At 38.3% G+C, this 60,571-nt stretch overlaps 4 protein-coding genes across 8 annotated transcripts; 2 read left to right on the top strand and 2 right to left on the bottom strand.

Moving 5' to 3' along the window:
• Nucleotides 1–4,122: 4,122 nt before the first annotated feature.
• On the bottom strand, nt 4,123–13,702 carry LOC308691660 (uncharacterized protein). Of its 2 annotated transcripts, XM_081367125.1 has the most exons (4): nt 13,516–13,702; nt 7,034–7,123; nt 5,030–5,154; nt 4,123–4,802 (listed from the first exon to the last, which is right to left on the bottom strand). In XM_081367125.1, the coding sequence occupies exons 2-4, from the start codon at nt 7,050–7,052 to the stop codon at nt 4,464–4,466; spliced, it is 483 nt and encodes a 160-aa protein (XP_081223251.1). In that variant the 5' UTR covers nt 7,053–7,123; nt 13,516–13,702; the 3' UTR covers nt 4,123–4,463. The 2 variants fall into 2 exon arrangements, 1 of the variants encoding a protein (XP_081223251.1); XR_014030271.1 differs by lacking the exon at nt 7,034–7,123 and having other exon boundaries at nt 13,516–13,689.
• Nucleotides 13,703–21,061: 7,359 nt separating this feature from the next.
• rsrc2 (arginine/serine-rich coiled-coil 2) lies at nt 21,062–37,514 on the top strand. 3 transcript variants are annotated; one of them, XM_081367121.1, is made up of 10 exons: nt 21,062–21,234; nt 21,660–21,762; nt 25,783–25,823; nt 28,990–29,165; nt 29,271–29,423; nt 29,522–29,638; nt 32,947–33,023; nt 33,114–33,370; nt 35,051–35,140; nt 36,516–37,514. In XM_081367121.1, exons 1-10 carry the CDS (start codon nt 21,229–21,231, stop codon nt 36,702–36,704), a joined length of 1,209 nt encoding a protein of 402 aa, XP_081223247.1. In that variant the 5' UTR covers nt 21,062–21,228; the 3' UTR covers nt 36,705–37,514. The 3 variants fall into 3 exon arrangements, with proteins under 3 accessions (XP_081223247.1, XP_081223248.1, XP_081223246.1); XM_081367122.1 differs by lacking the exon at nt 29,522–29,638; XM_081367120.1 differs by having other exon boundaries at nt 32,947–33,370.
• Nucleotides 37,515–42,207: 4,693 nt separating this feature from the next.
• On the bottom strand, nt 42,208–45,986 carry LOC308691679 (uncharacterized protein). The gene is made up of 4 exons (XM_081367164.1): nt 45,616–45,986; nt 44,005–44,134; nt 43,777–43,910; nt 42,208–43,686 (listed from the first exon to the last, which is right to left on the bottom strand). The coding sequence occupies exons 1-4, from the start codon at nt 45,736–45,738 to the stop codon at nt 42,901–42,903; spliced, it is 1,173 nt and encodes a 390-aa protein (XP_081223290.1). The 5' UTR covers nt 45,739–45,986; the 3' UTR covers nt 42,208–42,900.
• Nucleotides 45,981–59,909, top strand: zcchc8 (zinc finger, CCHC domain containing 8). 2 transcript variants are annotated; one of them, XM_081367163.1, is made up of 14 exons: nt 45,981–46,234; nt 47,441–47,483; nt 47,580–47,654; nt 47,745–47,850; nt 47,936–48,013; nt 50,143–50,246; nt 50,364–50,429; nt 50,550–50,610; nt 50,756–50,883; nt 53,148–53,284; nt 53,511–53,620; nt 54,400–54,486; nt 54,589–54,703; nt 57,212–59,909. In XM_081367163.1, the coding sequence occupies exons 1-14, from the start codon at nt 46,054–46,056 to the stop codon at nt 58,051–58,053; spliced, it is 2,133 nt and encodes a 710-aa protein (XP_081223289.1). In that variant the 5' UTR covers nt 45,981–46,053; the 3' UTR covers nt 58,054–59,909. The 2 variants fall into 2 exon arrangements, with proteins under 2 accessions (XP_081223289.1, XP_081223288.1); XM_081367162.1 differs by having other exon boundaries at nt 46,052–46,236; nt 47,443–47,483; nt 54,586–54,703; nt 57,212–59,903.
• The last annotated feature ends 662 nt before the right edge of the window (nt 59,910–60,571 follow it).

The raw sequence follows: 60,571 nt of genomic DNA, 5'->3' as shown, positions 1-60,571 counted from the left end.
TTTCTTCACAAAAAGAGTACATACTTTTATAGCGTATAGGCGAATTGGGACGCGAATTGGCGAATTGGGACGCAGGGTCTATCCAATTGCGCCCAGAGGCATTTGAGCGACGTCCGTTGGTGACGCCCCTTTGGAAATGAGTTATTAATGAAGCTTTGCCAGACCATAACTCAGTTATTATTGAGAATGGTCAGGTTTTAACCAGGCTACACAGAACTAAACACCAATTAAAAATGTGTCTGACTGTGGTCTGACTTGCTCTGAATGCCAAAAAGCTCAAGGCCATGCCAGGCATGCATTTAGTTTGTGCTGACTTTGATTGTAACTTGCTGAAGACACAACTTAATACTTATTGGTTTAAACAACCGTGATGTGTTGTTCTGTTTTAAAATGTTTGATTTTTAGCTTTGATATCATGTTTAATGTGAATAATTTTTTTTGTGGATATTCCCAAACTCTGACATTGAATCTGCATTCTCTTTAGGCATAAGTTGTTTCCTTTATATATATTTATTTATAATGTAAAACACGTCAATATAACGTTTAGCGTTAGCGTTTTAGCACTCCCCGTTCCAAGGTGTTGAAGTCATGTTTGTAAGCCTGAAATAAGGCCATTGGTGAACACAAGGTTCCGCCCATTCAGCTGACATAAACCACAATTTCAGTAAACGAAAAAAATTATCCAGTGGTGAAATGTTTTCTGTGTTGACACAAATCTTGTGCGATGTCCTAAACTGCCGAGATAATAATCACACAATGCGTGCCATAGGCTACATGTCCACTAATGACATTCCGATACGCAAACGAATGACTCCTTTGAACCAGAGGAGAGGAGAGGAAGAGGAACAGGAGAGGAAGAGCAGAAGAACAGGAGAGGAAGAGGAGAGGAACAGAAGAGGAAGAGCAGAGGAACAGGAGAGGAAGAGCAGAGGAAGAGCAGAAGAACAGGAGAGGAAGAGCAGAAGAACAGGAGAGGAAGAGGAGAGGAACCGAAGAGGAAGAGCAGAGGAACAGGAGAAGAAGAGGAGAGGAAGAGCAGAGGAGAGGAAGAGCAGAGGAGAGGAAGAGCAGAGGAACAGGAGAGGAAGAGCAGAAGAACAGGAGAGGAAGAGGAGAGGAACAGAAGAGGAAGAGCAGAGGAACAGGAGAAGAAGAGGAGAGGAAGAGCAGAGGAGAGGAGAGGAAGAGCAGAGGAGAGGAAGAGCAGAGGAGAGGAACAGGAGAGGAAGAGCAGAGGAGAGGAGAGGAAGAGCAGAGGAACAGGAGAGGAAGAGAAGAGGAGAGGAAGAGGAGAGGAAGAGCAGAGGAGAGGAACAGGAGAGGAAGAGAAGAGGAGAGGAAGAGGAGAGGAAGTGCAGAGGAGAGGAACAGGAGAGGAAGAGCAGAGGAACAGGAGAGGAAGAGAAGAGGAGAGGAAGAGGAGAGGAAGAGCAGAGGAGAGGAACAGAAGAGGAAGAGCAGAAGAACAGGAGAAGAAGAGGAGAGGAAGAGCAGAGGAACAGGAGAAGAAGAGGAGAGGAAGAGCAGAGGAGAGGAGAGGAAGAGCAGAGGAGAGGAAGAGCAGAGGAAGAGGAGAGGAAGAGCAGAGGAGAGGAGAGGATGAGCAGAGGAACAGGAGAGGAAGAGCAGAGGAGAGGAACAGGAGAGGAAGAGCAGAGGAGAGGAGAGGAAGAGCAGAGGAACAGGAGAGGAAGAGCAGAGGAGAGGAGAGGAAGAGCAGAGGAACAGGAGAGGAAGAGCAGAGGAGAGGAGAGGAAGAGCAGAGGAACAGGAGAGGAAGAGCAGAGGAGAGGAGAGGAAGAGCAGAGGAGAGGAAAGGAAGAGCAGAGGAGAGGAAGAGCAGAGGAGAGGAGAGGAAGAGCAGAGGAACAGGAGAGGAAGAGCAGAGGAGAGGAAAGGAAGAGCAGAGGAGAGGAAAGGAAGAGCAGAGGAGAGGAAGAGCAGAGGAGAGGAAGAGCAGAGGAGAGGAACAGGAGAGGAAGAGCAGAGGAGAGGAACAGGAGAGGAAGAGCAGAGGAACAGGAGAGGAAGAGCAGAGGAGAGGAAAGGAAGAGCAGAGGAGAGGAAAGGAAGAGCAGAGGAGAGGAACAGGAGAGGAAGAGCAGAGGAACAGGAGAGGAAGAGCAGAGGAGAGGAGAGGAAGAGCAGAGGAGAGGAAAGGAAGAGCAGAGGAGAGGAAGAGCAGAGGAGAGGAAAGGAAGAGCAGAGGAGAGGAAGAGCAGAGGAGAGGAAAGGAAGAGCAGAGGAAAGGAAGAGCAGAGGAGAGGAAGAGCAGAGGAGAGGAACAGGAGAGGAAGAGCAGAGGAGAGGAACAGGAGAGGAAGAGCAGAGGAACAGGAGAGGAAGAGCAGAGGAGAGGAAAGGAAGAGCAGAGGAGAGGAAGAGCAGAGGAGAGGAAGAGCAGAGGAGAGGAACAGGAGAGGCAGAGGAGAGGAACAGGAGAGGCAGAGGAGAGGAACAGGAGAGGAAGATCAGAGGAGAGGAAAGGAAGAGCAGAGGAGAGGAAGAGCAGAGGAGAGGAGAGGAAGAGCAGAGGAACAGGAGAGGAAGAGCAGAGGAGAGGAGAGGAAAAGCAGAGGAACAGGAGAGGAAGAGGAGAGGAGAGGAAAGGAAGAGCAGAGGAGAGGAAGAGCAGAGGAGAGGAAGAGCAGAGGAGAGGAAGAGCAGAGGAGAGGAGAGGAAGAGCAGAGGAGAGGAAGAGCAGAGGAGAGGAAGAGCAGAGGAGAGGAAAGGAAGAGCAGAGGAGAGGAAGAGCAGAGGAGAGGAAGAGCAGAGGAGAGGAAGAGCAGAGGAACAGAAGAGGAAGAGCAGAGGAGAGGAGAGGAAGAGCAGAGGAACAGGAGAGGAAGAGCAGAGGAGAGGAAAGGAAGAGCAGAGGAGAGGAAGAGCAGAGGAGAGGAAGAGCAGAGGAGAGGAAAGGAAGAGCAGAGGAGAGGAAGAGCAGAGGAGAGGAAGAGCAGAGGAGAGGAAGAGCAGAGGAACAGGAGAGGAAGAGCAGAGGAGAGGAGAGGAAGAGCAGAGGAACAGGAGAGGAAGAGCAGAGGAGAGGAAAGGAAGAGCAGAGGAGAGGAAGAGCAGAGGAGAGGAAGAGCAGAGGAGAGGAAGAGCAGAGGAGAGGAGAGGAAGAGCAGAGGAGAGGAAGAGCAGAGGAGAGGAAGAGCAGAGGAGAGGAAAGGAAGAGCAGAGGAGAGGAAGAGCAGAGCAGAGGAGAGGAAGAGCAGAGGAGAGGAAAGGAAGAGCAGAGGAGAGGAAGAGCAGAGGAGAGGAGAGGAAGAGCAGAGGAGAGGAAGAGCAGAGGAGAGGAAGAGCAGAGGAAGAGCAGAGGAGAGGAAGAGCAGAGGAGAGGAGAGGAAGAGCAGAGGAGAGGAAGAGCAGAGGAGAGGAGAGGAAGAGCAGAGGAGAGGAGAGGAAGAGCAGAGGAGAGGAAGAGCAGAGGAGAGGAAAGGAAGAGCAGAGGAGAGGAAGAGCAGAGGAACAGGAGAGGAAGAGCAGAGGAGAGGAAGAGCAGAGCAGAGGAGAGGAAGAGCAGAGGAACAGGAGAGGAAGAGCAGAGGAACAGGAGAGGAAGTGCAGAGGAGAGGAACAGGAGAGGAAGAGCAGAGGAACAGGAGAGGAAGAGAAGAGGAGAGGAAGAGGAGAGGAAGAGCAGAGGAGAGGAAGACTAGAGGAGAGGAGAGGAAGAACAGAGGAGAGGAAGAGCAGAGGAGAGGAAGAGCAGAGGAGAGGAAGAGGAGAGGAAGAGCAGAGGAACAGAAGAGGAAGAGGAGAGGAGAGGAGAGGAAGAGCAGAGGAGAGGAAGAGCAGAGGAGAGGAAGAGCAGAGGAGAGGAAGAGCAGAGGAGAGGAAGAGCAGAGGAGAGGAGAGGAGAGGAAGAGCAGAGGAGAGGAAGAGCATCTAAGATTATCTCGTGTCAACTGGCCTGCCCCCCTTTTAAAAAAAAAAATAGTAATGTCAGCACATATATTGCTAGCTCTTTTTTTGTGCTATATTTAGTGGCTTCAAATTAAATAAGCTCATGTTTTTAAATGAAAAATTTCAGATTCAGATCTACTCTTAATTTATTTTACTTACATTTACTCAAGTCATAAGATATAGCTCATTGATTTCACAACATTAAAGTTTATGCAAAAAGGTTTTTTATTTATTTTTCTGGAACCCAGACACCCGAGGTATAGGCTTTACCACAGACTGCTATTCCACTGGAAGATGACATGTTCATAAGCTCAGATATCATATTCAGCATGATTTCATGCGACATCGTCTGAGAGAGTGTACACAAATGGGATTGCTTGAAAACAAGCAGAACAGATCTAAAACCTTTAAACATTACAGGCCTTTTTCCTTGACATGCAGAAATGTTCAGATTCAAGAATGCTTCAGAGCACTCATCTATGAATAAATAAAACACAATAAATAAAAGAAAAATAAATAATTTCTACAGATAACTGAACCAGCAAAGAACGCTACTCCATAGGTTTGACGATCCATTTTATGTAAAGCTCAAGTACGCTTCTCAGATTTTCTAAATTCTCTTGAAAGATTTCCTTACAGGTATTTGTTGATGTTCCATTTGTTGATGTTCCGTTGCACCTTGCTATTTTTCGGTCGTCAACTCTATGTTTTATATCTTTCAGGTTGTCGCGCAGCACCGTGTCTATGCTAAGACCAGATGCCTTCTCCAAGTAAGAGCTGAATGTAGAGAGGAGAGTGCAGTTGAGGCGTTCATGCTTCTTTGGCTCCCTGATGCATCCAACCGAGTGGGACCCACTGTGTTTCCTCAGGGCCGATGAAGCTGAACTCACCTTGGGAGGGGAGGGGGGAAAGCAACCAGTTACTTTTAAGAGCAACTCTAGTTTTTCTCTGAAATCTGTTCAACGTCATCATAAGCATTACACTGTCAGAAGCCAATTTCATTTCCTGGTTCACGGCCAGCAATGTTTCTTATCTCTGCCCTAGATAATGTTCCTTATCAAGCCAAAAGTAGGTGATTGCTCAACCAGTAAAAAAGAAAAAAGTTTTAAAAACCCACCAGATGTTTCAACGCATCTTTACCCAACGTTTCCATTTTTGTAACAGCAATAGACTCTGCCTCGTTTGAAACGGTAATAGGTGCAGACTGAGTGGAGTGTAGTAAAGACAGTAGCAGGAGTACACCTACAAATGCAAGAGAAACATTCAAATAAAACAATTTAAAAAAACACTTCATTTTACAGTGTCCTTGTTACACGTTACATGTACTTACCATAGTAAAAACAGTAAATGATGCATAATTACATGCAACTAACCCTAATCTTATAGCAAGTACATGTTGTTAATTAATATTACTCAGTACTTAAATATATAATTACACTGTAACAATGACACCTTGAAATAAAGTGTAACCAAAAACAGCTGAAAAGATAGACAAGACATTGGTAAGGGATTTGATCTGGAATACTGATTTTAAGTTTAAGTTACAAATGGTGACTCTGATAGAGAGAATTAGGATGTGCTACATGAACTCTTCTTCATCTCGTACAACTTTAAACAGTGTCTCTTTCCTTGTAAAGGAAGTCTAGTGTAAAGGAAGTCTAGTAACTTACAGAGAATGTTCTGTCTAAATTTGAAAGCAGACTTACCAGCAGTGCAAAGCTCTTTTCTGTAAGCCATGATGAGACTGTTGATGTGTGTAGATTTGTTTAGCCATATTTATGCTGTCAAATTGCTTGTCTTATCTGCCTTCATCGTTTGGGTTTTTTTTGTCTGATGCACTGATGATTCACTAGTAATTTTTACTTTTTTGGGTTACATTTAATAAAGTAATAATTAATAATAAACTAATTAAGTATACAATCAACTTGGATGTTTAAATCTTATATATATATATATATATATATATATATATATATATATATATATATATATATATATATATATATATGTGTGTATGTATATATATCCTTTTTGTTGGGCAACTAGTGTTTGTTGCTGTTAATGTGTTGAAGTTAATTAAAAATACACTGTTTTTAACCTGAATATCTTTCATTTTGAATAAAAAAACTGACCCCTGACCCAAACAGTACTGATCCTGCTGATCCATCCTCAAGGGTCCAGGAATACGTGCGGTCAGTTTTGAGTGCAGTAACACATGCCACGTCAAATTTAAATTATTGGACTATTAATTACCCATTAGCCACTTTATTTTCACTTTTTTCATATTTGTAATCATTTTTTATTTAAATGAACACCTCTCCAAGCTGATACGCAATTGAAAAAGGAAGAAGAATTGGATCAAAATTCGGGTTGGTTGTGTCGAAAGTTAAATCCACATGTTCTTACTCTCCTGTTACTGTTACCAGACAGGTTTCTATTGTTACTTTATGCAAATACACTCCAAAACAGAGAATTTTAAAGGGATAGTTCACCCAAAAATGATCCCATAATATATTCGCCCTCAAGACATCCTAAGTGTATATGACTTTCTTCTTTCAGTCAAACACAGTCAGAGTTATATAAAAAAATATCCTGGCTCTTCCAAGCTTTATAATGGGAGTGAATGGTACCTGAGATTTTGAATTAAAAAAAGGCCATCCATCCCTCATAAAAGTAATCCATATGGCTTCAGGGCTTTCTGAAGTGAAGCGATGCGTTTTTGTAAGAAAAAAATCCATATTTATAATTTTATAAACTATAATTACCGGCTTCCGGTAACGACGGTATGCGAGTCAAATTCCGGTGGAAGAGTGACCTCTGACCCGACGTAGGATGTAGAAGTAGCGTAAGCTTAGGTAAGAGTCGACACCTCTTGGGTTCAGACAAATAGGGCTGGGCAACAAACTCAAGATCCTCCAACATTTCTCTTAAAAAATTCTCGTTTTAGACCTTTCTAATTTGTGACCGGTGTTTTGTTTTGCTCTATCCTCTGCGCTTCCAAGTTCATCAATTCGTCATGTGTCGGGTCAGAGGTCACTCTTCCACTGGAACTAGACTCGCCTTATTTTTTACAATGTACAATACCCAATATAGCTCACAAAGACCAATTTCAAATGTTTACCTGAGAAAAGAACAGCCATGTGCTCTTCACCCTCCCACCTCCACTCCGAGTCTACATCTCCAGAAGCTCGCGGTCAGTGTGTGAGCGAACCTTGCAGCACCATCACATAGAGGCAAAAAAATCACTTTCCACAACATTTTTGTTCACTAATCCTTGCTGGTGGAATGATCTTTCCCATCCTAACCACAGCTTATTTCTGACAATATTCAAAACAGCTGAAAACTCATGCTGCATCCTGCAGCCTTTCTTGCTTCTATGATTTCTTAATACCCTGCCTGTTCCAGCTTGAAATACTCCACACATGCAGTGTTGGGGGTACAAGTAATGTGAGTTACGTAATCTGAGTTCATTTGCATAAACTGTTAAGACTAGTCTAACAAGTTTGTCATCCAGTTTTGGGGAAAAAAAGCGCCATATAAATGTAACGAATTCTTAATTATTATAACACTTGTGATGTTCCCGGTCAAAAATTACCGGCCTACAAAAAATAGCTTATAAATCACTTGTTATGCTATATTACCACGCAATATTGGATTCAATCTTTTTGACAACTTGTTCTCTTTCAATTAGGACTGGTTTTATATTTCTATTTGTATCTGATTAATCGTAGGCCTCATTTATCTGAGAGTAGCCATCTTATTTTTTGAGTTAAAAAAAAAGCATTATTTATGAATAATTTTGGAAATATTAAATAAAATATAGAAAAAATTTGCACTCTTTATCACACTAGTCTACTTTACTGTTTCACCAGGAAGTTTGTTTTGAAAAACTTTTATTTTGTACAAAATGGCACAGAGTCACACTTTGTGGTGTTCCCGGTCAAAAATGGCCGGCCATTGAAAGTGAATGGGAGAGACTGAAAATAAGAGAAAAATGTAGTTTTCAGGAGCATGTTCATTATGTTTATGTACACATACCGGTATGTGCATGTGTGCTTGCAGACATTGAGCCCTTGGACCTGTGCATGTGTGGATGCATGCATACACACACTACCCGAACATGCACACACACACACACACACACACACACACACAGACACACACACACACACACACACACACACACACACACACTTGATCCTTGATCCCACCTTGAACTGAAAAATCAAACAAGCAAGCTCAGCCAAGATGAAAAAAAGTGAATAGTGTAACATAACTTTTCAAAGTAATCTCCCCCAACCCTGTATGTTTCAAACTTTGAAAAAATACAGCTGTGTTATAACATTCAGAAAGCTGTTAAGGAGCCGGGGTCATCATCAAAATTTATGAGTAGAGTTTAGAGGACCTTTGGGTTCCTCCTTCTGGGACAAAATTCCCAGTTGTCCAGTCCACCTACACCTAAACATACTTGCTTAATATGTTTTATTAAAGCCCCCCTGTAGTCAATAAAATGTAACTCATCTTTGATCACCAAAATTACATATTTAAAAGGTTTTTCCTTGAAAAAAAATCTTCATGTCTTAAAATAGCTTGAATGTAACTCTACACTTTTTGCCACATTTAGTATACAAGGTCCATGAGCCCCGCCTCCACTCACTCACTCAGCTCAGAGATCCACTCCTTGACGATCACACGTTGATCTGATTGGTTACAAGGTAGTTTATGACGTCAGAAACACCAGCGATTTCAAACCGTGTTTTTGAGACTGTCTTTGGTTCACTGCAGTTTTAAGAAGAAAACACTCAGCAATGGTGTTGAATTTGCACATGGTTCGTCTTAAAGCACATGAATAACACCACATAGACATATAAACAACACTAAAAGCTTGATTTTCACCACAGGGAGACTTTAACACAAAAAAAATATTACATAAAACCTTTTATATTTGGCTTGTAGAAGCTTTGAAGATTCTTGAATTTCACTATAAAAGGCTTGAAATGATTTTAGTTTTAGGAAGCTCATTAATGTAATCAAAATGTAGTCTTTTTCTGTGACACTGTTATTTTAGTATAATTGATAGCCTACTATTATAGTATTTTGTTAATAATTTGATTTTTCTATTTTCTATTTAATTTTAGTTAAAGTTTTAGTAGTTTGTTGTGTTTTTTATTTTATTGGTTTATTAGTTTTCATTAGTGTTGTCTGTATAGTTTTGTTCAATTAGTTTTAGTTCATCTACTTAAACTGAACAAAAATGAGAAATGTTGGCTTGTCATGTATCTGAAATAAAATAAGTTTAAGATTTTTTTCTTCAGTTAATGTTTATTTTATTTCAAGTGATTTTTTTATGGTTTTAGTTTTAGTTAATGATAATAACCCTATTGTGATTGCCTCCATAATTGTCCAAATTTATGACAAACAAGCTCGGGTGTCTCATTAAAGAGGGAAGAATCTACTTGAAGTTATGTGAAATAATAATACCTACAGTATCGAATACATTAAAAGGGAAACATTGTTGTAAAACCCAACGAGTTAAGGTAACTCAAACCATTTAAGGAAACCGATTGCCTTAAACCATTTAAGTTTAAAAACTTATATATATATGAGTACTGTGAACTTAATTTTTCTATTTGAGTCCACATAAAGGGAATATTTAATTAATCTATAAATCTACTTCAATACTTTGTGTTGCTGAAATTTAATTAAATTGCATAAAACCATTAAAATCAGAACTCAAATCTCTTATTGCTAACTGCTAGCTAGCAATAGCAATAGCACAAGCACACACACATGCACTAAAAGAGACTATCACTGAGCCGAAGTGTGCACAGCCATTGCTTTTTAAATAAAGCAACATATTAATGGTTCGGCCAATCCTCAACCTAATTACAGGCTCTCCTCTCTTTAACACAATGTAATAACCCCCAAAATTCAAAAAAAACTTTTAATTTCTGCATAGCAGAACATTATATCTCCCACTAGATCTTGAGCAAAAACAAATCTTGCTGTCACACATTGCGTTTCAGTTCTGCTTAATATAATCAGTTATTGAGTTGTTAATATTTGAGTAAACCGAACTTGTTTCATATAGTGAATTTGACTGTTAGGTTTAACAATGGTCACTTTAAGGATATTAATGATAAAGCGAAATGACATGCTGTGAGAATTATTAAAAGGAAGACATTTCTGGTTTGCTCCATGAATCAGAGTGCAATTTATTCTGAGAATTGTCAGTCAATAGTTTTGATGCTCCAAATTGGTTACTGCATATACATTTTTCGTAGCTTCAAAAATGCTTCCATCTGTCAAGAACTATGATAATAGATCAGATTCGCGTCGGGGTCCTGATCAGCCTGTCGGGGTTGTATTCGCTATAACAACCGCCTCGCTCTACATTATCCCGCTTATTACATGGCTACCTACCAAATAAATCAATAATTTGACACAAAATATTGATTTAAAAAGGAGTTTATTGATTTAAAAAACGATTGTATTGCTTCCGCTATAGAAAATAGTCTGTTCCGTCTCTACGGTAGAATCCTGCGTCCATAGCAACGCGCTGTTTTTCATGGCAACGGTGTGTTATACTTGCGGTCTGATATCAAGAAATAACAGACCGCATTGTATATTAGAATTCAGCCAAGCCATGTAATAAATGATTACAAATGTCCTTCAGAGCACCCACTGTAAAAGCCCTAAAGCTCTGATGCAATGAGAATGATCATATCTAGTTGTAAAATCCAGACTTTGCTGATGACATTGTTTTTATCTAAATGCCATCCAAATGTCAGCCAAAGCTTTGGGTTTTCCTAAGATGACTTTAGGTTTTCCTCTCCCAGTCCAGTGGAATTATTTGAACACTCACAGAAGATTGAGAACTTATGTGTAACTGCTGCCTTAAAGTTTTAAGCAATATTCAAGAACGTCCAGCAATAATTTCATTGCACTTTTTCAAAAACCTTCCATTTTTAAGCAATTTCCTACACGAAAAAAAAAATGGTGTAGGATTGACTTTGAAATAATTTAGAAATTGCTAGAAATTACAAAGAAACAGCAAGTAGCACACTGAATTAAACGTGACATATTGAAGTAGAATGACTGAAAAATAGCATTTTCTTTTAAAACATACTTCAATAATCTTAACTAACTTTAAAAAATAATAATAATCATTTTTACAGTATAACCGGACCTGCATTGCAACAGTACAGGAAGTCTTTAGCAGAGATATCTTTCCATCATGTTGTGCGTATTCTTCCACATGGTGAATGCATTATGACAGAATTGGTGATTCCCCTTCTGAATGGATAATCTTGATCTGAGTGTAACCGGGGAAGACCTTCATCATTTTACACTGGGGAATGTTGCAGTCCCTTTGCTGATGCAAGATTTCCACAAGATCACCAAGGTCACTCATTCTCTTACTTTTTTGATAGCTGTATTAGGCTTATCCTATAATCACATAACAAAAAAAAAATCCCTTTTTAATAAAATTACTACTATTGTAAGATTATAATTCCCATGATTAATCATTACACACCATTTTGATTTTGAAGGGAAAAGATGTATTGACTGGTGAATTTGTCAACTTAGCGTTATACTTCAAGCAACATGTATTAAATTGATCTGTTCTGCCATATGTGTTTGAAATCGTTTTATTGATGCTTTTCAACAAGAGAGATAAAAAGAAGAAAAAGAGACAATAAATCAGCTTTTGTTTAAACATGTTAACAGAGATATCAAGATAAGATCAGACACAAGTACATACAGTGATAGTTTGAAAGGAATTATTTTTGTCTTAATTATTTTGTGTTCTGAAGATGAACGAAGGTCTTGCGGGTTTGGAACGACATGAGGATGTTTTGAAAGAAATTTCAAAGGTATAGTTCACTCAACAATGAACATTCTGTCATTAATTACTTGATTTCTGTCACAAATCATCCTCATGTCGTTCCAAACCCGTAAGACCTTCGTTCATCTTCAGAACACAAATGGAGATCTTTTTAATTAAATCTGAGAGCTTTCTGTCCCACTTAGACATCGTGACTACCGTGTTTTAACCTTAAAGGCGTCCCATATTAAGATTTCACTTCTTTAGTTAGTGCGTAATGTTGCTGAGCATAAACAACATCTACAAAGTTACGAAGCTCAAAGTTCTAAGCAAAGGGAGATCTTTTCTCGCTTTTTAAAGGTGAACTAAGTAACTTGTTTACCTTAACCGAACAGCTTCAGAGTCATTGGAATAGTTATATGACTTTTTTTCGGGTTGAATGGTGGTCGTCTCGCACCCCCCGAGCGCCTGTGAGCCGAAACATTTTAATTTTTTTGCTGTTTTTTACACGCCGGAAAAAGTCGACGAACTTAGTGTGGTACAAATTCATTTTAAACACTGTTCCTGAACATTATAACCTCAACGTTTGTCTGTGCGCTGCACATTTTACAGAGAACAGCAGACAGACAGAGTAGGCTACAATACAATAACTAACATTACAGTATTGATAGTGTGCTTGTTTACTGTAGCTTTTGTAATCTCTCGCTTTTGTAAGACTGTTCACCGCCCTTAAGGAAAAGTATTCATGGTTTTGTGATCAATTACTGGTTGTATTACCATAGTTTTCTGAGAAATATAATTAAATGGTGGATAACATTGTGACTATAATCTATCAGAAAAACAAACAAAACAAAAACCACTCTGAAACGTCCTGTGACATCCGTGCTTGCAAAGTCCGTACATGAAACACACTTGTTTGTTAACAACATTGTCAGTAGGGCTGCACAATATATCGAAATTATCGAAATATCGCGATATACATATCGCAACAGCTTGCAAAAACTGGGGAAAGAGAAAATCACTCACTGCTCTTGGCTGAATAACTTTTGTAGCTTTAATAAGAATCAGAATATATTTAATTCATACAGTGAAAACTAAGCAGTGTTTTATTTTTTACATTTGATTATTCAGTTTCTGTTATTAAATAAACCTAATGTAGGATAACCTGAACCCCTAAACCCCGTGGTTTACACTGATGTTAAAATAACACTTCTTATACTACAGTAAAACACTGCTGCAAAAAGAATGTGAAACGCGTATATATAATTTTAAATAAATTTAAAGATAAGTTAAGCTGTAATAATGTAAAATATGTTGAAAATAATGTGTTTTTTGAACAATCAAGCATGAAAACATTTTATAGTACACCCCAAAAGCAATGTCCAGTAAGAACGTCTAGTATATCACTCTCTAAGCCATTTAATATCATAATACTTATCCAGCACTTTGTGAGAGCATCTAGCGGTGATCGGCATGTTTGGGGATTCCATGAGCAAAAACAGTTTACAGTCACACTTTAGAATAATTTCCCATGAATAGATAACTATACAGGAAGTAATGCAAGACAAATGAGTACATTAACACGTCAGCTTCTACCAACTCAAATGGATACAAGATTAATTAATCAGTTCAAATTTAGATCTAAGATAGTTCCTTATCAGGCAATCAATATGTGAGCAATTATCTCTCAACGTGGTCATACAAAGCATCACTAATTACTCATTTTAAAATAATGGTCCAGTAATAAGACTAAGTTGGATACTTGCACGTCTCACCTGTTTGAAAGAGAGCCCTAATGCAGTTTGTCGAGGATCCAACTGATCTCTGCTGAACCAGGTTGATGCAGAAGCTCTATGATGAATGGAAAGACAAGACCGCAGACTGCTCAAACCTAGGGGTCCTTTGAAGACTTCTAGCGCAGCATTCTCATGTTCACATCAGTAATTCCCATTCTTCCTGCTCTCCACTGATCGTCTTAAGCGTGAGGATGCCACACCCTCGGGAGTGAGTGAGCCAGTGAGGAGCGGTGTAGGGAAAACGGGGATGGTTGCAACATGACTTATTTCTCTAAACAGGAATGAGCTAGAGATAATATTCATATCATGCTCAGTTATCCCCTCTTCATTCCTGGAAGAAAGCAGACACGTGTGAACATTCCTCCTTCTAAGTTAAAAAAGGATTTTTTTTAATGATCAGATTTGTTTTGCCATACTGTCTAAACTGTTTGCAGGAAGCATTGTAAAGTCATATCTTTTAATCAGTGTTATCTGAGCTTCTGAAAGGCGTAGCTAGTATGTGTTAAAACTATTGTGTCAAGACAACATAGCAAGTTTTATCATGGCTGTCAGTGTAGGGCCCTTTTCACAACAGTGATGTAGAACCTTGTCATAACACAACACAACTACAATTTTATGTAATAATAAAGAACCCTTTTTAATAGTCAGGTATCTAAGACTAGGCATACATTTGTTCTGTTCTGTGTTTTCAGTATGCCACAAGAGAGGAAATGCACAACAGATAGTGTGTTGGGTAACACTTTATTTTACAGTGTCCTTGTTACATTTGCTACATGTACTTACCATAGCAATAACAGTAAATGATGCATCATTACATGCAACTAACCCTCAACCAAACCCTAATCCTACCCTAACCCTATAGTAAGTACATGTAGTTAATTAATATTACTCAGTACTTAAATATATAATTACACTGTAACAATGACACCTTAAAATAAAGTGTAACAGTGTGTTGTCCCTCTGTTCGTGGGCCGGTTGCATAAACTGCTAACCTTACAACTTATATATTACATTTTTTTCTTTAAGACTGTTCATCAGTTACATAAAACGTAGATTAGACAAATTTGATACAGAAACGTAAGACTTTAGACACTGCATGTCTTAACATAGTAGCTATGTTTATGCAACCAGCCCCAGATGTTAGCAGCAAACATAGAGAAGCATAAAGGCAGAACACTGAGGTCTGAGACACTGATGTCACCATTTGCCACATAACCTTGCAAGAATACAGTGCATAAGTTTAGACACCCATGCTAAAGAGGAATAAAAAGAGGAATAAAAAATCATCAATTGGAAATTGAACTTAATGCCTTAATTAAAAAAATTAGGAAAAATCCAACCTTTAAGGACACCAATTTTCTTTGTGAATGAATAATGTATCGTAAATAAATAAATGTTCTTCCTTAAAATACAGGGTGCTTAAGTCTGGACACCGCTATGTTAAATTCCCATAGAGGCAGGCAGATTTTTATTTTTAAAGGCCAGTTACTTCATGGATCCAGGATACTACGCATCCTGATAAAGTTCCCTTGGCCTTTGGAATTAAAATAGCCCCACATCATCACATAGCCTTCACCATACCTTGAGATTGGCATGGTTTTATTTCAGTTAGCCTAATAGCTGGTTTGATTTGCATTGAGAGATGATCTTATGGAAAGTACTCCATGCCAATCTCTAGGTATGGTGAAGGCTATGTGATGATGTGGGGCTATTTTAATTCCAAAGGCCAAGGGAACTTTATCAGGATGCATAGTATCCTGGATCCATGAAGTAACTGGCCTTAAAAAATAAAAATCTGCCTGCCTCTATGGGAATTTAACATAGGGGTGTCCAGACTTAAGCACCCTGTATTTTAAGGAAGAACATTTATTTATTTACGATATACATTATTCATTCACAAAGAAAATTGGTGTGCTTAAAGGTTGGATTTTTCCTAATTTTTTTAATTAAGGCATTAAGTTCAATTTCCAAAAGATGATTTTTTATTCCTCTTTTTAGTCAACTTTAGCATGGGTGTCTAAACTTATGCATAGCACTGTATATAAGAATCTATATAAGAATATATTCCAACATGCACTTAAACACACACAGTTCTTTAGTCCTTCACAGAACTTCACAGAAGTATAATTAAACTTCAGTGCGTTGATTTTGACTTTAAAATATATTTTTAATTTACCAAAACCTGGTTGTTACTTGAAAGTGTTCAGCTCAAAATACCCCCCAGATCATTTATTATAGCTTGTCAAATTTTCCCCTTTTTAGGTGTGAACAAAAACGCGCCGTTTTTGTGTGTGTTTCCTTTTAAATGCTAATGAGCTGAAACCGTCATGTTTAACTTTTACACAAGTTGACACATTTCCCCGGCAGAACAGTTTGCATGCTTTGCTCTAACTTTTGCCATTGCTTTAGAACTGGTTACACTGTTGTCACTTGCGAAACCAAATGGTGGCGCCGTGGATGGAAACGTGCAGATTAAGAGGCGGTAATATTATAATAAGATCCCCTTCCTACATCAGAAGAGGAGTGAAATCTGATCGGCCTATTTTTTTGACATGCTTGCAGAGAAAGACTTACCAAAACAATGTTACTGGGTTGTCACTTTTCACGTTTTCTGGGTTGGTAGATGCACTGTGGTCCCGATTATAGCACTTAAACACAGAAAAAAATCAGATTTTCATTATATGTCCCCTTTAATGAATGTTGCAACTGCCCTGTGGACTGTTATGTGGTCAGTTGTAACATTTGACTTTGTCTATTCAAATATAAATTGTACATATATAAACCGGGGCTGCTGTTGGCTTGGCTGACTGGTCACTGCTCCTGTGGCTGACCGTTTGGCTCGTAATGTAATTTACAGATTATAAATAATATGTATTCCATGCACATTGTGTTATTTATTTAACGTATGATGATGTTTTTATGTATATTGTTTACGTGACTCTACGTGTCCTCGTCAATTTTCTCCGTTTTGAAATTGAAATATATTATCATACAGTTGTAATCAAAATGATTTAACCCCCATGGCAAATTAATGCAGGTTTTATTGGCAAAATTTACAGACTTTCAGCTGTTTGCAATGAACCAATCATTCAAAAGTAAATTTATCAGAGGTGAAAACTGGCAGAACGGTAAATTATTGAACTAATATAAATTTTCATGGTATCCATGTAAAAAAAGAATGTGGCATCAACTAAAAATTAAGTATAAAAACATAATTCAATCAGGTAAAGCTTTAAGCAAAAAAGGTTCATGTAGGCATCTTGACATATTAAAGGTCCCACTGCATGAAAATTTCACTTTATGAGGTTTTTTAACCTTAATATGAGTTTCCCTAGCCTGATATGGTCCCCCAGTGGCTAGACGTTTTGATGGGTGTAAACCAAGCCCTGGGTATTTTTGAGAAAATGAAAGCTCAGACGGGCGAAGCTAGAAATCTTCCCCTTATGTCGTCATAAAGGGAAAGGTTACCTCCCCTTTCTCTTCTTTGCTCGCAAAGAGAATTTGGCCCGCCCATGAGAAAATGAGCTGCGCAAGCGCGATACTGGTTTTTCTTCGAGAGACATCATGGCTTGCAAACGAGCGAAGCATGGCAGTTGCTCAGTGTTTGGATGTACAAATGAACACAAAAGTATTTTTTTAGTTCCTTCATCCGAGCCTCTGAAGAACCAGTGGGTTATGTGAATTTCTGATGTGTAATTGTTCAAGTTCAGACAGATAATCTTTCTCTCAAAGTCGTTCAATGCTGTTTATGCATCAGTAAATCAAGCCAGTGACTAAACAATCAACTTCACGTAGTTTCTCTTAGTAGGATGAAAATAATCTTACTTAAACTGTGATTAATATATATACAGTAAGCGATCAAAGAACAATCCCTTTCCAATCGCCCAAGCTGTCAATCACACAGCGCAAGTTTATCTGGACACTTGCCAAAACTCGTTATGAAATCAATGACGATGTTACGCTGCACAATGAAGCTCTTACTGTAGGCCTACTTCCCTCATGTTTGCATTGGTGAAATCATTAGTGAGAGTGCAGAAACTGCGTTGCAATGATAAGATCTTTTTTCACGCGATCAACAGGCTGTCATCTGCTCAATGCTCATCACTGCAACCTTTTATGTGATGGGAATAGATCTAAATACTTAAACTTCTCACGATTCGTTAATCTCAATAGCTGTAATAGTAAAAACGTATATTAGCTGTAATAGTAAAAGTTTTCGAGAGAGTTCCACATGTAATGCCAGATATTTCATATGCAAGCATGTCAGCCAATCACAGCAGTGGGCGTTTACACTGAAGTCTCACAGCAGACACGCCCCTTCAAACAGAGCGTTCAAATCAGAGGCTAAAATCAGGCTAGGAAATATGCCTTTTATTTCTAAATTATAACAACTTTTGATCTAAAAAACATACTAACATTATAAGCATAAACATTCTAAAATAATAAAATAATCAATGCAAAGGCACCTTTAAATAAATATCATTCAGTGTCTATCTATCTCAATGTGCAGCAGCTTTTCCCAGTCAGATGCTCTTTTCACATAATTAAATGTTCTCTAATCCAACCTGTGTCATTTCTTAATAAGGCTAATGAAATTAACATTTGACTTATACTCAGCCAAAAGCAAGAAGGCAGAGGCTCGCAAAATGAGTGGATGAAGAGGTGGCCACAATATTGGAAGAATATTAATATCCAACAGAAAAAAGAATAACGTTGCTTTTGTATTTGTAGGAAATTAAGATGACCAAATAAATTGTGAATAATTTGTGTTTATTTGACAGCTGTGGTGGTGGTTATGACATATAGGCTAAGCTATGTCTCAGACAATCCTTCCATCTGGCATCCTTCCATTGCATATGGTAATCGGTTTCATTTTCGGAAGGAGCGATGATGGGAATATGCGTCATCAATGCATCCAACCACATTGGAAATTGTAAAAGAAAATGTTATGAAGATGTTATCAAGTGAACGTCATTTATCAGATTAGCCTAATATGAACCGATTTCTACACCGCTGGCCTGCACATGACTTCTTTGATGGGTTTGTGCCCAGGAAACAACACAAACATTCTCAGAAAGAATCAAACACTTGATTTCCGCTCTGCATACAGCGGCCTTACTAATGTGCTCTGCATTCCCAATGTTATGAATGTGCAATGAATGTACTGCACTGCAAAAAAATATATGTTTAAGATCCTTTTCTTAATGGATAGCCTATGATTTTTGTGCTACCACTAGGTAAGCTGAATTTTCAAAACTCTTGTCACGATTAACACACATGTAAGCCCGTCTACGATTCACACCTAATACAGTGCCTTCATTAATGTTGTAAATATTTGACTCAATTATTGTGTTAAAGTCAGGGGCAATAAAAACATTTTAATGATCAGATTTGTTTTGCCATACTGTCTAAACTGTTTGCAGGAAGCATTGTAAAATCATATCATTTAATCAGTGTTATCTGAGCTTCTGAAAGGCGTAGCTAGTATGTGTTAAAAATATTGTGTCAAGACAACATAGCAAGTTTTATCATGACTGTCAGTGTAGGGCCCTTTTCACAACATTGATGTAGAACCTTGTCATAACACAACAAAATTATAATTTTATGTATTAATCTAGAAAATTATTTATAGGGTGGCAAAGGGGTGGCACGAGGTCTAAGAGGGGTGGCAACACCAAAGCAAGCGCCAATGCATAGTTTTTGGGGATTTTATGGCCTGACATATACAATTGTGTTCACAAATATTGCATTACCACAAAGTAATCATCTATACTGTTTAAAATTAAATAAAATGTTTAATATAAATTTTAATAAATATTTAATAATAAAATTTCAATATACATCATGGCACCAAGTCAAGATACTCTATATGAAAAAAACATTAACAGATTCGAAATGTTTCTGAACTTGTATTACTAAAGAAGACAAGCTGTTTTATTAATATTATATAGTCGGCTTGGATGGTACAAATCCCATGTTTAAGTGCAAAAAAAAAAAAAAAAAAAACATTAGAAAGAAATACAGTAATATCAATGCACTGAAACTGGAAGAGTTTTGAAAACAATGTTTGAGTTTATGTCATCATTAACAGGGGTGAATATGTCTGTGTGTGGTCACCCAGAACACCATAAAAAAACACATTCTCACACCCCGACAACTGCATATCAAGAGCCTAGCAACACTTTAGAAAACACCCAGAACATCTATCTATTGTGGCCTATCTGAATTATAACAAGGCATAAATGTGTCTTTCAAATGTTTCAATCTAGTTATTACAGTTTTTCATGATTGCTATTAACACACAATTCATGAAACAATTCACCATTTTCTCACAACTTTAAACACAATATCAAAACTATACACCAACTTGCACAAACCTCAAACCTTTTAACATTAAAAACATTATCTTCTGTCAAAATCAATCTTTGTCCTCAAATGACGCAGAAAACTGAACAAACACACAGACTACTCCACTGCCCAGTGAACACTAGTGGTCAATTCATAACACTGTAACAAAAATCTCTTATTGGGATTCAGGAATTATTTTGCAGCTTAATGTCTATTACAGTATACAACATCAAAATGTTTTGTAAAATATGCACCACAATACAGTACAGTACAGTACAGTAAAAAAAAAGTATATTCAGCATCCTCTGCATGTTTCATGGCCAAATATCATTACCGTATACAGTATTATAGCAGTTATGGTCTTCTGACACAAGACTATATATCCCTAGACAGTCATTTCTCAGTTCTGCAAAAATACAGTAGGCTAGTAAGGCTACACATAAAAATTGCTGCAAATTAGGCTAACTGACAATTAGCCTACAAGTTTAAGAGAGTAGCCTACATCATGTGCTAGTTTACTGTGCATAGAATAGTGAAATTCCCCTCATCTAAAGTACTGGTACTGTATACTGTAATAATTGATGATTATTCAGCTCTCTCTCCAGGATGCAAAAAATCAGATTGGTGTGTAATCAGTTTTGCCACCTAATGTTTACTCATTGTTCAGCGTTTTGAGAAATGTGTCTATGAATGGTTGGGCTGAATCAGTTATAATGTGTAAGCAATCGAGAAAAACTGCAATGCGATTAGATTCTTACCTAAATTTGCTAAAGTTTCTGTGATCGGGATCTTCTTATTTTATTAGAAGATTTACGAAATTAATCTTACACAACGCGATTTTAGATTTTTCAGAGGACTTCTAAATTAGCTGAGAGAATTGAAGCAGTAATTTTCCGATTCACGAACAAATGGAAAAACAAATAGTAAATGAACTGGGCTGTGCTGTGATCATAAGAGACGTGTTATTGCCATAATTTTCCTTAACGCTGTTTTGGTTGTTGTTGTTTTTTATCCCACCACATTGTAGCACCGCTGCTGAAAAGCACTAGGCTACTTGAAACTGCTTACATTCATATTTTCTTTTGTGATAATTCTCGGGTAGCAAAGCTTTTTGTGCCACCCCCTGGTTAAAGTCAAACACAACATATATTTTCATCAGCACCAAAAACCTGTAGTTATAATGTCCAGCCGCAGGAGTGGCGCTGTGCTTTTGCAGCTTTCTGCGAATATCCGGAGAACAAGACAGAAACATCCGGGTATTGTTGTTCCACCGCTAAAGAAACGGATGATAGACGGAGCTTTACGAATTATACCGATAACTACAGCCTTTCTTTATTCGTTATCATGGCGGCAAGTACATTTGTTTGATTCTTGTTTGGGCAAGGTCGTACTCGACAGAAGCTTATAATTAACGAGACAGCGATTGATGGGCTGCATTCTGGACTCGGAAAATGGCGGATTTCATATTCTAAGCTAAATAGAAAAGAATTAATCGCACGGCTCAAAACAATGCTGTGAACTAAAATGGCAACCTATTGTGTTCTAAACTTTAGTGTATTTGAGATGACAACAAGTAATATAATTTAGCTAGAATCTGCTATTCAGCACGTAATGCACACAAACATGCGGCGATTAGCTGGATAATTCGACTTACGGTCCTTAGTAACACTCCAGTGTGAATGTTCATAATCGAGTGTTTGAATGCATTTTGTATTCTTTACATTTTAAACAAAATAGTAAGGCTCGATGTTTATATTGGTTTTGTGATTTATCAGGCAAATGACGCCGAGTTCGGGTTGGAAACCTGCAAAACATCCCGGAGCTCGAAGCATTGTTCCCGGTCCAGATCGCGCTCAGTGGAGCGGAAGCGCAAGTCAGGTAAACCAGTTGTTGTTGCAGTCATTCCCATTAAAACCCCCATACACTGTAAAAACCTCTAACACACCGTAGAACTCATTTTCATTATTTCTTATCACATTTTTTTTTCTTTTGTCAAATCAATTTAGATAATTAATGTGGTTCAGATAACATGCTATTTTGAGTTTCTGTTAATTGAACCAATCTCCATTGTATTAAAGTCCCCATTTAGTCACTCATTTTATCCCTTAAAGGTGAACTTGGCATCTATTTCAACTTAATTAAACCGTTTAGAAATCATTTGGATGGTTAAATAACCTGTTCTGGTGAAAATTGTGACTTTCCCCGCTCCCCCTTGCGTTCCCAGGTGGAAAACCAACCTTGCAACATGGGGACTAATGTCCCGGTTAGTTGGAAAAAGGAAGTCTCGCAAGAACGACAGAAGCACAAACTGTTTTATGGCAATTTGACACAAACACACACGCCATATGATGCTGTGTGTGATGTATTACCCACCTCGGTAGACATAGCTCCACACAATAAAGTTTGCCAGCTCTGATAATAACAAATGCACATGAGCAGCGGTAGAAGGGGGAGGAGGGTGACACAAGTGAGTTTTATTACGACAGTGTTGTGAAATATACACCCCACAGCTGTAGTGGGAGCTCGTTGAGAAAACATGTGACAACAAAAGTGAAAATCAGCTAAGAAATGAGATGGTCCTCACTACAGAACATGAAATCCAGGGGGAGGAGTTGGATCCAGATCCAGCTCCTCCCACCTTACATCTAAACCTACCCATCTCCTCTCCCTGATCCCTAAACCCACCCCTAAACCTACTGATCTCCACCCCTTAGATCTGGATCCAACTCCGCCCCCTGGATCTCGTGTACTGCAGTGAGGTGCTACTGGAAGAAATGGCTAGAGTTGCCAAGTTCCCCTTTAAAATTCATCTTTGATCAACAAAATTACATATTTAAACGTGTATTTTTCTTCATGTATTAAAATAGCTTGAATGTAACTCAACACGCCTTTAGTATACGTGGTTCTATGAATATGCAAATTAGCCCCGCCTCCACTCACTCGTTGACATGATTGGTTACAAGGTAGTTTGTGACGTCAGAAACGCCAGCGATTTCATCCCGTGTTTTTGAGACTGTCTTTATTTCACTGCATTTTTAAAGAGAAAATACTCAGCAATGGTGTTGGCTTATGAATCTACACATGTTTTGTCTTAAAGCATATTAAAAACACCACATAGACGTATAAAAAACATTAAAAGCTTGATTTTCACCACAGGGGGACTTTAACTAAAACAAATTAATTTCAATAAACTTGAAATTAAAGCAACCAGGTTATTTACATTTTTAAGTTAAACCAACAATTATGTTTTACAGTGCAGGTTGAATTTATGGTGCGTTCAAGTAATGTCAACTTGTAAAGATCAGGCTGCGATCAGTGCGATGTATGCTGGAATGTGTGTGTGTGTGTGTGTGTCAGACAGAGAGAGAGAGGCACGGGCGCGATCGAACAATCACACACGCACACACACACACACAGACACATGCTGTTTAAAAGCAAAAATTATCTCATCTTATTCATTATATTGCATTGGTTTTCATTTCTTGTCCTCAAACAGAGTAATCTGTTTATTTTGAAGTTACACATTCTACATTGATTAAAAAAGAAAATCAAATGTGTTTTTAATGGTAGTAGGCCTATCATTTTATACAGAAATAAATGATTTATAATTCAGATGAGAATAACGTTAAAGTTAATTAAAATTTTAAGGAAACAAATATATTGATCTGAAATATAGCAAATTGATTTTAAATTCATTCAGGTAGCCTACAATTACCAAACATATCTCAAGGTCTTTTGAATAAAGGGTGACAGTCTTTCATTATCAACTGTTGTTGTGGACTATATACTGGAGAAGTATTTGTTCTCCATTTGAGTAAGATGTTTTTATGTGGCTAATTGAGCAAAGTGCTTCCATATATTTTATTAGTAGTAGTATTAGTTCAAGAATAAAATAAAAATATCGGATTGATATCGGTATGGGCAAATAGCCGATATGCTGCGGCATCAGTATCGTATCGGAAGTGAAAAAGTGGTATCGGGACATCCGTGGAAACACATCAAGCATGGCCACGCATTTGAAGCGACATCACCCCGGTGTTTCGCTGACAGGAGTGAAAACGAAGGCTGCTCAACGTTGCACAATCAGACCGGGCTAAAGCCATCACAAATGCAATCAGTGTGTTTATAGTCACGCTTCATGGAATGAACCCGTCGCGCACCCACTGTTGTTTTTATATATTTTAATTTAATATTTTAAAAATGTTAATAAACAAAAAGACAAAACTTGTGTTTATTTGTCTTGTGTTGTCTTTTTTTTTTTTTTTTTTTTTGCTGATCCGAAAAATGATCCGATCCGTGACTCTGATCCTAGAAACGATCCGAACCGTGAGTTTTTTGATCCGTTGCACCCCTACCTGTGGTACAGTATTAGGCTGCTCTCTGGATTTAAATATTTATGCTTTTTTGACAAAAATAGACTAGTTGATCATTAAAATAAGCCACAAAGGTTAAGAAATAACAGTGGCAAATGGAATGAGGATGGACAAAAAACTGGAAAGTACCTACATATACACAGGTTAAAACAAACTATAAGAGAGAGAGGTACGTTTGAGGTTGGTAGATGTACAGCTGGCATCTCAGCTTTGCTGGCTGGAACAATAAAGTCTGATCTTTGATATCTGGAACTTCTTGACTTGGGAGATTTCTTGCAAAGAGAGAAGACTTTTTCTACAACATTGGCAAGGTGATATTTAATGCCTACTTGACGGTCTAGGTCAAAAGAGCCCACTCTCATATCTCTACGATGTTCTTGCGTCTGGTTATGGCTTGTTCATGTTGTTAGGGTCTTCTAAATGGTTGCTAGGGTGTAGCTAGGCAGTTGCCAGGGTGATACCTAAAGCCAGTTTACAGCCTTTTTAAAGAGCCCACCCACATGTCTCTACGATGATCAAATGCTGAGATGCTGTTATTCATTTTGCTGTACGGTTGCTAGGGTGCCCTAAATGGTTGCTAGGGTGCCCCAAGTTGTGGCTATGGAGTTGCTATGTCATTATTTATTGGCTGCTTGCTAGGCAGAGAGGAATGAGCACAACACCTTCTCTATGACCTTCTGATCTGGTAATATGATCTCTCAAATGTTCATGCCGATGTCAAAGTGTGAATTTTAGGCCGTTTTCTCCTCAATACAGCAGGTTATGCGCAACAATTATGTATTCTATAAAACAGGTTGCATCGCTTTTGGTTCAGATCTTTTGTATTTGCTTCATTAAATATAAAGCTGTTTTACTCAAGATGTCTTCTGCCAAAGATGAACATAACTGATGTCCATCTCATATTTACATTAGGCCTAATTGATTCTAAAAGATTTATTTATTTATTTTTTTCTCACAAACTTTAGGATATCAAAATTAAGCAGCAGCATTTGAGATGATAATAGTTATGCAGTGCTTCACAAGTAGTACATTAGCTGTTATTTCCCCATCAGTCACTGATCTTCACTGTCTATCCTTGACTAAATTCAAACATTTAAACCAAGGAGTTTATATATGTACCGGTATATATTGCCTTATTGAAGGCAATCTTGAAAGATGGCCAGTCATAAAGTCAACTTTTTGGGTGGCCAATGACATTTTAGGGCAGTCCACTGGCCCAAACACATGAATTATGATCAAAATCGCATTGTATCTCCTTACCTTGTCAAGTCAAGCTTCTGAGTCCATCTAAAAACTGCTAAGCAAACATTTAAAGATTCTTCTTCTTTTCTCATTATGAAAAAGTTAAAATTCACCGACTTCTGTTATTACCAGGTTACTATTTGCTAAGGGCTTTTATGTTCTATCCCAACTTTGTTTCAATAGGAAATATGGTCAAACCATTTGATTTTTAAAAAGATGCATGTAATTGTAATCCTCCAGTGTCCTTCAAACAATCATTTATTTGTATCGTTTTGTCTTTTAGGGGACAAGAGGCACAGAAGAAGCCACAGCAGAAGCAAAGAGGTAACTAATTTTAGTCCATTGATGTCATGTAGACCTAAATTAAACTGGTCACATCATCATCAGTAGTTTTACAGCTGGCATTTCTAGTCTTAGCCGGTGGTAAGTATGCAGCTTAGACAGTAAGAAATGAAATGCCAGACTGAGAGGAAAAGCACTGATATAATCACAAGTGCATGTAATATTAAATAATATTAATGTTGATAACAGATGGAGAGAAATGTCTGTTTGGGAGCTTTTTTAACGTCCTGTATTTTAGATCATATGATAACATTTGTATAATAAATTACACTCAGCGTGCTAATGCACGAAGAGACACTCTGAACAGAAGACGCTGCTGACAGATAGCAAAATTATATGCCTACTACCTGGACAGGTAACTATCAAGTCATTTAAACTTATTTGCCTATAAATAGATCTCTTTTTGTCTCACAACCCCTTTTTTTGTAGATGCCAGCTCAGAATTGCAATGGAATAAAATGAGTGGTCATTTCCCATTCGAATGCTTGCAGATTTGCAAAATGTTATAATCCGTTTTAAAACCACTGAAAAATATTTTTTTATAGATGAATTTGGCCATAATTGGCTTTTTACGCTGTACACGGTGACCGTGAGTTCACTCTCTATGGGAGAGCAGGGCAGGAGGTAGAACAGGCTCGTTCACAGGAATCATGCCACTTTGTTGTGTACAACCGCAGCCGCTGAGATTTATTCCAATTATATTATATTTAAGATTTAGTTAACCTATTCTGCCCTACAAAGCCTAAACACAGTGATTACACATCTTTTTTTAAATGTGAAAACTACAGTGCAGTGTTCCTGTTCATATTTTGATTTGGCTTTTTTTTTAGTTTGCATGTTAAATTTAGTTGCATGCAAGTCATTTCATGTTCATGTGCTTTTGTCATTTTATTATTTTTTTGTTGTTTTTAAATATTGCTCTTTAGGTTTAATTTATTTTACTTTCCGTTTTAGTTATACAACATAAGCTTATTTCAGTATATTGTTGTAAGTTTCAACTAATTTAGATTTTATTTTAGCTTTTTCAATGAACAGAAATATTTTTGGTTATTACATTTGGCAATGTAGTTAGTTACATTGTACTTACTCAAATAAGAACAGAGTAATATTAACTACATGTACTTACTATAGAGTTAGGGTTTGGTTTAGGTTTATTTACTTGTAATTATGCATCATTTATGGTAAGTTACATGTAGTAACTACATCACTTTAAAATAAAAAGTAAGTTTTACCATATTTTTTATTTAGTTTACTATAATAACCCTGCTGCAGTAAATATAAGATCCACTCTAACACACACTTTAAAGCCATTTTTGTTCCTTTGTTTTGCCTTTGTATGGCTGTATTATCTTTGCATTTCTCAAATGAACACCCACACATTTTATGGATAATTAAATGCCATTACACCTAAAATTTAATAAATACTCTTTTTATTAGCGCTCACTTGCGTGCAACACAATGCGATGTTTAAACGTGTAAACATGTCAGAATAGGATTTTTTTGTTTACTTGCACGAGTGGGCATCATTAATTATTACCATTTATTACTTCCGTGTTTTACGTTGCTTATATGTATGGCAGTGCCTGTACACATAAGAGATGGCAAGATTGCAAGAAAAGTTTTTCTCGCATCATGTAAAATGCCCTTTCAAGTCAACATGAAACAGCATTCCCAACCCAATTTACTTTATCTTGAATTGACTCAGTGGACCACTTGCACTTTCTACTTATTGCTACTGGGGAGTTTCCAGTAACGGCGTTCAGTGCGCCTACATAGACAGTTACTCATGACAACGCAGATTATTACTAAGTTTTTTGGCTGTCAATTGATTAAAACGATGAATCATGATCTCTGCTTTAACATGAATTACCTTGAACCTGCTGAAATGTCCCTCTAAATATATTTTCTTTAAATTCAGAATAATAAATACATATATTTCCCCTACTAACCTGCAGCAGTCCAGTGCTCGTCTTCTCATTAACAGCATTTTTATTTTACTGAATATATTTCATACCTGTTGAGTTTACATTTTTAAATGAATTTGAATGCTAAAAAGGATTGCTTGTGTGCGTTGGTGCTCTTATTCCTTACTCTTTTAAAATAGTTTAAAATGAATGCGTGCGCCTCAAATAAATGTAACAATATTTGATATTTAATTCATCTTAAACGGTAATGCATTGACAGCGCTACTACTTTGAATAAAAATGAAGAATTCCGGCTTAAACGTAAATACAGTGAAATGATTCACAATGAAAAATGACACTGAAATATTTAATAAAAATAAATGTTTGTACTGATCGTATTCATCAGGTCTCACACACTTCAGCATCGCGATCACTAGTTTAGACGAGATCTGACAACCTGTGGTGGAAAATCACGCGTGTTTAACAGGCTTTTCTCAGATCAGCTTGGGTTGGATTAAAACTTTACACTGTAATCATCAGAATATCTCTTCTTCCGTCCCTGAAAATGTCCATATTTTTAAATCTTCTTGCTGACACTCATTTTAGGTAGCGTTTAGTCAACTAGGTGACTACATAAAAAAACATAACCGGAATTAAATGAGTCGTACTCTTTCAAAACGGAAATGTGCCACGAAGCTCAGTGCAAGTAGTCCATTGAGATCAAATCTGAGCTTGTGATCAGATATGTGGAGGATATAAATGTAAAATTAGGCCATATTTTGATCCAAGACAGTGGTTAGCTCAAATTCACTCAACAAATCCCACAGCTATAATTTGACCGATAAGTCAAGTAGCATAAGACCAGGAACATGCAAGTAAATGGGGTTTATTTTGATTTCATGTTGACTTTGCGCAAGAGAAAAACGAGAAAAGAAAATGCCAGTTGAAATGAATGAAATCTGTAGAATTCTCACAAATTGAAGAAGTTGCGATCGGGTAGACAAAAGATCTCCCGTGCTTTTTTGGTACTGAACTAGGTGTAAATGTGCTGGTTAAGTGCACTCATTTGTGTTAAATGTAACTGTACATGCTGCACTCGGATGGTGGTGGACAAGCTTTTTAAATGATAATTTAAATAGTGTTTTTCTTGTCAGAATTATTTTGGCAAGTTTGTTGTTAAATCAACTTACTAACTCTCTTTATTGCACTATTTTCCTGAAAGAGACCAATTCTTCTTAAAACAGGCACGGAAGAAAGACTCTGAGAAAGCTCTGAAATGTCAGAGTGGATCAGAGGAGCAGATGGAGATGTCAGATAAAGGCCGAGACAGGCTGTCCGAAGAAGTGGAGGAACGACATCGCAGGAAAGACAAGAAGTCCTCCAGACCGAGAAGCCTATCAAGATCACGTTCAAAGGAAAGGTATTTTCATTTGCCGTTTGTCATGTCGATTTGATTTCATTCATGCAAACGTGTCAGTATGTGAAGGCTTAGTGTGCTTAGATGTGAATTAATGTTTTCCCGAAGACGACATCACGGTCGAAACTGGGACAAAAGAAGATCTCGCTCACGCAGTGGTGAACGGCGATCGAGGAGTCGTGAGAAAAAGAGACGGGCCCGGTCTCGCTCAAACTCCAGAAGCAAACACAGACATCACAGCAGGAGCCGTAGCAAGAGCAGGTGGACAAAGATTTTGTGTTTGGGATCTTTTTTGTGAGTGAAACTGAATGAAAATGCTGATTTGTGCTTAAACCGTGAGATGGTCCGATTTTATCTAGGGAGAAGAAGAAGAGGACAGAGAAAGCGCGGAGAAAAAGTCGCAGTCGGTCAGTTAGCCCTGTGACCTTCAGGGGTAGAAACACAGCCATGGATGCTCAGGAAGCATTGGCTAGAAGGTAGAGTGACATCTGTTGCCTGGAAGCACAAAATAAACTATTTGGATTTTATACACAGTATATAGCAGAAGTGAGTACGCACCTGTGCAATATTACTTCAAATCACCAAGAAATCAAAAGCATTATTTGATTTTTTTATTCATGTGCCCTCATAATCTTTAATCAAAATAATTTCCCCTCCCTCTTGCATTGACTTCTCTTCTCTGACGATGTGTTTACTGGCGAGAGGGCGGGGCAACCTGTCACTCACATGAGATCGACCAATAGCAAACCACAACCATCCAATCAATTCCCAATAGACAAAATCAAGTCCCATCCTACATTTTTTATTTTTTTCTTGCCCGAGAAGCCGTTTCACTCGATATACGTCACAATAGGGAAGATTGTCGCATCTTATTTTTCATGTCGACTTGTATCACCTCACAGTAATTGCATTACTTATAAGCTGAACATATGTCCTCTTTTTTTTGGCGTTGAGTTTGTACCTTGTGGCCTGTATTTTCAAGGTGTTTGTTTCTAGAGGAAATACTTTATTTGTCAAATTATAATTAAAGCGGGTTTACTCTCTTTTGTTGTATACTGTGTATGTGTAGATATACTCCCAGAAAAGGTTATAATTGTTTCATTAGAAATATTGTCAAAATCGGTTGAATTTCCACTCTACCTAATATAACTGGTCGGATTCACGAAACATTCTTAAGAATAAAATCCTTAACTGCCAATTTCTTCTTCTTTTCCAACTTAAGAAAAAAAGATATTTTGTTTTCCCAAAAACCTTTCCTAAGAATGTTCTTATCTTTTTTCTTAAGATTGTTCTTAAAGATCAAATTCAAGTATTCGTATTCCTGAAAAGAATGTTCTCAAAAATCATCATGAATAACTTCAATAGGATAACTTCCAACATGTCTTAAATACCCAAATGTAAGATGTTTAATGAATTTATTGGGTTGTTTCAAATATTAAGCATTACAACACAACCGAATAGTACCATGAATGTGGACGAGCACTCAGTCTGAAGTGACACCGATTGATCATTTGCGCGTATATGATGCACTCTTTCAAGCTAGAACTAGCGAGACATCACAGATACAGGACGTATTCACGATAGAGAAAGCGCAAGAAAGACGGAGCGCAAATGAATGGCAAAGACCGCTGTGTCTTGAGAGGCTCTATTCTTTCGTCAAAAACTACCTTGTAACCAATTACGTCGACGTGCGGGCGAGCTTTAGCATGTCATAAACTATGACCGCCCTGAAGCAGGAGCGTCTCAAGAGAAGACTGATATGAAAAATCAGGTGCTTTTAGCAACATAGCGTGTGAATGATGTATATGATGTATATTACAATGTTATAATGAATATGCCTTTCTCCACTGACGCACTGAGTTGTTCAAAGCGTTTCTAAGGATGCTGATTTAGGCAGACTGAGATGGCGATTGGGAACATGGTTTGTGTAACATTATTAGCTGTTTGATAAAATAGTCAAGCAAAAGGCTAGTCATATTAATTACCGTTATGTGTCCGAGTTTATTAAGAGCGATACCATTGTGCAGCGTTTACCTCAGTAAAGTTGAATGTGAATCTCTGAGCTGGTGTGAGTGAGTGGAGGCGGGACTAATTTGCATATTCATAGATCCACGTATACTAAATGAAGCAAGGGTAGAGTTACATTCAAGCTATTTTAAGGCATGAAGACTTTTTTCACAGGAAAAAAACGTTAAATATGTCATTATGGTGATCAGAGATGAGTTTTAAGGGATGACTACAGGGGGACTTTAAAATAACGATTTTAACTTTTATTAAAATTTAAGTTTAAAGATTAACTCTCGTCAAGCCAGTCGCGATGAAAATAGTCTGTGCGCTTATATCTACTGTAATCTGCAGGAAGTGCTAAAAGACGGGCTTTGAGGTGTTTTTCATTCAGCGAGTCTTCAGCAATTAAACCAAATAACAAATCATTCAAAATAGCATATCAATCAAATAACACCTTTCATTTTCTTCTGAATAAAAAAATTAATGAAAATTAAAGATATTCTTGATAAAATATTTGAGAACTTCTTAAGAATTTTTAGGAACATTCTTACGAACGATTTTCTTCTTTCTTAAGAAGGTTTTCGTGAATCCGGCCCCAGTTTATTAAAACAACATACAAGCAACTTACTGTCTCAACAACACCTCACAAACCTGTAGTCTCTGCATACTAATGTGAACACGGCTAAATGCTTTGACATTTGTTGAAGTAGAGATGAATTAAGAAACAGAGTTCTGAGAGTGTTTTAACATGCTTGTACATGTACAGTTTAGGACAATAAGCAGGCTTTCACACTGGCAGTTTAGTCTGATAAAGAGCACGGTTTGTTATGATTAGATTCAAGATTAGTTATGTTGAATGCTGATGTGCGGATCAGCTGGCAGACTGTAGCTATTTTTCCATCCGAAGGTGCGAATTTAACTTATGCGCAAAATAGGCATATCACACGTATCAAACGTTTGCCAACAAAGCACCATTTCTGTCCTGTTTGTTCAAGAGAACAAAACTCTCACTTCCTGGGAAGTCGGTGCAAGATATCTGTAATAAAAATGGAAGCTGCTGCTTTCGGGGGAAGCAACCGTGGCTCTTTTTTTCATGCATCATAAATCACATGATGCAACATAATAAAATGATTTCATATTGACTTGCGTTCGGATGCCTGAAAACACAATCCTGAGAGACACTTTCTGATGACAGACTTTGGCTCTGGCCTTTCAGAATGAACATTTGAGAAGCTGTGCAATGAAACTGATCTGCTGGTTAGTCCAGTTATCCAATCACGTCCTCTTGTTTATTCAGTAAATGTGTTTCCATTTGTTTCGTCTTAATTGGATAAAATTATCCGCCTCAATTGAGCGCTTGTGCATTAGAATTTGTGCACTTCAATCTTGGCATTTCCATCCAGCATTTTTAATGAATTGCTCACAATCAGCTGTATCCTCAACAAAAAGACTGCGAACAGCATAAAGCCACCTTCCCCTAGACATCTGTTTGTCTGGTCCGTTATTGCGCATTAATAGAATCAAATAAAAAAAAAACCCTCAAAAATATAGCGACCTGCATTGCGCACGCCATGCCCGTTTGTAATGCAGAATGAATGGAAACGCACCACTGTTCTACAGAATCCAATGGACAGACCAACTGTGCCGGGAGTAATCACACTCTTATTCGGACCGCAGCAGACGTGCCCAGTGTGAAAACCACCTCTAGCTGATTAGTGACGTACTAACTGCTCTCTAGTCTTCATGTTCAGTAAACACATTCACTTCACACTCTTAGGTTGGAGAGAGCAAAGAAGCTTCAAGAACAGAAAGAAAAAGAGTTGTTGGAAAAACGGCAACAAGAGCAAGCAGCAGGCAAGTACCTGCCACAAGTCAAAGCTAATGCTGGAGTGGCTTCACATCTGACCACTCCATCTGATGTTCTGTTGGTTGTTTCTCCACCAGCGGCTGCTCCACTGTTGTGTGATCCGGTCACCAGTGCTCCCAGTCCAGCGCTGAACGTCGCAGCTCTGCTGGCCTCGGGCACACAGGTCACTCCCCAGATCGCAATGGCAGCTCAGATGGCAGCGCTTCAGGCCAAGACACTGGCAGAGACTGGCATTGCCGTGCCAAGCTACTACAATCCCTCAGCGGTCAACCCAATGAAGTTTGCCGAGCAGGAAAAGAAGAGGAAAAAGTTGTGGCAGGGGAAGAAAGAAGGGGTGAGGACAAGACTTTACTTATTACACGGCTACTTTCCATGAAATAAATAATTAGACATGAAATATTGATTCGAGTCGAAATATTTTATTAGCTCTTTAAACGCAAAGCTTCCGCAGAGAGAGCAATTGCTAGTGCGGAAAGTCCAAACTAGACGGACATTTAAGGGATACGGTACAGTCTTATCACTTATTACACGGCATTTCACCACATAAATAATTATTGGGATAAAAGATATTGATTTGAGATGAAACTGTTTCGCACCTGTTTGTTGTCCTATAATCCATTAGTGTACAAAACAATCGTTAAAAAATGACAGCAGCTGTATTTGTATGAAACGAGAGCAAGTCCGCGATACCCGGATGACATAATTAAATAACTACACAAAATATTGATTTGAGTTTTAATATTTTATTAGCTCACCAAACACACAACTTCCACAGGGAAAAAACATTCCTAGCAAGTGTAAAGCGCCGACTTCAGATGGATCAGAATCAAGTTTTCCACAGAGCCGTGTAATAAATAGATTTTAACATAGCTATATTTATATTTATTTATATTGCCAAGTTATATTGTGGTATCAGTTAAATTGTTTGGATGGGTCGGTAATTGTTCTGTTTATTACATTATACATTTTATACAATACAAATCGAACAAACGCAGTCAGATGTGGGTGTGGGTGATGGGGGGCACATCAATTTAAATCACTTTAAATCTTAAATGGAATTTGATCATTATGTAAGGCTAGGCCACTCAGGGTGCTATAGTACAATAAAACATTAAAATGGTTTAAATGGATATTTCACCCAAAAATAAAAATTCGCCATCAATTAGGCTCATTTTGTTCCAAACCCCTAAGACTTTTATTCATTTTCACAACACAAATGAAGATATTTTTAATTAAATCTGAGATTTTTGTCCCTCTCTTGAAAGTCTGTTCACCCAAAAAGAGATGGTAAAGTCTTCTGAATTGCTTTATATCTTGAACCGATTTAATTTAAGCTTTTTAAGATTTGTTTAGCATCATCTTTAAACTACAGAACTGTTCAACTGAATTCAAACTTAGCATGCAGTGTCATCGTCTTTTTTGGACTGCACTAGTGTTGCAAAAAACATGCGAATACAATACAGTTTAAGGACACGATATACATTTACACACCATTTGGTAACATTAGAGCAAATTATTTGAACACAGTTTTAGTATTTATTTCAAATTGAAATTGTTATTTGAAAAAAGAAATATTTTGATCAATTTATTGCGTACTTGAATTAAAGTACACATTTCTTTCAAAATCAAACACTTCAGTTCTTTTGATTTGAAAGAAATCATGGTTTACTTGGACTCTACGCAAGCTTGTCATGCCGAAAGGCCTGTTTTATCCATATGATCATTGGTCAATCTCTTAAATGGGCACAACAGATAATCATGACGTTTGATAGTAAAAGCAGCCTAACAGTAAGAGCTCCGTTGGAGAGACGTCATGTAGTTTAACATTCATAATCTTGTCTCATAACTATAGCCTTTATAAATGGCATTATTTAAGATACGATTAAGAAAGCTGAATTTTGAAAATACAGTTTTGAACTTAATACATTTTTTCATTATGTAAATGTTTAGTGGTTGTAATGTTTATGTAAATGTTTAAGCATTTGTCCAGTATTAATATATGTTTATGTTGTAGGACAAGTCACAGACAGCTGAGCTTTGGGAGAAGCTGAATTTTGGCAATAAAGACCAAAATGTGAAATTTCGCAAGCTTATGGGAATTAAAGTAAGTGTTTTCCTGTATTAAATATTGCATTATCTATTTTAAAATGTTCTTAATGTGTCAAATGGAGAAATCTCATTATTTAAAGGGGTCCTATTATGCTTTTTTTTACATGTTCAAATTTCTTTAGTCCGTAATGTTGTTGTTTTAGCATGAAAAAGATCTGCAAAGTCACTCCAGCGGGAGTTATTCTCTCTATATCAGTGTCACTGTTTCTGAACTCCCTGAAACGCCTCCATTGTAGTTTTGAGTTTTCTTCCAGGAAAAAACACGTCACAATTAGGTTTGGGAATCGTAAGAAATTTTCCGGTTCTGATTCCGCCAAACGATTCCGGTTTCGGTTTCCATTCAGTAAAAATAATTTAAAACAACTAATAAAAACTAGTAGCAAGGAAAAATGCACAATCCTTTTTGTGTTTATTTCTTATACTTGTCAAATGAGTTTAACAGACTGGTAATGTCAACAAACTCAACATATTATTTAGCAATTTATGCAAAAGTAATACATTTTTCTGATGGAAAATAAACATTTCTGCATTCTCTAGGAGAATTTGGGACCTCTCCAAGCTTATTGTATCTCCAGCAGTGGAGAATACCCTCTCAGAAAGGGTAGAATATGCTTGAACACACATGTAAGATCCAGACAGGTGTTTGAATGATTAATTCATAAAGACTTCACTTGTTTCATTATGAATCAGGTTAATAAACAGAACTGCATGCGTCTTGCAGAAGAACATTGTAGCCGGAGCTACTTCTCTCTGTATATGTCTATGACGAGTCACACAGGCACTGGGATACTCCGCAGCGGTGCCGACCCGACCGGTGTAAAGCAGTCCGAGTCTAAACGCTTAATACAGGCTTACCGTAGTGATTCAGGATAAGACAAAAACACGGTTTGAAAAAAGGCATTCATGATGTACTTGTATATGAAAACGTATACATATAAAACGCAAAACGTATATGAGGAGCGCGAGGGCTTTTCAGTGCATTCATTACTATTTTAATATTCATGAGAATATTCATATTGTATTAAAGGATAAGCTTCCAGCACTTCTCCCACACATCGTACCAGAACCGTTTTGGAACCGAAACTTAGGAATTTCGCACGGTTCCGGTATTTTTGGATAAGAACCGATTCTTGGTTCCCAACCCTAGTCACGATATTCCTCATTTAAATAATTCCTGCCCAAGGCAAACAAAGAATAAAGGCCTGGTTGAGTTAGTTGTGTGGTGAAACTGGTTGTTGTGGTGAGAGGCGGGACATTTCCCAAACTCGCTCAAAGCAGTTCTAGCCCAAAAACTAAATCAAGACTTTGAAAAAGGGCATAATAAGTCCTCTTTAATATAGAAATGTTCTGATTGATTGTGTTCCACATAGGGCGAAGAGGAAGGTACTTCATCAGGAGCTACTAACGAAGAAGGTCTTAAAACCTTGCAGCAGCAGGAAGAGATGTTTCGCAACCTGGACGTCCAGTACGAGATGGCCCGCTCACAGACGCACACGCAGAGGGGAATGGGCCTTGGTTTCTCCTCTTCTTTTTCATCAAGGGGCATGGATGCTGTCTGAACATTCTGTACTTGTGCTTCACGTCTCTGTAAATTCTGGCCGATGTTGCCCCTGTAAAGCTGGTTTGTACGTGCTTGTAGAGAATGCTGGTGCATTAGCTTGCATGTATAATTCATCAGATCTGTCGTTTTATTCATTTTGCAAAATTCACATGTAAATACAGTTGATTGCACAAACATATATTGTTGCTTGGTCTCTGACAAGTGTTTAATATTGTAAAGCTTCCATTTAGATTTTGGGTGGGGAATGTGATTGTATATTTCACTGTGTTTGTATTGAAACTCCCTGAATCTAGCAATTCCTGAAATATCAACGACCAACGGGTGCGAGTCCATTTCTGCCTTGGGTACTAGGGGCGATGCTATATTGTTAATGCTTCATTGATTTTAATAAGATGGTTACTACATAAATATATTAAGGGCACAAATTAACATGGCAGACATTTCATTGGTTTCGGTTGGGAAACAAAAAACCAGACCAATACATTTCACACTGGAAACAATAAAACAATTTATCATGTAAAATACTTCTCATCATAAATGAAGATCAAACATTTTTGATATTTGGCTTGTTCTTATCACACTAAGAGAAACTGAGATTGGAACAGCTGAAATCCCCACTTTTAACATAGCATTTGTGCGATCTTAGATTGTGATTCTTAATAGGCAAGTTAAGCCTAGCTATCTTAACCAAATAATTAGAAATAGCTGCTGTGTGTGTGTTACAGCTGAAGGTCAGAATCACACCATATTTGCACTTGTTTAGTGTGGTCATTAAGGGAGTGCCTGAATAAAAGTTTCCTAATTTTTACCTTTTGGCTGATGTAATCTTGATGTTAAACTGACGCTCAAAAAGACCAACCTATTTAGTAAAAAAGATGGACAAAACCATAATGATTGATACTAAATGTAATTGAAAATTACTTTTAAATTTGAAATTGAAGTAATTGAAGTTGAAAATGCTATCATGTAAACGGCCCCTCAGTATTATTCCCTCACAATGTTTGTTAAACCGTTCCAATCAAAATCCAAAATCAAATTGAAAAACATTTTAAATTCTCTTCAAACTGAAGTGCCTCATTTCACAAGAATATGCATGATTATTGTGATTACTATATTAGACGTGTATAATACTAATATTAAATCAACTAAGTGCACTTTTGTGGGAAATTATAATTATGGATTACTATAAAATGAATACGTCTTTTTTTCCTTATAAAATTATTTCATGACAAATTGAGTACATTATGCATTTCTCATAAACTGACACACACAAAAAAAACGTATTCACAATTTAATTATATTTTGATAAAATTATTACATTATGAACATTTGTTACATTTGACTTGCATTATGTGCAGTTATTACTGAGTTGCTACATGATGCAGTCTCTTGCAATTTTGTGCTTCAACCATAATGGAGATAACCGCTCTTCTAGTCTCAAACTTTTTTGAAAAATGGACTGGTCTAACATCAGGTGACATTATTGACTGATTTGACTCGTGGATGTGATTGTTCTGTGGAAAGCTGAAATGGTAGCCACATGCACCTTTAGATGTACGCCCTTTATCCAGACAGTCTTGTAAAAATGATAAGATGACAGACTCAACTTACCAGATCTTGATCCACTTTAAAGCATAGAGGCGCCTGTTCGAAGGGGCACTTGCATCTGCATTCGTGTCCAAAACTCGCTGCGATATGATTACTGTCCTGCTGACCTGTCAGACATGCAAGTTTCTCTGGGCTAGGGTGCCATTTCGTGCCCATCGCCTGAGATAGCAGGTCCCTGCTTAACAGAATTAGCTACGCGGAAGCAAACAGGAGATTTAATAACTTCGGAAACCATGGATGGTTGGGCCAGTTTGGTGGAACCGACAATGTCTTCCACTCTTCCCTGATCTTGTGCAGCACTAGCGGCATGATCTTGATCAGGGGAAAAGCTTATTTGCGTCCCTTTGGCCAGCGATTTGATAGAGCGTCCCTTTCCAAGGGAGCACTGGTCAGCGAAAAGAACAGTGGGCAGTTTGAGTTCACCTCTGAGGCGAATAAATCAATCTCCGCCTCCCTGAAAAGGCTCCAAATCAGCTGGATTGTCTGAGGAGGCCATAAGAATAAAAGTCTTGCCAACATCGGAAGCCGGCAAGAACGAATACCACCTCGGTGATTGATGTACGATAACGCTGCCCTGTTGTCCAGTTGAATGAGAACATGGTGGTGCTTCAAGAATGGCAAGAAGTGCTGCAAAGCTAAAGATACTGCCCTCAGTTCAAGGAAGTTGATGTGCCACTTCGACTGCGCACTCGTCCAAGTGCTGTAAGCCAGAAGGCTCCCCATCCCATCAAAGACGCATCCGTCATCATGACTTTTCTTCTGACCACTCTGCCCACCGAAACCCCTCGCTCGTACATGGTCCTGTAGAGCAAAGGGGTGTAAGTGCGCATACGCCGAGCGTGACACAAGCTTTTAGCCAAAGCGGCCTCATATGCAGAAGTCCCAGCCAGCACACGACCGCTGCAGCTGCCATCAGGCCCAGTAACCTCTGAAAACACTTCAGGCAAACTGATCTCATGGCTTAAATATGGCGAGGGCTCTGAGCATGGACTGCACACGCACCTGAGACAGGCGGCTCGCATTACACATGAATCTAGGTTTAGCCCCAAGAACGCAATGCTCTGCCAAGGTTGAAGTTCGCTCTTCTTCACGTTTATAGACAGCCTCAGAGATTTTAAGTGGTCCAGAAGCTGATGCTCCTGGCTTTTCAAAACATCCTGATACTGGGCTATGATAAGCCAGACATCTAGATAATTTAGAATGCAAATTCCACTTTGTAAAGGTACTCGCAGTTAGGATCAGCCTGAAAGGGAGGACTTTGAACTGATGCACAGTGTCCATCCATCCATCTTCTTCCGCTTATCCGGGGCCGGGTCGCGGGTGCAGCAGACTAAGCAGAGATGCCAAGACTTCCCTCTCCCTAGACACTTCTTCCAGCTCTTCCGGGGGGACACCGAGGCGTTCCCAGGCCAGCCGGGAGACATCCCTCCAGCGTTTCCTAGGTCTTCCCCGGGGTCTCATCCCGGTGGGACGTGTCCGGAACACCTTCCCAGGAAGGCGTCCAGGAGGCATCCGGGACAGATGCCCGAGCCACCTCAGCTGGCCCCTCTCGATGTGGAGGAGCAGCGGCTCAACTCACGCTATCTCTAAGGGATCGCCCACCACCCTGCGGAGAAAGCTAATTTCGGCCGCTTGTATCTGGGATCTTGTCCTTTCGCTCATGACCCCAAAGCTCATGACCATAGGTGAGAGTAGGAACATAGATTGACCGGTAAATCGAGAGAAATAGAAATCTATTTCTTCACCACGACAGACCGGTACATCGGCCGCATTACTGCAGAAGCTATACCGATCCGTCTGTCAATCTCCCGTTCCATCCTTCCCTCACTCGTGAACAAGACAGCAAGATATTTGAACTCCTCCACTTGAGGCAGGAACTCTCCACCAACCTGAAGTGGGCAAGCCACCATTTTCTGACTGAGCACTCTTCTTCACGTTAATAGACAGTCTCAGAGATTTTAAGTGGTCCAGAAGCTGATGCTTGTGGCTTTTCAACACATCCTGATACTGGGCTATGATAAGCCAGACATCTAGATAATTTAGAATGCAAATTCCACTTTGTAAAGGTACTCGGAGTTAGGATCAGCTTGAAAGGGAGGACTTTGAACTGATCAGCATCCTTGAATGCAAATCTCAGAAAGCTTCTGTGACGAGAGGCTATCTGGATATGAAAATAAGCGTCTTTTAAAATCACTGACACTAACCAGTCCCCAGGTTGAATGTGCACATAGATCTGCTTCACAGTAATAATTTTAAATAAGCCTTTCACCAGTGCACGATTCAGCGGTCTCAGATTCAAAATGGGCCAGACACCTCCATCGTAGCGGCTATATAGACCGCCTTCCCTGTTCTTTGGTGGCACTACCTCTATCGCCTGCTACACCAGGAGAGACTGAATCTCTGCTCGCAAAATAGACGCATGCTGATCTTGCACCACTGACTGCATCATGCCACAAAAGCGGGGTGGTCTGCATGCTTAACTGAAGAGTATAGACGTTCACAATTGTATTCATTACCCACTCCGACACCAACAGAAGTGCGCGCCACGCATGACACCGCTCAATGGTGGGATCCTGCTTATACTGTGCAAATGAAAGTGAGGAGGAAAAGTGAGCCCTTTTTCTGAGATGTTTGCTTTTATTATTGCGAACTTTACTGCAAACCATTATTCAACCCCCCACCCCTGTCACCTGCAACCAGCAAGGGATGGGTGTAACACAGCAAAACGAACTCTCTTGCTCTGTGACTCATCCTCTGCTTCGACGGACGAAACATTCCTCCTCAGAACACTCACATCAGGAACGAGGTTGGAGCTCAGTTGCAGGGTTTGTCAGTGATATGGGCGGTAGTACGGCACGGATTTGAGGGAAGCGATGGTGTAGATTTCCACCCATGTGCAGCCAGGCAGAGATGCATTTTTGTAAGAAAAACATCCATATTTACAACTTCATAAACTGTAATCACTGGCTTCCGGTAACGGCCATATGCAAGTCTAGTCACGGCAGAAAAGTGACCTCTGACCCAACGCATGACTTATTGATGAACATGGAAGCGCAGAGGAAAGAGCAAAACAAAACACCAGTCATGAATTAGAAGTCAGAAATGTCAGAGGATTTCGATATGAGAGAAGAGGATCTTGAATTTGTTGCCCAGCTTTATTTGTTTGAACCACGAGAGGCGTTTACGTTCATTGAAGCTTATGCTACATCCTACTTCATATGTTGGGTCAGAGGTCACTCTTCCGTGTACGGCTGTCACAGGAAGCCAGTTTATAAAGTTTTAAATATGGATATTTTTCTAACAAAAATGCATCGCCCACTTTATTAACCCACTTTAACATACGTATATCGTGTGTGTCTTTGCTTGTAATAAAGCATGGCCACAGAGGTATTGCGCTCCACCCTGAGGAAAGATAAACTATGTGTGTCACTATGCACGGCATCTATTCAGGCCGTTTATCATCTATTGCGGAATCTATCTGATACCTATAAAATGTAAGTAAAATGAATATATTTTGTTTGGAAACATTTAATAATTTTTTTATTACATTTAGACTGTTCTGAGCAGTCATGAGTTTTAAGTTAAAAGGAATTTAATTCAATCCATGATATATTCTAATTAAATTTCTCATAAATATTGATGAAAATATTTTCTTGCATCACATTTTTTGCTGTAGTTCTTGTAACATTTAATTTTTTTTATTTTTTATTAATAAATAGGGGGTACATGTACTGTAGTAATAGCTTGATAAACATGGTCACATTCAAAACTTAAAAAAAAGAAGAAGTGTGCATTCACTCATTAATGAGAAGTTACTGAACAGATACAATATGGTTTTAGTTGAAAAATATTAAGTTATAACTGTTTTATAAAAACAGACCCGGGAATGCAACAGGTGTATACAGTTTTTTAATGCACTGCTAGGGTTAAATGTATACAAACTTGCACATATTACCAAATACACATATTTTTTTCAAAATAAAGCATATGTACTTCTGCTTGAAAATGGACATTCCTTCCATATTAGGTTCCTTCTGAAAAAAGGGAGATATTCCATATCACTGTAAAGTTTCCTTTGCAGGTTTGTTACTTTTGTTTTCACTACTCCTCTTCTTCCCCATGTTTAGTAGGTCTGTTTGGTGGGTCAGTTGTAACTATATTTGAGATGTAATGTAAATGTATTTGGATTCTACCTGTTTTACCAGCTATACTGTGCCTCTCAGATCATCATTAAACCATGCTGGCTAAAAGTTACCAAAAGCTTTTGGATAAACCAAAACATTCTTGTCTAATGCTTCAACACATTTTAAGCTGAGCATGGCAAAAAGGATGTGAAGCTATATCTTCAAGTTAAAAATAGGAAGATATGAACTATGATAGCCATTTTCCTCTTAAATTCTTAATATATTGGCCTAAAATCACAAGACTTCTTTTATAAACAAATACTACATTTGTGCCCCCAACATGTGTGGAAAAGACATAAAAAACATGGCTTTTGACGGGAAAACAATTTATTTGGAATAATTTGTAAAGGCTATACAACTATAAAAATGTCACCTCAGGACATAATATGCAAATAACTACACTTATTTGCATATTAGACTGGAATACAATACATGGGCCACTCCAGTGATAAGATTGTGATTGGCAAATTCAAGGATAAGCAATAAAATTGGGTATTCGCTGTGTCGTTTCCAGTGTTCTGCCTCGTCACTCAGACCCATCCAGTGTGCAAGAAGATTTCGCATTGCCTCTGGGAAAAGTTCAGTTGCCAGCTCCTCTGGAGGTGGCAAGTTTGTGATGTGCTCAATGTGTTGGGTCTTAAAACCTTCAACCCGGTGGCTAATGGTGCTGTTGGCTGCATTGAACTGCTGGCCAAGCCAACCTGCCACAGCCTTTAAAAGACTGCTTGAGTAGATGGAGTAACTCTTAAAATGAGTGTGAATCAGTGCCATCACAGTATCCGTTAGTCTTTCCTCTTCAATCATCCCGGTGATAGAGTATTCAACATAGTCCAAGACCTTTGTGGTAGTGTTTAATTGTTCTGCTTCCATATTTGTAAGTAACTTCAGTTTTTCCGCTAGGCTGTGAAGTTTATCAGCAAGTAAACGGCATTGGCTTAAGTTCGTTTGCTCTGTTAAGGAACAGTAGTCGTGATCTGTAGATGATGAAATATCTGACTGAACTGTGGTTATTGGAAAGATGTTCATTTCCCCTCCGTCTGAGTGTTGATGGCCTTGGTATGATGGACATGGTTTATTATTTGCCAAAATTGTTTGTGCCTCTTGATCATTTTGGGGTTGAACATCCTGGGCACTCAGATGATAGGTCGTGTTTAAGTTGCTGTCATTTATTCGAGATTTCCATAGATCCTTAAGAGGAAAATTAATAAAACACAAACAAGACTTATTAGAAATCGTGAAGATACAAATACATAAAATATAATGACAAACTCAAATTACCTGAAATGACTCCATAATTGAGAGCTGGTCTTGTTTGCTATATAGTTCAAATGCCACTCGAAAAACTCCTTGAACACTATAGAACCACAGACTGTTGTTGGAAAAGGGAAGTCGTAGCCCTTGGAATCTGAAGTCTAGAGAGAAATAAGGTAAATATTATCCTCTAATAGTTCATGAAAATTAACTATTATCATCCAATGCCCAGGCCAAAAAATGATCATCACATACCTGATGAGAAAACCAGTTTAGTTGCCAATCCTCGTTTAGCATATTTCGCATGGTATCTGGGTTGGTTTTCACTGCGAATGTCTGTGTCTGAGAACAGATCAGCTCCAAGAAAGAGAGGGATCATCTGATCCTAAAAACAAAACAAAAAAATCAACAAATGAATGTATAAACAAAATTGAATTCATTTGAGGAACCATACAAAATAATTGTACATAGATTACTAAATTAAATAGCATTTTTTTTTAGGTATCATCAGGTCCTACAAAAATGTTTTACAGCAAAAGGTACTTCTCAGGTATCTCTATAGTTTATTAAAAATTGAAGACAAAAATACTTTAAACTGATATTAATTAAAGTGTGTTTAATTTATCAATAATCAAGAGATGGGGGAATGCTTACTGGAAAAATGAGAAGCCATAGTGGAAACCCGGCTGAAAAAACATCTAAAAACAGCCCAAGCTGGCTGACTGGTTTTAGTTTTTCTTCAAGCCTGGTCACATCTGGTTTTGCAGGCTGGTTCGAGAAGGGGTGTTTGCTTTTCGGCCACTTCTTTAACTGGTCAGGCTGGTAGACCAGGGCCCAGTTTTTCAAAAGTAATCCAGTGGGATTTCGGATCACGGATTGGATCAAATCTTGGAAATGGGTTTTTCAAAAGCAAAAGAGGGATTCTGAACTAAGATCAGATCATGTAATCCGATCTTAAATTTGATCTGGATCAAACCTGCCCTTTGGGTTTTTCAGAACTTTGAACTTGGTTTGGGATCTATTTGATCCAAAAAAAAACAGGATTATCCTGATCCCATCAGAAGGGTGGATTCAGTTGTGATTTTTCGAACCAAATAAAACCAGAGAGGTTTTTTTTTTAAGTGAATGATCACAAAATCAATGTTTACTGATGATATATACATTTCTTCATATTTGAAGCATATATGAAGCATGTCACATCTAATGAGATATGGTAAAACAACAAAATCTACAATTTAACATAATAACAAAATAAGGAAAGTCAAATGTTTCTGTTTATTACAGTGTTTCTGTTTCTTAAAATTAAAATAAACAATGGTTATTTGTGGCCACCGGTATTTTGCCAACTGTTGTTCTTTGCTAAGCCAGTGGGCTACACTGTTGGTTCCATTTAAGGCTCTAGTAAACAGGATTTGGTGATCCTGAAAAGTTCCTATCCGGATCAGATTGATCCAATCCGATGTTGCTTTGAAAAACCGGGCCCTGCTGACCAACCATCTAAAACCAGCTGAACGTCACCATCTTGACCAGCTTAAACCAGTTATGTCTAGTTTAAACCAGTAAAGACCAGCATAGAGTTTTTTTTTAGCAGGGGAACGCACTGCTTTACTATGATGCAGTTGTTTCCATGCAGAAAATAAAATGCTAAAATCTGCCTCGGCTGGTCTTTCAAGCTGGTCTCCAGCTGGTGTCCCAGTCTGATCAGCTAGCCAATAAGTGTCCAGAACCCCTCTAAAACTAGCCCACTAAATCAGATATGACCAGGCTTAGGCTGGTTTCAGTAATTTTTCCAGCAGGGTATCATGTATGTCCAAAAATCAACAGTGATATGTTACTTGTGTAAGTGGTAGCCTAAGTTACACTTACCTCATTTGTGCTTCGTTTAGAAACGTTAAAGGAGTTATTGTTTGTAAGATACAAGAATCGTATCCTCCTTTTCCCACTCTCCCAATATGACATATTGATGAGAGAAACTCCTCCAGATGTCATGATGATTTACAGACAGGAAAATTTTAAAATAGTGAAGAGATAAATAGTTTTATTGCAAACGCCCTGACATGCCAGATATAATCTTTAACGTGGTTACAGAAGGGCATTGTAAAACCGCAAAATCTAATTTAGGAACGGTCATATATAGCCTGCTTATGCTTTAGATATGAAGTATTCCCCAAACGCCGTGTTGTTTCTATCTACAGATGAGTGTATATTTACTTCCTGATTCTGGTCTCTAGCCAATCAACAGTCAAGCGTCAGCGCGTTGTAGCATTTGTCCTTCGAACCGGACGCGCTTTGTGATCATCAAACATGGCGGCGGTGGATTTTGGAGATGCAGAATTGTTCGAGCAATTCGACGAGAACGCGCCAACGCACATTCGTATAATAGATGAAGGTGATGAGGAAGAGGGTGAGAGTTCAGATCGACTCCGGGGGCTTCGGCAGACATTAGAAGTGTGCGAAGAAACAGTAGAGCGTCTGAAGGCAGAGAATATCCTTATAGTGTTTCATCCAGTGAGCGTGCTGGCTTTCGGTTTCGGCTGAACTGCTTTGCTTGCGTGTTGAAGATAGCTGTATCACTGGATATAGCTGTATCTATTATTGCACTTTTCGATTGTGTTCAACAGACGTTGAACAATGTCTGATGTTTGTGTAGATCAGTTATGTTTAGTTCAGTTACGATGAAAGTATGATTAAAGGGATAGTTCACCCCAAAAAATGAAAATTCTGTCAATAATTACAAACCCCTAAAACTTTCGTTCATCTTCAGAACACAAATGAGGATATTTTTAATGAAATCTGAGAGCTTTCTGTCCCTCCATTGACAGCTAAGTTACGTAACTACCACTTTCAAGCCCCAGCGACGCACAAGCAAACATAATTTACACCATTATTTATAAAATATGAATCTCCAACGTGCCCTCACCTAACAACGTCCGCCCTCGTGTCAACAGCACACACGTGTCGTCGTGCTGCTCTTGTGAAAGCGAGATTTTTAAATAAAGGTGTAAATTATGGCTTCATAAACCACTGGAATCATATGGATTACTTTAATGATGTCTTCACTACCTTTCTGGGGCTTGAAAGTGGTAGTTGTGTAGACTGTCAATGGAGGGACAGAAATCTCTCAGATTTAATTTAAAAGATCTTCATTTGTGTTCTGAAGATGAACGAAAGTTATGTTTGGAATGACATGAGGGTGAGAAATTAATGACAGAATTTTCATCTTTGAGTGAACTATCCCATTAAGTTTGCATCGACAGCAGATCTTTCTTTATTTTTATTTGTTATGGTCGATAATCAACGTAATAACTGTTATTTTGAATGTTTTTGTTAGAAAAAGCATACTGAAACTCCTAAATTTACAATTTTACATCAAGCATCAAGACTGAAATGAAAAAAGAAGATTGAATGTTTAGTACTTTGAAACCTTTTCTGTAATATATAACTTTTTTCAAATCTTCAGTCAAGAATTAAGACGGGAAGTTTCTGTAATACAGCCGCTGGAACAGAAAAAGGGTTCACTGGAATAAATAGCCTATGCTCTCTAATTTCAATATTAGCCTCATCAAACAGATGAAAAATGCTAATACTGATCAATAATAGCTATATGGTGTACTTCTACTCTCTTTTTATCCACTGCTTGTTGTCTGTCTTTATATTGAGTGTTGAATTTTGTACCTTAATGATGATCCACATGAGGAACTGAAGAGAAAGTTGAACATATTAAGTCGTCCTACGTGAGTTAATAATAATTATTTACACTCTATTTCAATATACGGTTAAACAGGGCATTTGCAGGTACTGATTTGATTCAATGGTCATTTTTATGGCAGGGGTATAAAAATATCAGATTCCAAAACCGATGGACCACTCTGTCAGGTTAATTATGGAAACAGCATCATTTCCAAGTAGGTACTTTCTGTAACATCCTAGATTATGAAGTTTATAAGTTTTCAAAAATGTATTTTTTTAAATGCTTTTTGTGTGTGTGTGTTTAGACAATGTCGGAAAGACATCGAAGACTTCATCTACTGTCTTGTCGAGAAACGCCTACATGAGTGTAACAATGATCCAGAAGGCTCTGCGCTTCATGTCAACCCACATGTACATCTTTATTATCACTGGACAAGGAATTTAATACAATAGTCTCCATCAGTATTCACAAATTCTGTTTTTTCCTTGTTTGTAGCATTCAAGTTTCGTCATGGAGGAGAGCTATAAAGCGAAGACTTCCAGTGATTCCCAACTTATAAAAAATGCTTTCAGTGTGAGTGACCCAGCAGAACACATTATTCATATTCAATTAGGCCTCGTTTACACTGCAGGTCTTGATGCCCAATTCTGATTTGTTACCTTTATCCGATTTTTTTGACCGTCCGTTTATACGTTCTTTCAACTGTGACCCATATCCGATTCATGTGTTTTACACTTGCCATACTATCTGAAACATTGCGCATGCTTAAAGGGTTAGATTTTCTTACACAGATGGGCGGAAGCGAAATATGCTTGATGCTAGCTCTGCAATATATGCGAAGTTCACCAATAGGCATGTGCCGGTATTCGGTAATGTGATAAATCGCGGTAATGAATATGCACGATATTGTTATCGCGGGCACTTCAAAATACCGTGAAAAATAATAGATCAGAATTTATATTTATAGAACGCGTATTAGCTTATTTTCCATCAACCGCTTAAACAAACACTGCGTATGCTGCGCGAAACACGTGCGCACTCTGATGTAAACAATCCCCACATGTATAGCGCTGTGTGCATGCGGCGCCGTGCGCACTCTAGTCTAATGTAAACAATCCTCACATGGAGAAGAAGCATGGCGGAAGGAGGAACGCTGCCGACGATTTATCCCCCTTCTAAAAGCAGAGCTGTCAATACGCATTCAGCATGAGACTCACGCAATTTACACTTTTCAAACGCTCTCGCGCCACATGCAGTTTCTCACGCAGAGAAAAATCGCGGAGCAAAGAGGACACGGAGACCGGCAGACTAGACAGAGCAGGTTATTATGGTATGAAAACAATTCTCAGCTCTCATGTTCTGTCCATTTTATTACGAAATTCAGACAATAAATACTGTTTTGGTGCTTGTAAATGTGACTTGACAGATCACTGTAGCGCCTCAGTTCAAGTAAACCGATCATCTGTTACTTTTTATTTAAAGATACAGTAGGCTACAATTTACCGAAAGGTATATATGCCTCATACATAATATCGATCATTCAGTGTTTTTCAACCACGGAAAGAGGTCAATAAAACTGCAGGTGAACAATTATGTCACAGAACGTTACATTTACCTCAGGAAAGCCATTTAATGACCAACACGTTAGTTGACTAGAAAAAAATAGCTATAGAGAGGAGTATTTTGCTAAATATGTGCACTATATTACATTTGTATTATATTTTTACTTGTGTCATAATTGTTATTATAATGAAAACCAAATTATATTTAATTTAATTAGTTAATTTTTAACCTTTAATAATACCAGCAGACAGGGCTCTCTGTATGTTTACAGCATTATGTGAGATATATTTTTTCTTGAGAAAAATTAACGTCTATCTACTGTAGCCTACCTAATAATTATCCAAAAAGTCAATACTGAATCAAGATTGAAATCAAATCCCAAGAATTGGAAGCGTGAAAATTGTGTAAAATTCTATTTAGTTACCAAATGTTTTGACAATCACTATTGTAATGCAAGTAGTTTTTTTTCTACATCCCCCCCACCAATCCATCCATTTCTCTTGAGCAATTAAAATATCGTGATAATACCGTATACCGTGGTAAAAGCTCAATCAATTAATCGCAGCATGAAAAGTTGATACCGGCACATGCCTATTCACCAAACATCATCATGATTTTGAGGCGAAGGAGGACGAAAAGAGCCATCATTGCACATATGCTTCAGTTATTGAGTGTGAGAGAGATCTCAGGACTCGTGGGAGCATATTGTGTTTAAATATTGGCTTTAACTAGGAGCAGTGGGTACGAAATTTTGTTGTGTACAACAATATGTTGTCAACGTTTTTTCACATTCCTCTCCTACGACAACACAACGTTTCGTCCCTTTGCAGATGCACGTCGGGGTTTCTCTCGTCATTAAACTGTGGAGACGTTGCCTAATGCCTCAGAAAATTTGATCTGCCTGTTTACATGGCAGTCGCATTGGCACATATCCGATTTATTTCCACATATGAATGAGGCCTGAAACCGATCTCGAAATATCCGAATGCATGCGTTTTTTTTCCTGTTTCCACTGTCATAGAACACACCCAATCTGCGTCACATATGAGCAAAAAATTGGGTCACATTTCACTGAGTGTAAATGAGGCCTTAGTCAACTATTGAACCCACTACTTATCAATCTTGTTTTTGGTTTGTAGATAATAGGGAGTGTGTTATACTTCACCAACTTCTGTGTTGATAAACTTGGCCAGCCGCTGCTGAATGAAAACCCCCAGCTGACTGATGGATGGGAAGTTCCCAAGTATCCTAAAGCTTATAGCCAGCTTATACTTACTGTGCTTTTCACAATCTAGATAATGCTTACACTCTATTTTACACATCTATGCACATCACTGCTCCTGAATCATTTTTTGCTAAGATACCAGCAGGTCTTTGGCCAGATCATTGCCCTCGAGGGCCAAGAGGTGCAGGTAAAGGAGAAAAGGTATGGAAAGAGTTTACAATCGCAGCTTTTGGATATTGATATTTTGATGGTATTGCAAGACTGATGCTTGCCTTTACCAATCCTTTACAATGTTTTCGATTGCTTGTGTTGTCTTTCCAGACCTAGACCATGCTGTTTTAACTGCTGTTCTGAGGACCATCAACTCCGAGACTGTCCGAAGGTGTTTTTTTTCTTCAGTTATTGACTATATATGTACTAGATTCAAATTTACTGTTGCATTGTTATATTTTGAAATCGACATATGGTTATAAATCAAACTTTGAGCCTTTTAAACCTTTTAACCTTTTTTATATTTACTGTTTAAGCCCAAAGATATGGCTCGTATCAATGAAAAAAGAAAGGAGTTTTCACAGAACAGCAATCAGAGCAACCAACGCTACCATGCAGAAGAGGTCGAGGAGCGATTTGCAAAGTACAAGCCAGGAATAATGAGGTCAGTCATCTTATGTAGTGCCAATTCTTGCATTTTTTTTTTCTCTATTTTTTTTGTTAAGTAATTTCTTAGTTTTCACATAAGGCAAACACTTAAAGTCCCCCTTCAGTCATATACGGTATGTATCACTGTTGTTCTACATTACAGAGAAATGCTAAACAATAATGAGCCTTTAAAATATAAATCAAGCGCACTAGCATAAGTAATGATTGTGAACATTTTAATAATTTAGTGTTTTCTCGGCTGCAAAGATGTTGATGACTGACTCTCATTTCCACAGAATAATAGATGCGCTAATAGAGAGAAATGCATGTTAAGTTAACTTGTCATGCAGTGAGTGCTGTACTAATTTAACTTCCACACAAACACGTGGATATGTGCCTAATAATAGCGCACATTAATTTCAATTAACGATAGAGCAAGCGGCCATGTAAAGTGGCAAACGTTGAGCTACTACTTGCATGTTTTAACTGATAAGCCATGTTTGAGGTCGCTGTGTTAATGATCTGTCTGTCACGGACTGTGTGACTTTCCACTTCCTGTGGAGGTTTTTTTTTTTTGTGACTAACTGACGAATTTGGTCGATTAAGCCTCTTCTCGTCAACTAATTTTTTGTTGAATATTAGGGAACAGCCCTAGGAAAGAGTATGGAAAACTATCATTCCTAATAAGGTAATCTAATATCAAAACATCATAAAAGCATTAAAAAAATGCAAAAAAGGTATGACACGATTCTAAGAGCTTCCAGAAGTTCCCAAATAAATCTAGTTTGTCATTGATAAATCGCTGTAGGCTATCTTTATATATATATATAATGTTCATCAACTCGCATCAAATGTTGAAAGCATGTCTAGTTTCCACTTCTGGAGCATAGACTGTAAAAAAAGATGGACAACGCCCCTTCGCTCTCTTCCATTGGTGATAACTGAAGCCGCCAGTGTCCCGATATGGCGCTGACGTCTTGGGACTTGAGTCTGCGCAGTAGCGATCTCGGGACCAGACCTGCGCAGAAGTGAGGAAGGAAGGCAAGCCGCGCAATCAACGCTCCGCCCTCACTCACGCAGAATGCACTCTCCCTGCACTTTTTAAAGTGGCCTAAATACAATCTCCTCAGTCCTCCGAAGATCCCGAAAAAAAGTCGGTCGTTGGTGCTTCAGTGACTACTTGAACCTGTCAATGACAGCTGTCAATCATGACGTTACACCACCGTTTTTATAGCATCACGTATCTAACTAAAAACAAACTTATTTTAAAAACAGACACTTGAACTTACATCAGCGTTATAAAACTACAGTAAATGACAGAAACCACCCTATTTGAAGTGTAATTTAATTGTTTAGTTGGTCTCACGTCCCGTTGAATAACACGGGGAGACGAGGTTTATGACCTATACTAGGACCAGTCACCGGGGGGCGATCGAGACGTTTTGGCTTCACTTTTACAGGGCTTGTGTGGCATGCTTGTTCTGGAGAATCACTGTATTTGTTAGAACTGTACATGAAGAGATAGACAGGCTTTAACCCCCAAACTGGCCAACAAAAGATCGGGCTGAAATATGAGTCCAATACCTGTGAATTTTACAGCATCTCAAAACAAATGAATCAGCGTTCCTTCTGCAGATTTGCATTTATTGCATTCGAGAGTTAGTTCATCCAAATATGAAAATTGTCAAACCCTTAAAACTTTTGTTTTTATAAAAAAATTTTCTTTTGAAACACAAAAGATATTTTCAATGTTAGCCAACATTCTAAGTTTGTCTTACCAACTTTACCCGTCTACTTTTAACTGAATCACAAATCTGATAATTATGTAGCTGCTTTAAATTAGTTTTAGATTTAGTGAATGGGTTAATAAATATTGCATGTACAATTATAGACTTGTACATACAATTGACTCAAGTACTGATAACATAACAAAGGCATTTTGTCTTTCCACCCACATTTCTTTGCCCAAATATTTTAATTTGGGAGGATTAGGCCTGGTTTCAGATACAGAGCTTAGATTAAGCCAGGATGAGGCCTTAGTTCAATTAAGGCATTTAAGTAGCTTTTATAAACGTGCCTTTTAGAAAAAAATAAACATTACTGATGTGCATCTTGAGAAAAACAATGATATATTTTAAGATATATCAGTGCAAGTTGCTTTCAGTTAGAACAGCTCAAACATGCGTTTTAGTCTGGGACTAGGCTTACGCCTGGTCTGTGAAATGTCATTTTTCTGAAAGTCGACTCAGCTGATATGCAGTTTATATTGTCTTTGTGTAGTGAAGACCTCCTTGATGCTCTTGGGATCACTGTAAACACCCTTCCTCCATTCATCTACCGCATGAGGGAGCTCGGCTACCCGCCTGGCTGGTTAAAAGAGGCAGAAATGGAAAACTCAGGCCTGATTCTCTATGATGGTAAGACTGAGTTTGGTATTATATTATGGCCTGTGTTAGCAACAAATCCCTTAGGTTACGAAACCCCAGAATTGTAAGTTGTTACTAAGGGTTTTCATATTGAGGGGTTTGTTGCAGCTGACCACAGAACTGCAAGACCTTCACCTTTCATAAGCGTGATTAAGGAAGGATAGTGTGTTTTAAATACAACTATGCTGCCATTGACTCATTAACTTTTCTTTGCAAGGATCAAATGATGAAGATGAAAATCACTCCATCCAAAAGACATCTTATGATGTCTCCAAGCTGGTTGACTTTCCTGGCTTCAATGTCTCTACGCCACCCAACATAAGAGATGTAAGTGTGCAGATACTCTAATTGTACATGAAACAAAGAAAGAAATGCTTGTTTCCACATCATGATGCATCTTGGTCTGGTGAAACTTTAGCTACAAACAGAACGAAGATGATGCAACATCTACCGCTGACATTCTCTTCAGGAAATGTAGAACATCTTGGGTGCGTCTCAATCGGCTCCCTAGATTGTGAATCAGTATATTGCGTACACGAAATCAGGCACTGGTGAGGACCCTGACTCACTACACATTGGGACAGTGATGGCTCTATTTCTGGCTACATGGCAACATCCTCGATGCACAACATCACTTCTGATATTTATGAACAACAGCAGCACAGATATCTTTCTGATATTTATTTTTTTATGTTATTTAAAAGTACATTGATAAAAAACATTGATTGTTACATATACCTGCAACCTTTCTGCTGTAAATTTATAATAAATCTTAGATTAATTATGTTCACTACTACTAGCAATGTATGTTTATGCCGAAATGTAATACAGTAATGGCTTAAAAAAACTTCCGGTAAGGCAACAGTGAGCATTAGGGAGCGAACGTTTCAGTGCACAAGAAGGATTTGGGGATTGAGACAGTCCTTAAAATGGATGACTCCTCGATTACTGAACTAGGGAGCTGATTGAGACGCACCCTTTTTCTACAAGCTGACAGTCTACAAATGTGGCTGTGGATGGCTGTTAATGCAAAATCCTGTTTTCCCTCTATTAAGCCTGTTCTGTTGAAATCCAACAAACCCTTGTGTGTTTTTTCCAATATACAGGATTACAGGTCTTTCGGGTCTATTCCAATGCAGCCTCAGCAATGGAAGCAAAATTTTGCTGCTTTTTTAAGCAGTAACTTTCCATCGGTAAAAACCCTTTTCGATATAAATTTTAGTTATTTTTTTTCTGGTTTATTGCCTTTATTGATATTTCCCAAGGAATTTATGATCTCTGTATGTGCACAGCAGGCCACCAGCTGCAGTAAGAGGCGTCATGAGTCTGAATCCACACTCCAAAAGACAAAGAAATTGAGATCTAATTCAGAGCAAACGCACCAGGCATCGGATATGGAGATAGAGTCAGGTACACAGCTTCCATTTTGTTAAACACTGTAGGTTTTATTGAGTACAGATTGTTCCGGAATACATACTTGACATAGCTTCTTTGCAGTGAAACTATTTACTTAAGTTTTTTTTTTTTTTTTTTTTACATATAGTATGTAACTGATTTTTTTGTGTGTGATTTTTTTTTTTTTTTTACAGAAACACCAAAATGAAAGTTTTCATTGAAACAAAAAGCTGGACAATAGTTTAATAATCAATCACATTTATTTAATAATCAACACTCAAGTGAAAATGGAGTTGTATAATTAAATTAAACATTTAAATTGCACACAAGGCAGTTCTCTATTAACTTTTTAATGATACTTTCTACTCTAATTCGTTGTTGAAATATAAACATTTAAAAGTGACTGTAATATGTTTTCGTGGCAGATTTATTAAAACATTAAATAATAAAGACAACAGGTTAAGTAAAAATATAATAAATATGAAATAGTGCATATATTTATCAAAATACTTGTCTCTATAGAGTAGGGCTGTGCGATATAGCTAAAAAATGCATCAAAATATGTTTCATATCTTTTTTTATCAAAGAAAAAATATTTTTAAGTGAGTTGTCATACGTCTTGAAGGATGAATAAATAATGTTTTGGTCATTACATTAAAGATAACATTTAAATATGATAATATTTACATTTAGTCATTTAGCAGACGCTTTTGTCCAAAGCGATTTACAATTTAGGACTAAATTAAGCGAGTCATCGTAAAGAGGCAAAAACAACGCAAGAAGTGCTCAAAATACGAAGTTCAGGCATTGTTCAGAGTAGCATAAGCCCGATTAGGGAGGATTAAAGGAAAAGGAAAGAAAAGTTTTATTATTTTTATTATGAGGTTAAGTGCTCACGGGAGAGATGGGTTTTCAGTTGTCTTTTGAATGTTGTCAGGGATTCAGCACTCCGGATGAGGGCAGGGAGAGCGTTCCACCAGCATGGAACTGTGAATGAGAATGTTCTGGAAAGTGATTTTGTGGCTCTCTTGTGATGGAACCACGAGCCGTCGCTCGTTGACCGATCGTAGGCTTCTAGTAGGGACGTAGACTCTTAGGAGCGAGTGAAAGTAAGGGGAGCTGAGCCTGTGGTAGATCTGTAAGCAAGCGAGTGGTAGCCAGTGCAGAGAGTGACGAGGGCCCTTTTTGGCTCGTTGAAGACAATATGAGCTGCAGCATTCTGAATAATTTGTAGAGGTTTAGTTGCACATGATGGAAGTCCAGCCAGAAGAGCATTGCAGTAATCAAGCCTAGAGATGACCAGGGCCTGGACGAGAAGTTGTGTTGCATGCTCAGTTAGGAAAGGCCTGATCTTCCTGAGGTTGTGCAGTGCAAACCTGCATGATCGAGCTGTCTTTGAAATGTGATCTGTGAAGGTCAGCTGGTCATCCAATATTACTCCAAGATTTCTGACCGACCTTGATGGGGTGGATTGATGATGAATCTAGCTGGATAGATCAAGATTGGCTCGTGCTGCACAGACATTGGTCCAAACTGAGCGTGAAGCACAAAATAATGAGTAGCGCAGTTTTTGTTCCGCTTTCATTACTTTTGCCATTTGATGTTGGGAAACGTTGTGGTGGTCATGCCATCTTTAACTTCTCAGTCCACTTATGAATAGCGCTTTGCGCAAGCGCTTTGGAAAGAAGACAGTGGCACAGCTGGGTGTTTTTTAGACGCAATATGTGAACGTTCTACGGGCGATGCGCGCGCATTTTAAAGAAAATATCAAGCGCTATATCGTACATTTTTAGATCGTTACCGACAATGGTGTACCCATCGATAAATACAGATACCATTTTATCGCCCAGCCCTACTATAGAGTAATTTTTTTTTCTTGAGTTTATGAACATTTAATGATTTTCATAAGGTTACTGTAATGTTTCGTGACATTGTTTACAAGCTGTTTTTGACGTCTTTCCACTGTAGAAACTGACTGAGCGATTACATATTTTTTTATGTTTATATTGTGCTGTAACAAGTAGTTAAGTGGTAGAGATTAATTTTCAGTTTTGGACGAAATAGTTTTGTAGGGCCAAAATCAAGGGCCACAGTGGTAACATTTCATTAGCACTTCTCAGGTGGCACGTTTTAAAGGGATAATTCACCCAAAAATGAAAATTCTGTCTTTAATTACTCGCCATCATGACGTTCCAAACCCGTAAGACTTTTGTTCATCCTCAGAATAAAAGCCTAAATTCAATCTGTTCACCATATAAAGCGATTGAGTCTCTTCAGAAAAGTTTGGACTACACTACCGCTCAATTCATATGGATTAGTTTTATGATCTCTTTATGAACTTTTTGAAGTGTCAAAGTGGTAGTTGTGAATTTGAATTTTTCTGTGAATTATCCCTTTAAATGTGTCAGGGTCTATTGTTGTGTCCTGAATATTTTTGGTTGCCGAGATGTCAGTGCCTCACTAAAAAAAGACTTCATAATTGTGAAAGACAATCATGATGATTTAGTTTTCGTTCTTCTACAGATCATGACGCGCCTCAAATGAGATCTGATGGTTTCCAGTTCCACCCACCACTCCCTCCTGGTTGTTCATCCTTGAGCGTTCCTCCACCTCTACCGCTGGGAACGCCTCCAACCACACCTCCAGTCCCTAAGGGTACTCCACCAGCAACTCCACCTACAAGTGATTCTCCATCCACCCAAGGGAGGGGGATGACGGAGGGGGAAGAGTCAGAGGATGGGCTGACTTTGGAGGAACTGGAGGAGCAGCAAAGGCTTCTTTGGGCAGCCCTTGAAAAGGCAGATACTACAACCAACAGTGATTCTGAAGCTGGAGCTTCTGGGACCCCCGTCCCAAGTTCACCCAGTGTTGTCACTTCGCTTAAGCTTGACACAGAGGAAGAAGGAGAAAAGATGGAGGACTTGAGTCATGCTTATGAAATCCAGAGCACACCAACTTCACCTGGTGATCCAGTAACTAATTGCGAGGGTGAGACGATAGATAAAACAACCTGTGATGGTCAGGAAAAACATTCAATCAATGAAAACGTGATCGATTTGAGTGATATTATCGTCCTGGATGAAATCTACGAGGAAAACAGTAATAATGACGCTGCAACGAATGAAACTTCAGCCTCTCCACACATAAGCACACAAGAGTCGAACGCTCAAGTGGCTGATGACACGGAGGAAACTGCCATAAATAAAGTAGCTTTCGTCCCGCACCGTAGCAGATTTGCTGCGGGAATAATTCCTTTTGAGGACACTCCTGAGTTTACAGAAGTTGCTGAAGCAACGGGGGTTTACCTCAAGATTCGAGATTTACTAAAAGGCTCTCCAAGAAATCAGGCAAAAAACAAGAAATAACTGAAGTCGTCTGTTTTTACTGCCCACCTGTGGACAATAAGCATTGTTTGTTTCTATTACTACAGTCCTTTTGTAAGTAGTTTTACTTTGGTGCTTTGTATCTTTTTACTGGTATCGTGTGATTTTTAAAAACACAAAAAGGTTACATTTGATTTGTACCTGAATATTAACTGACTATGGGTACTTGATTTGTGCGCAATTTTTTTTATTGTTATTCTTCCTGTTCAGTTTTCTGTTATTTCAATTATTGCTACATCTCATAGCATGCTCATTTGTATGCCCGCCATAGATTATGTGTAATTTATTGTGAATATCTTTCAGCTTAATTTTCTAAAGAATTCTCACTCAATTAAAAGTTTTTAACTCAAACTTGGTAGTAAAATTAAATCATTGCACTTGAATTTTTACAGGTCTTTTATTAATGCAATTCTTTGCCTGTTCTACATAATCTTTATTTTATTTTTCTTTATACCATGGAATGTCTGAATACATGATTCCGATTGGCTGCAAGGTGTGCGTTCTAACCATGTAATGCACCGGTAGGTCAGTTTGATCACCGCTCTGTATTACTACGCTGCTTTTGTTGATGCCCGTACACACAAACACACACACACACAGATGGGAGATTGCTCTGCGCGGACAGATATGAGCACATATTGTCAACGCTGGCCCGCGACTTTGCTACTAATTAGCTACATCATATTTCTCAGTAGCGAGGTGGTAACATCGATGTGTTTTACTTATTACACTTACCACTTCATCGTTAGTTGAGACGCTGAACGGATGTACTTCACACGCACAAGCGTACATCTCTCTGTAATTCATTCAAATGAATGTTATAATTCACTCAAATAAATGTAATCTTACCGCACAATTTTCTCTCTGTGTCTGATTTAGAGCGTACGGAGCGCTAGATTTAACGAGTTGTAGCTGCGGAAGTAGGCCTAAGTCATTTTAATGAACCCTTCCAGTGAAACTTTTCGCTGCTAACATCTAGGGTTATCGCAATAGCAAAAACATATCTTATGATACTATACCAGCAGAAGTATCAAGATACCAAGTAGTATCATGATAGATTGCATTGCAGACCTCCCTTCTCTTGGTACCTGTAACAGTAAAAGGTAAAGAAGTGAAGGCGGTATTGGATACAGGGAGTACTTACACCCTGGTGCAGGAGAACCTGTGGAGACAGTTGAGAGGAGAGGCTTCATCGGGCACTCCGGTTTCCTCTCAAAGATTCATCATGGCTGATGGAAAAGGTCAAGTCATCTTCATTTATATAGTGCTTTTAACAATGTAGATTGTTCCAAAGCAGCTTTACATTGATAATAGGAAATTAAAGTGTTTTGGCTTTATAGCAGCTCTAGAACAAAGTTATTGTCCAGCTAAAGTTAGTTTGATTGATTCACTTTCCGTCGCAACGATCAGGGGCCACTAACACAACACCGCTTTAACAGAAAACTCTTCAGTTCTTTCTGCGCAAACTTCAAAAACGCGAACCAGTGAGAACGCCGATGGAGTGCACATGCGTATTACGAGTTCAGTCTTTAAGTGCGTTTGAATATATGTGCGCAGGCATGTAGTCCTTCCCTACAAATCAACCCTCAACAAACTACTTGTCTGGCCTTAATTAATAATACAGAATTTTATCGCTTTCACGTAGCCACGCGAACCACAATTATCCCAACAACGCTTTATCTGTAGATAGGTAAAGGGAGGGGAGGGAGGCCTTCACAGGGAAGAGCCTAGTTGACATGTCAGGACTGCGCTGTCATCGCGTCCAGGCCACTAGCGGCGCCAGGATTTTGATTGTAGGTGGGCCCCCAGAAAACTGGATGGGCCAGTTAAAATAAGCCAAAAAAAAAAAAAAAAACGGGTTCCCCTTCATCTCCGTTTCAGCGCTTTTCTGCGACACTGAGGACAGCAACTCAGTAGCCTACCTGAATTTAATGCGTAATTAGCAAAGGTTAAAAAAAAATTAAACAGGAATTTTTTGTTGCTTTTTAAATACAATTACAATTTCATTTAATTTATTGTTTAATAAAATTAAAGGCCTATTATTTTTAGTTTATTAACAGCAACAACAACTGTAAAGATGAAGTTGACGATCGCCATCTCCGTAGTAGTGAATGCGCCTAGAGAGAAATGCACATCATGGATTACATAACCAGAGAGTAGCCTATTTCTTTTTGTTTTAAATTGTTAAAAAGACATTTCAAGCTTTTTTAAGATATATTTCATGTCTGTGAGGCATATGCTGAGTTTCGTTAAGTTAGGATGAGATGCGCTCCTGTTCACGAGCAATACAAGTGACCGCGCGGGCGCCTCTATGATTGTGTTGTCTGCTATATCTGCTTTTTATTTATTAAATCCAGGCAATTGGTTGATAAAAAAATATATATTAAAATTAAGATACAATTTATACAAAACGAAATTCACTTTAAAAAAAGTCTTTCTGCAAAACAAAACTTAATTAAGTGGTCAAAATCATGTCTGACCCACTCCATGTCTCTCAATA

This window comes from Scardinius erythrophthalmus (assembly GCF_964197995.2).
Source record: "Scardinius erythrophthalmus genome assembly, chromosome: 5".
NCBI lineage: Eukaryota > Metazoa > Chordata > Actinopteri > Cypriniformes > Leuciscidae > Scardinius > Scardinius erythrophthalmus.
Note: the sequence above shows the minus strand (reverse complement) of the source record. Positions and strands in the feature narration are given on the sequence as shown.

Bases quoted from the DNA above. Each gene is read 5' to 3' on its own strand.
- LOC308691660 (XM_081367125.1), bottom strand. The intron at 4,803-5,029 runs GTGGGTTTTTAA...TCCCCTCCCAAG, and splicing joins AAGATGCGTTGAAACATCTG to GTGAGTTCAGCTTCATCGGC.
- rsrc2 (XM_081367120.1), top strand. The intron at 21,763-25,782 runs GTAAACCAGTTG...TTTGTCTTTTAG, and splicing joins GGAGCGGAAGCGCAAGTCAG to GGGACAAGAGGCACAGAAGA. The intron at 33,371-35,050 runs GTGAGGACAAGA...TTTATGTTGTAG, and splicing joins GGCAGGGGAAGAAAGAAGGG to GACAAGTCACAGACAGCTGA.
- LOC308691679 (XM_081367164.1), bottom strand. From the start codon at position 45,738: ATGACATCTGGAGGAGTTTCTCTCATCAATATGTCATATTGGGAGAGT. The intron at 44,135-45,615 runs GTAAGTGTAACT...TTTTGTTTTTAG, and splicing joins CTAAACGAAGCACAAATGAG to GATCAGATGATCCCTCTCTT. The intron at 43,911-44,004 runs GTATGTGATGAT...ATTTCTCTCTAG, and splicing joins TAAACTGGTTTTCTCATCAG to ACTTCAGATTCCAAGGGCTA.
- zcchc8 (XM_081367162.1), top strand. From the start codon at position 46,054: ATGGCGGCGGTGGATTTTGGAGATGCAGAATTGTTCGAGCAATTCGAC. The intron at 48,014-50,142 runs GTGAGTGACCCA...TTTGGTTTGTAG, and splicing joins TTATAAAAAATGCTTTCAGT to ATAATAGGGAGTGTGTTATA. The intron at 50,884-53,147 runs GTCAGTCATCTT...GTCTTTGTGTAG, and splicing joins TACAAGCCAGGAATAATGAG to TGAAGACCTCCTTGATGCTC.